The 53,874-nt window shown below is 44.8% G+C and overlaps 1 protein-coding gene across 1 annotated transcript; it reads right to left on the bottom strand.

Moving 5' to 3' along the window:
- Positions 1-18,574: 18,574 nt before the first annotated feature.
- Positions 18,575-51,844, bottom strand: GPBAR1 (G protein-coupled bile acid receptor 1). Its single transcript, XM_073634993.1, has 2 exons — positions 51,107-51,844; positions 18,575-19,795 (listed from the first exon to the last, which is right to left on the bottom strand). The coding sequence occupies exon 2, from the start codon at positions 19,666-19,668 to the stop codon at positions 18,667-18,669; it is 1,002 nt and encodes a 333-aa protein (XP_073491094.1). The 5' UTR covers positions 19,669-19,795; positions 51,107-51,844; the 3' UTR covers positions 18,575-18,666.
- Between the last annotated feature and the right edge of the window lie 2,030 nt (positions 51,845-53,874).

The raw sequence follows: 53,874 nt of genomic DNA, 5'->3' as shown, positions 1-53,874 counted from the left end.
TGTTTAGAGTTTATGTTTATATGTAGAGCGGCTCCTTTTACACATACACTATATTACCAAAAGTATTAGGACACCTGCCTTTACACGCACAGGAAATTTAATGGCATCCCAGTCTTAGTCCGTAGGGTTCAATATTGAGTTGGCCCACCCTTTGTAGCTATAACAGCTTCAACTCTTCTGGGAAGGCTGTCCACAAGGTTTAGGAGTGTGTCTATGGGAATGTTTGACCATTCTTCCAGAAGCGCATTTGTGAGGTCAGGCAGTGATGTTGGACGAGAAGGCCTGGCTCGCAGTCTCCGCTCTAATTCATCCCAAAGGTGTTTTCTGACAGGTTGACGTCAGGACAGTCATGTTCCTCCACCCCAAACTCTATCATCCATGTCTTTATGGACTGTGATAGACTCACCCGGGACAAAGGCTTTTGGATAGGACTGAATGCTAGCCTCTTGCCTACTGATTATGGGCCCTGGATTTTAGGGGAACACTACTCTTTGTGAGGTGTATGCCTGGGGACCCTCGGGGTAACGTTACTTTGGATTCAAGTCCATGTCTCCCTAGGACACACAGACTCTGGGAACCCTGTATAGGGCATATATGCCATATTGGAAATAGTGACTCCTTCACACTGTTGGGACTCATAGCAGATGCTGATGTCATCAACTCCAGCCACCTGTCTGTGGTTGTCTGCTATAATGTGTTTATTGTAAATAAGTCTATTGTGTCTTCTAAGGGTCTTTCACCCATTGGTATTTGTGCTAATTAACTCTTGCGTGAAGGAGTTCTGTGTTGATATTTATGATAATGTGTATTGTAGTTAGTGAGCTAGGAGACGACAAGGCTGACCTGAAAGGTCAAATCTCGGAGTCACCTAGTCTGGTTAAATGAGCTCATGTTAATTTATGTTTCTGGTTACAGTTGTATTGTTAGAGTAATATAATCACGAGGGGAGAACCTCCTACTCAAGTGTTTAAAAGCCTGTATTCGTGTTCTAATAAAGAGTTCTATTTCTGGTGTACTCCAAGACTGGTGTTGTCTGGTTCTTGGGATTACTATAGCCAGATCCATTGGTCTCATATTCCAGGACTTGGGAAACAGCTTCTTGGCTGAAATACCCAACAGGGTGTCTGGAGTCCATCACATGGACCTTGCTTTGTGCACTGGTGCGCAGTCATGTTGGAACAGGAAGGGGCCACCCCCAAACTGTTCCCACAAAGTTGGGAGCATGAAATTGCCCAAAATGTCTTGGTACATGGACGCCTTAAGAGTTCCCTTCACTGGAACTAAGGGGCCAAGCCCAACCCCAGAAAAATAAAGCCCACACCATAATTCCAATGATTTGGACCAGTGCACAAAGCAAGGTCCATAAAGACATGGATGAGCGAGTTTGGGGTGGAGGAACTTGACTGGCCCGCACAGATTCCCGACCCTAACGCTATATTGTCAAAAGTATAGCCAAAAGGCCTTCTCATTCAACATCAGTGCCTGACCTCACAAATGCGCTTCCCGAAGGATGGTCAAACATTCCCATAGACACACTCCTAAACCTTGTGGACGGCCTTCCCAGAAGAGTTGAAGCTGTTATAGCTGAAAAGGGTGGGCCAACCCAATATTGAACCCTCCGGACTAAGACTGGGATGCCATTAATGTGTGTGTAAAGGCAGGCGTCCCAATACTTTTGATAATATAGTGTATATTTAGGTTCCAACTTGTCTCTGAACATGCCTAAACTCATCCCTAGTAATGAGCTTTGTAGTTGGTGGTGGTGGTGGTGGTGGTGGTGGGGGGGGGGGGGGTAGAGCAAAGAGCTCTGTACTGGGGAGGTGGTGGTGGGGGGAGGAGCTGTGTTTCTTCTAGTGATACCGCCAACTCAGACATTGTTTTCTTTCCAAAGACACCACCAACACAGGGTAATTTTTCCCTTCAGTGACACCACTGACTCAGGGACATTTTTTACTTCCAGTGGCACCACCCACCTAGGGACATTTTTTCATTTCAGTGAAAACCCTGATGCAGGGACATTTTATCCTTCCAGTGACACCACCAATGCAGGGACATTTATTTCTTCAAGTGACACCCTTGACCGAGGAATGCTATTTCATTTCAGTGACACTCCTAATGCAGGGACATTTTTTCTAGCGGCACCACTGATGCAAGGACATTTCCTCCTTCTAGTGACACAACCGAAGCAGGAACATTTTTCTTACCAGTGGCACCACCGACTCAGGGACATTTTTCTTACCAGTGGCACCACCGACTCAGGGACATTTTTCTTACCAGTGGCACCACCGACTCAGGGACATTTTTTGCTTCTAGTGGCACCACCGACTCAGGGACATTTTTCTTACCAGTGGCACCACCGACTCAGGGACATTTTTCTTACCAGTGGCACCACCGACTCAGGGACATTTTTCTTACCAGTGGCACCACCGACTCAGGGACATTTTTCTTACCAGTGGCACCACCGACTCAGGGACATTTTTTGCTTCTAGTGGCACCACCGACTCAGGGAGATTTTCTCCTTCCAGTTACACCAACCAGGCAGGGACATTTTTTCCTTCCAATGACACCACTGATGAAGGGACACTTTTTCATTTCAGTGACCCCTGATGCAGGAATTTTTTTTTTTTTGTGCTTTCGATGACACCACCAACCCAGGGACATTTTTTGCTTCTAGTGGCACCACCGACTCAGGGACATTTTTTGCTTCTAGTGGCACCACCGACTCAGGGACATTTTTTGCTTCTAGTGGCACCACCGACTCAGGGACATTTTCTCCTTCCAGTTACACCAACCAGGCAGGGACATTTTTTCCTTCCAGTGACACCACTGATGAAGGGACACTTTTTCATTTCAGTGACCCCTTTTTTGCTTTCGATGACACCACCAACCCAGGGACATTTTTTAATTTGCCCAATATTTGTGCAGCGATCTTAAACTTTTTAGTTTGCTGCAGTGTACCACAAACATTGGTACTGTTTCATTGCATGCCACAAACATTACAAAACTTTTGGCATGCACTGCTTTTTGCCCCATCCCCTCCTCCACCCAATGGGGGTGGGTTGGGGTGTCTGATAGGCAGGGGCTGGGGGGGGGGCACAATTTGCCAATTTTTGCCCTGGGCAGTGGATGACCTTGTTCCAGCACTGCACTTGGTAACAAACGTATTCAGAATATGCCCAATGCGGAAGTGAGCCATGTTTGGACCCATTATAGACCATATGTTCCCGGCCAGCAGAGCCACTTAGACTAATAGTGATCAGTGATAAGAGCACACAGATAAGATGGCAATCCTTGATAAGATTTCAAAGATAAGAGCAGAGAGAAGAGCTTCCCACATTGCCCAACAAGCACAGAAGGTTATCAGAGTTCTCTGGTCCCATCGCACTGCCCGAGTCCCAGACAGAACCAGATGGTGATGACCCCGGCACACCAGCCCCATCTCAGTTTTGTGGTAACTGACCCATAGTCCTGGCATATCTCCTAACAATCAACCCAACTATGAAAATATGGCTTCATTGTTTAATCACTACATTTTTTATGCTTTAGAATACCAAAATCCTAAAAAGCAGCTCCATCCAACCAAATTACTTAGCAGGACCTTCGTGGGCCTGAAACATCGGTGGTATTTCTTATTGACTTTGCTTATTTGTATACGTTTTCTGCAATTTGAGATCAATAAAATTGTGGGGTGTGTTGGCTGGCGTCTTTATCCAGTGGTTGTTGATGATGTCACCATGGGCTTTGCACTCCTGACTAAAGAAGGAAACATATAAATCTGTCCATGGCTTTTTTTTTCTCAGAAAATAGGTGCTGTAACTCAACTATGACCCCCCCCCCCCCCCACACACACACACACACACACACCCACACACACACACACACACACACACACACACACACACACACACACACACCCTCCAAACCACATCAATAGTAGGTGTAGTCAAATTTCATTAACAGTCAGAGAGTCTTAAAGGGGCATTTAAATACCAGGATTGCATTACGTACAGAGTGTAGAGTTTGGGGGGGTTGTCACAGAGTGCAGAGTTTAGGGGTGCACTATGTGCAAAGTTCGGGGCTGAGTTACTTACATAAAGCAGAGTTCAGGGGTGCGCTGCATACAGAGTGCAAAGTTTAGGGGTGCACTACGTGCAGAGTTCGGGTATGCGTTACTTACATAGTGCAGAGTTCAGTGGTGCACTGCATACAGAGTGCAGAGTTTAGGGGTGCACTGCATACATAGTGCAGAGTTCAGTGGTGCACTGCATACATAGTGCAGAGTTCAGTGGTGCACTGCATACAGGGTGCAGAGTTTAGGGGTGCACTGCATACATAGTGCAGAGTTCAGTGGTGCACTGCATACATAGTGCAGAGTTCAGTGGTTCACTGCATACATAGTGCAAAGTTCAGTGGTGCACTGCATACAGGGTGCAGAGTTTAGGGGTGCACTGCATACAGGGTGCAGAGTTTAGGGTGCAATGCATACAGAGTGCAGCATTCAGGTGTGGATATAATTTGTATATTGCTGTTTTGAGTATTTTAGTGGGGCATTCCTTTTTATTTCACTTGTATACAATCACTTCCCCGTCTCATTTTTACTGTCATGGATTGGAGATTAGTATATAACACACGGGGACTTAGATTCTGCACACAGCCCCAATAATATACACAGGAGCTGTATAAAAAAAAAAAAAAGTACAGTCACCAATTCTTCTGAATTATATTTTCATTTTCTGTGGTCGATACAGGAAGGATGACTGGCTGTGAACCCTGGCACAGACCGCTATGTTTTCTCTGCTCTGCCTTCTATTCCACCAGATAGAGAGACGCCTATCTCCAAATATATTACAAAGGCACACTGACTTATTTAGGGGAACTTACTTTTCTTCTTTTTTCGATTATGTGCTGAGGTCATTGTAAAGACTGTTATCAGTATGGGTTCGCAGTTTATCCACTTCCGCTTTCACACTTGAATGTACACTATAGACCAGAACTATTTTTATTTTTCTGCTATGGGACTGTTTGCATGCCAGTCACTTTGCCATTACTTTAAGCAGAAATAAACTCTCTCATTTAGCATGAACTATGGTTAATGCTTATGCTACTAGCATTAGTAAATCAATAGGAAGGTACATTGTATTTACTTATAATAAACTTTTTTTTTTTTTGTTTTAACATTTCTTCAGTTACATCCTGGTTTCTGGCCTAGGCCAAAATCATACCTCCCAACCATAGGCGGTGTGCACAGGGGGGTGCCGGATGTGCCTGGGCACACCCTAATCACCCCGTGCGCATTAGAATTATCAGTCTGTTTGCTAGTGGGGAGATGGGAAATATCTCCCTCTGACCAGTTCTGCCATTAATGAAGTGCTACTATACTTCTCTTTCACTTCCTTGGCTCTGCAATAAAAGTGTGTGTTTCTCTGTGTGTGTGTGTGTATATATACATGTATATACATTATATTGTCAAAAGTATTGGGACGCCTGCCTTTACACGCACATGAACTTTAATGGCATCCCAGTCTTATGCCGCGTACACACGGTTGGACTTTTCGACCGTACCGGTCCGACGGACGCCGACGGACCAAATCTGGCGGACAATCTGATCGTGTGTGGGCTTCACCGGACCTTCAGCGGACTTTTCCAGTCGCAAATCTGACGGACTTTAGATTTGGAACATGCTTCAAATCTTTACATCGTAACTCCGCCGGACCCAGAAATCCGCTCGTCTATATGCTAGTCCGACAGACAAAAACCCACGCTAGGGCAGCTATTGGCTGCTGGCTATTAACTTCCTCATTTTAGTCTGGTCGTACGTCATCACGTACGAATCCGTCTGACTTTTGTGTGATCGTATGTAGTTAAGTCCGTTCGTTAGAAAGTCTGCCGCAAGTCCGCCAAAAGTCTGTCGAAAGTCTGTCGGACGGGCTGTCGGACTTTTGTAGCCGAAAAGTCCAACCGTGTGTACGCGGCATTAGTCTGTAGGGTTCAATATTGAGTTGGCCCACCCTTTGCAGCTATAACATCTTCAACTCTTCTGGGAAGGCCGTCCACAAGGTTTAGGAGTGTGTCTATGGGAATGTTTGACCATTCTTCCAGAAGCGCATTTGTGAGGTCAGGCACTGATGTTGGACGAGAAGGCTTGGCTCGCAGTCTCCCCTCTAATTCATCCCAAAGGTGTTCTATTGGGTTGAGCTTAAGACTCTGTGCAGGCCAGTCATGTTCCTCCACCCCAAACTCGCTCATCCATGTCTTTATGGACCTTGCTTTGTGCACTGGTGCGCAGTCATGTTGGAACAGGAAGAGGCCATCCACAAACTGTTCCCACAAAGTTGGGGATATGAAATTGTCCAAAATGTCCTGGTATGCTGATTCCTTAAGAGTTCCCTTCACTGGAACTAAGGCCCAACCCCTGAAAAATAACCCCAAACCATAATCCCCCCTCTATCAAATGATTTGGACCAGTGCACAAAGCAAGGTCCATAAAGACATGGATGAGCGAGTTTGGGGGTGGAGGAACATGACTGGCCTGAGTCCAGAATCCCCTGCTGATTGGACAGTCTACTGATGAGAAGTTTGAATATCTCTGTGAGTAGTACTGTCTAGCTCTTGGTTGTCAGCGGTTGGAATATCCGATATCTATATTCAGACTGGAGGAAGCAGTATATGACGAAAGCCCTCAAGCGGAGTGTGGGACGTTTCGTTACAATGAGGACAGAGAGGACCCTGATGTCTTAATCAAGAAATTTGATGAAATATGCTTACCGCAACTTAATGTGATAATAGACAAACATGCATTTAACATGATGGCTCAGAAACCCCATGAAGGAATACAATCCTATGCAGCCACACTGAGACCGCTGGCTAAAAAAATTAGATTTTGGTGCACCAACAGATGAACAGGTACGTGACAGGATTGTATGTGGGATCTACAATAATGCAGTTCGTGTTCAGTTGTTCAGGGAGAAAGATTTAACACTGGAAACAGCCATAAGAATATGTATGTTGTTTGAACATTCTGAAAGGGCCACTAAGGAATGAAAAAGAGAGGCAGAAGTGTTTGTGGTGCAACAGAACAAAAGGCAATGCAGCAACTGTGGGAGTGAACACGCAACAAGTGTCCGGCTTTTAACAAATGCTGTAACTTATTCAACAAATGGAATCATTTTGCAAAATGTTGTAGGTCCAAGCCTCAAAATAGAGGTGCGTGAATGACACCATCTAGTCATCCTAAACAACAAAATGTGCACAGAATTAATGAAGTGGAAAGCGATGATCACCAAAATTGTTTTCATTGTGAAAGTGTGGACCAGATTGCAAATAAAGGGAGAAATATTCACCACCCTCTCAACAGCATGCAACAAATATGTCAAGTTGAAAATTTTTTTTTTTTTTTGAAAGCCCATGGCGGGTGAAACACACTCAAAAACTTCACCCGGTGGCAAAAAAATGTGCACACACATAAAGAGTGAAACACAAAAAAGTGCAATGGGTACACAAGCCCTCTAAAATCAGAGGGCCTTGCCCTGAATCCCCCGGGGCGTTAGGCTCCTGACGGGGACAAGGGTACTTACACTTGGTCCATCTGGCTGAAACCAGACAAACCCCTTTCTCTGGAGGGACTGCCGAAACAGACCCCCCCCCCAAGTACTCGGTGGGGCTCCCCCCAAAGGGAGACCCCATGAGAGAGGGCGAACCAAGCCAGAAGGCCATGTCCACCCCCTCCCAAGACTTTCAGGGCAGGTCCGAAGACCTGCAACCCTACCAGTCACACAGTGCAAAACTGTGTACAAACAAAAAAAATACAAAAACGTGACACACAAAGGGAAATGAATAAAAAGAAAGTGGGGGAGAATGAAGTAGAGGAGAGTGAAAAGGTGGCCATTGTGCAATACAATGGCCAGGCCCTCTGGCCAGGAATTTAAAAAAATTTCTCCGGTCCCAGCCAAAAGGCCCGGCCCAGGAGGCAGGTGCAAAAAAAGCAGTAAGTAATGGTGCAGTGATCGTGGTTCCACAAATCAAAGTGACCCTCACTGTGATTTTATGGCACCTGTGGACTGCCACCCCAGGGGCACATACACCATAGGCTTTCGGGCCAACCCTGACCAACAACCCAGACCACAGCAGCCCCCACCCCAGCCAGGAAGGCCTGAAGTTCAGGAAGCTTGGTGAGAGCCCTTGCCATCAGGCCCCACTGTCGCTCCCATCGTTCCTACCTATTTACATTTGGGGAATACTAACAGCTCCTCCCCCTTAGCTAGAGAGGAGCCGGTGTTCTCTCCCGAAAAACTGACCGGAGCTAGAGCTACCCCATTCTAGGCCAGAAGGCCAGGGACCAGACCCTCTGGATCAGACCCAGATGCAGCACCCATCCTCACCAGGAGAACCCTTCCAGACGGCTCGGACACGGCCCCGCTGACATCTCGGTGGGCGTCCAGACACCGGCACCGCCGAACCACCCTTCCAGGTCCAAAGACACCATTGGATTTGCATGTGTCCTCCCCACTCCCCGGAGTAACACAGTACCTCCTCTAGATAAGAACAGAAACTTGACACTGGTGTCAAATGCAATGTCATGTCCTTATCCACATTGCACAACATTGACCCCAAAGCTGAAATTGATAAGTCGACTAAAGTAAACCTGATAGCTTATGGCGATCAAACAATTCAGACACTGGGCACTTCTATCTTGGATCTATCAGGGGACAAGCTGCTATTCCACATTGTGGATAGAAATGTTAAGAGCCTGCTAGGCTTACCAGAGAGCATGCGCTTAAATCTAATACAACTCAGTCCAGAAGTACATGCAGTACAACAACAGGCTCCTAAGATGACCGCTTATGAGTACTTTTTTTGAACTGACACTGTTGGTAAGCTTTTAGTCATGTATCATATGCGCTTAGAAACAGTACAGCCTACCATGTGTGCCCCCAAAAGGACTACAAAGTCTTGCAAGAGTTGGAAAGGATGACTAGACTGGGCATCATTGCACCAGTGCAGGAGGCTACCCCCTGGGTGTCTGCCATGGCAGCATTAGTCAATAAAGATGGCAGTGTCCGCATATGCATTGATCCTGTGCACCTCAATAAGGCTCTCCTGAGGCCTTATCACCCATTGAAAACTGTAGAGCAAGTGATTGCTGACATGCCACAGGCAAAGGTCTTCAGCATTCTAGATGCAAAATGTGGTTTCTGGCAAATCTCTCTGAATGAGGAATCATCATTACTCACAACATTTATGACCTCATATGGGAGATACAAATGCTTACAGATGCCATATGGAATTTCAAATGGAAGCAAAGTCTTTCAGAGATGTATGGAACAGCTCTTTGCTGGACAGCCATGTGAAATAGTCATGAATGATATCTTGATTTGGGGATCCTCTGTTGAAGAACATGACAAACGACTTAAATGCATACTAGACCATGTCAGAGCCATCAATATGCAGCTCAACCCTACCAAATGCCACTTCAGATTCTCAGAGGTGCCATATGTTGGACACCTTCTCACAGATAAAGATGTCAAGCCTGACCCAGAAAAAATCAAAGCCATCCATCAGAGGACAAACATGGATTGCAAAGGTTTCTTGGCATGACCAATTATCTCTCAAAGTTCATTCATCACTACAGTAAGATGACATCTCCACTCTGTCAGCTTCTGCACCAAGATGCCAACTGGTGTTTGACTGAATAACATGCTGTTGCTGTGGATACATTGAAAGCACAATACTGTCCTACAGTATTTTGATGTACATAAGTCGGTTGTATTGTCTGCTGATGCTTCCAAGCATTGTCTTGGCGCAATCTGTCTTCAAGAGAAGAGGCATGTGGCTTTTGCAACAAGAGCCCTCACTGAGACTGAAGCACGCTATGCACAAATTGAATTATTGGGTCTAGTATTTGCCTGTGTTAAATTCAATAAATATATCTATGGCCGCCCCATGACCGTGGAGAGGGATTATCAGCCACTCATAACCATACTGAGAAAACCCCTGCACACAGCATCTGCCCGCATCAAGTGAATGATGCTAAAGCTTCAACGCTACCACCTTAATGTAATCCATAAACGAGGCCGTGAACTGTTTGTTGCGGATACTCTTTCACGTGCACACCTCCCCACTTCTGATAACTCTGGAGCTATTGAGGATTATGATGTGTTGGCTCTGGATGGGGTGTTGCCATACAGAAGGATTCAGGAACTAAATCAAGAAACACAGACAGATGCCACCTGTCATCGCCTCATGGACATCATTTCCAATGGGTGGCCTGGCTCCTTTAAGTAAATCCCACATGATATCCGACCATTCTACTCTATGAGGGATGAATTGACAGTGAATGATGGATCAATCCTGCATGGTCAGAGATATGTATTCCCTCACTCTCTTCAAAAGCATTACTTGACACATCTCCATCGAGGTCATCCTGGCATTCATTCCACTAAGTGAAGGGCACGTGAAACCATGTTTGGCCCACTACATACACTAACATTGAAAGAGAAGTTTTCAGATGTGCCCCGTGCAATGCTCTACGACAGCACCAGATGAGAGAACCTTTAACTCGTCACCAAATACCTGCTATCACAGCAGCTGACATATTTGATTGGTCAAACAAGGATTACCTGGTCTTCGTAGATTTGTATTCTGGCTGGTGGGAATTTGATGTCCTCCCAAACAGTAACACAGTGATCAGGACATTAAAGCGGATATTCTCCACACATGGATTTCCCTGTGTGCCTCTTGGGCATGAACATTAAGCAACCAGATAATAAAATCATACCTCGGGCTTAAGGGATGTGGTTAAACAAAACCCATTCCCCAATCTCATCCCAGCTCCATCAATTCCCCCTGATCCCATTCCAGCTCCATCCATTCCCTCAATCCCATCCTGGCTCCATCCATTCCCCCTGATCCTATTCCAGCTCCATCCATTCCTCCAATCCCATCCCGGCTCCATCCATTCCCCTGATCCCATCCCGGCTCCATCCTTTCTCCCGATCCCATTCCAGCTCCATTCATTCCTCCGATCCCATCCCGGCTCCATTCATTCCCTGATTCCATCCTGGGTCCATTCATTCCTCCGATTCCATCCCGGCTCCATCCAATCCCTGATCCCATCCCGGGTCCATTCATTCCCCCTGATCCAATTTCAGCTCCATCCATTCCCCCAATCCCATCCAGCCTCTATCCATTCCCCCGATCCCATTCCGGCTCCATCCAACACCCTGATCCCATCTCGGCTTATCCATTTCCCCGATCCCATCCCGGCTCCATCCATTCCCGATCCCATCCCAGCTCCATCCATTCCCCCTGATCTCATTCTGGCTCCATCCATTTCCCCAATCCCATTCCGGCTCCATCCATTCCCCCAATCCCATCCCATCTCTATCAATTCCCCACTGATCCCATCCTGACTCCATCCACCACCCTGATCCCATCTCGGCTCATCCATTCTCCTGATCCCATCCTGGCTCCATCCATTCCCCCAATCCAATCCTGGCTCCATCCACCACCCTGATCCAATCCCGGCTCTATCCATTGCTCCTGATCCAATCCTAGCTCCATCCACCACCCTGATTCCATTCCGGCTCAATCCATCCATTCCTCCTGATCCAATCCTGGTTCCATCCACCACCCCGATTCCATTCTGGCTCAATCCATCCCCCCCAATCCCATCCCATCTCCATCCATTCCCCCAATCCCATCCCATCTCTATCAATTCCTCACTGATCCCATCCTGACTCCATCCACCACCCTGATCCCATCTCGGCTCATCCATTCTCCTGATCCCATCCTGGCTCCATCCATTCCCCCAATCCAATCCCGGGTCCATCCACCACCCTGATCCAATCCCGGCTCTATCCATTCCTCCTGATCCAATCCTGGCTCCATCCACCACCCCGATTCCATTCCGGCTCAATCCATCCCCCCCAATCCCATCCCATCTCCATCCATTCCCCCAATCCCATCCCATCTCCATCCATTCCCCTGATCCCATTCTGACTCCATCCATTCCCCTGATCCCATCCCGGCTCCATCCATTCCCCCAATCCCATCCCGGCTCTATCTATTCCCCCAATCCCATCCCTGCTCCATCAATTCCCCTGATCCTATTCCAGCTCAATTCATTCCCCCTGATCACATCCCAGCTCTATCCATTCCCCCAATCCCATCCCAACTCCATCCATTCCCTTGATCCTGTCCCGGCTCCATCCACTCCCCCAATCCTATCCCGTCTCTATCCATTCCCTCTGATCCCATCCTGGCTCCATCCACCCTCCTGTTCCCATCATGGCTCATCCATTCCCCCGATCCCATCCCGGCTCCATCCATTCCCCCAATCCCATCTTTATCCATTCCCCTGATCTCATCCCGGCTCCATCCACCACCCCAATCCCATTCCAGCTCCATCCATTCTCCCAATCCAATCCTGGCTCCATTCACCACCCTGATCCAATCCCGGCTCTATTCATTCCTCCCGATCGAATACCAGCTCCATCCACCACCCCAATTCCATTTCGGCTCCATCCATTCCCCCATCCATTCCCACCGATCGTATCCCGGCTCTATCCACCACCTTGATCCAATCCCGGCTCCATCCATTCCCCCAATCCCATCCCGTCTCCTTCCATTCCTCCTGATCCCATCCTGTCTCCAGGCATTCCCCCAATCCTGTGCCAGCTCCATCCATCCCCAAATCCCATCCCAACTCTATTCATTACCCTGATCCCATCCTGGCTCCATCCATCCCCCAATCCCATCCCAGCTCCATCCTTTCCCCAAGCCCATCCCAGCTCCATCCATTCTCCCAATCCCATCCCATCTCTATCAATTCCCCACTGATCCCATCCTGACTCCATCCACCACCCTGATCCCATCTCGGCTTATCCATTCTCCTGATCCCATCCTGGCTCCATCCATTCCCCCAATCCAATCCCGGCTCCATCCACCACCCTGATCCAATCCCAGCTCTATCCATTGCTCTTTTTAAATCATAATCACAACAGAAACTACCCAAATTACCCTGATCAAAAGTTTACATACCCTAGTTCTTAATACCGTGTATTGCCTCCTTTAACATCAATGACAGCTTGAAGTCTTTTGTGGTATTTGTGGATGAGGCTCTTTATCTTCTCAGATGGTAAAGCTGCCCATTCCTCTTAGTAAAAAGCCTCCAGTTCCTGTAAATTCTTGGGTTGTCTTGCATAAACTGCAAGTTTGAGATCTCCCCAGAGTGGCTCAATCATATTGAGGTCAGGAGACTGAGATGGCCACTCAGAATCTTCTCTTTATACTGCTGTAGCCAATGACAGGTCGACTTGGCCTTGTGTTTTGGATCATTGTCAAGTTGGAATGTCCAAGTATGTCCCATGCGCAGCTTCCTGGCTGATGAGTGTAAATGTTCCTCCAGTATTTTTTGATAACATACTGCATTCATCTTGCCATCAATTTTGACCAATTTTCCTGTGCCTTTGTAGCTCACACATCCCCAAATCATCAGTGATCCACCTCCGTGTTTCGCAGTAGGAATGGTGTACCTTTCACCATAGGCCTTGTTGACTGCTCTCCAAATGAAGCGTTTATAGTTGTGGCCAAAAAGCTCAATTTTGGTCTCATCACTTCAAATGACTTTGTGCCAGAAGGTTTGAGGCTTTTCTCTGTGCTGTTTGGCGTATTGTAAGAGGGATACTTTGTGGCATTTGCGTAGTAATGGCTTTCTTCCGGCGACTCGACCCTGCAGCCCATCTTTCTTCAAGTGCCTCCTTATTGTGCATCTTGAAACAGCCACACCACATGTTTTCAGAGAGTCCTGTATTTCACCTGAAGTTTTTTGTGGGTATTTCTTTACATCCCGAACAATTTTCCTGGCAGTTGTGGCTGAAATTTTAGTTGGTCTACCTGACCGTGGTTTGGTTTCAACAGAACCCCTCATTTTCCACTTCTTGATTAGAGTTTGAACACTGCTGATTGGCATTCTCAATTCCTTGGATATCTTTTTATATCCCTTTCCTGTTTTATACAGTTCAACTACATTTTCCCGCAGATCCTTTGACAATTCTTTTGCTTTCCCCATGACTCGGAATCCAGAAACGTCAGTGCAGCACTGGATGAAAGATGCCAGGGTCTGTCAGGAGTCCAGAAACTCATTGACCTTTTATACACACACTAATTACAAGCAAACCGATCACAGGTGAGGATGGTTACCTTTAATAGCCATTCAAACCCCTTTGTGTCAACTTGTGTGGATGTTATCAGGCCAAAATCACCAGGGTATGTAAACTTTTAAACAGGATCATTTGGGTAGTTTCTGTTGCCATTATGATTTAAAAAGAGTAAACACAGTTAATTGATAATAAATGGCTTCAGCCAAACACTAACCATCAGTGAAAGAAAAGTTTTTGTGTTATTATTTATATTCTCTGAAAAATGACCAAGAAATCATAAATTCTGCCAGGGTATGTAAACTTATGAGCACCACTGTATTAGGGTGGGCTGCATACTGAAGGGCAACAAAAATTTTAGCCTATAGAACTACTTTAAAAAGGCCAATAGAAGGCAGCGGGTAGGGGGTTAGCATCTAGCTGACCTCAAGAAAGGTGGGCTTTTTTTAGTCCCTGCCGCTGCATATATGTGTTCAGATTGTGTGCTGAGGGAGCACTCTGAACACCTTGACCAAGCTTGTCACTGACAGCTCTTGGTCCAGGCTTCTGATGGGAGGCCAGTGGGATGAGCTCCCAGTTATGTGACCACTGTGAGAGCCAATCCCAGCAGTCACATGATACGGAAGCCATTCCACCTCCCAGACATTAAAGTCCACTTAAAGGGCCACCGAAAGGTGGTGTTACAGGGTAAGAATAGGTAAACCTAACACAAAGTTTACTTTATGTAATAATCTGAAATTTAGATTTATTTTGCTTTGCCATGCAGTCCCTGGTTGTAGGTTGGCTGCCATTAAAAGTGACTTTTGGTAGTATACATCAATGGAATTTCAGACCAGGAAGTCAATTGAGTTTGTAGAATACTTTCTACAAACCCACCAGCCCACCAGGCCATTTCACATGGCCCTCGCACCTCTCTTGCAGCTGCAGCAGTCCCCAGGTCTCTGCCCCACCTTGTCTCAGCAGTCGGCAGCAGACAGGAGGACAGAACTCCTCCTCCAGATCCTGCGCTTCTCAATGCAGCCGCAGAGAGGCTTCTCTCCATTTCCCTCCCCCCATCCCAGCAATCGGCAACAGAGAAGAGGACAGAATTCCTCCTATTTGTGCAGCCGCAGCACCCCCTCGTCTCCGCCTCCTCTGGTCTCAGCATTCATTCAACCCAATAATTGGCTGCCGTTCTATAGCGTTACCCGCCCACCTCCAACATCACCGCTGAATTCTGACAGCTCCTCTCTCTCCCAGCATGCAATTACAATACATGACAGCGTCACACTCTGAGCGGCTCTTACAAGCCCCCATATCTGCTCAATGTGATACCCCCCTCTCCTCTGTCAGTGCTTCTAACCAGTGCCACCTTTCAGTGCCGCCTATCAGTGCCAGTGCCGCCTGTCAGTGCCAATCAGTGCTTCCAATCAGTGCCACCTGTCAGTGCCAATCAGTGCCACCTGTCAGTGTCAGTCAGTGCTTCCAATCAGTGCCACCTGTCAGTGCCAAAGAGTGCCAGTCAGTACTTCCACTCAGTGCTACCTGTCAGTGCCAATGAGTGTCAGTCAGTGCCAATCGGTGCTTCCAATCAGTGCCACCTGTAAGTGCCAGTGTCGCCTGTCAGTGCAAATCACTGCTTCCAATCAGTGCCACCTGTCAGTGCCAATCAGTGCCAGTACCGCTTGTCAGTGCCAATTGGTGTCACCTGTCAGTGCCAGTCAGTGACAATCAGTGCCACCTGTCAGTGCCAATCAGTGCCGCCTATCGGTGCCAACCAATGCCACCTATCAGTGCCCATCAGTGCTTCCAACCAGTGCCACCTATAATTGCCACCTATCAGTGCTTCCAATCAATGCCACCTGTCAGTGCCAAACAGTGCTGCCTATCAGTGCCAATCAGTGCCACATATCAGTGCCAATCAGTGCTGCCTATCAGTGCCAATCAGTGCTTCCAATCATTGCCACCTGTCAGTGCCAATCGGTGCTGCCTATCAGTGCTTCCAAACAGTGCCACCTGTCAGTGCCAATCAGTGCTGCCAATCAGTGCCACCTGTCAGTGCCAATCAATGTTGCCTATCAGTGCCAATCAGTGCCACATATCAGTGCCAATCAGTGCTGCCTATCAGTGCCAATCAGTGCTTCCAATAATTGCCACCTGTCAGTGCCAATCGGTGCTGCCTATCAGTGCTTCCAAACAGTGCCACCTGTCAGTGCCTATCAGTGCTGCCAATCAGTGCCCATCAGTGCTGCCTATAAATGCCCATCAATGGCACCTATCATTGCCCATCAGTGTTGTCAATTAGTGCCCATCAGTGCTGCCAATCAGTGTCACTAAATGCTGCCAATCAGTGCTGCCTATCAGTGCCAATCAGCGCTGCCTAATAGTGCCAATCAGTGCAGCCTATCAGTGCCATTAGTGCTGCCAGTGCCACCTATCAGTGCCAATCAGGGCCCATCAGTGCTGCCTATCAGCGGCCATCAGTGCTGTCAATCAGTGGCCATCAGTGCTGTCAATCAGTGGCCATCAGTGCTGTCAATCAGTGGTGACTATCAGCGCCAATCAGTGGCACCTATCAGTGCTGACAGTCAGTGCCAATCATTGCCCATCAGTGCTGCCAATCAGTGCACTGAGTGCAAGGATGGGGAGATGAACTCAGTAGCCAAGCACATTTTCCATGGGGGGCCGGCCTGGTGGAGCACAACTGAAATCTGTTGATGTTTAATAATGCCACATGCCAATCTTTAGTATATTAGGTAATCACCACACTACTATTTACAATAAACTACTGGAGGTAAAATAAAAAAGTGTCAGTAAAAGGCCTGTCACTAAGCACTGTTATGTGTTCCCACACCACGAAAAAAAAAAAAGTGCAGCACTAACTTACTAATCAATAACTTAACAATAATGGTAGAACCCTCTAATGTATGGAAATCTCAATAAACTTCAATATTACCACAATACCCATCTCTATGACACGTAACTTCACATATAATACACATCAAACTGAAAATAAGACATAACAAATTAAACTTAGCAGGGATGGTGGAAACCCCTCCTATAGATATTTGCTATACAGATTAACCTCAAGTGCAACAACTTTTTAGTTGGGAGGTTCCCACCATTATTGCACTTTGGAATTTTTATTTTTTAGATTGTTACACTTAATTTTATATGTTTTAGCTGCTATTATACTGTGAATTTTTGCACTTGAAGTTTATTTTCCACCACCCTTGCTCAACCATGTCTTTATGAACCTTGCTTTGTGCACTGGTGTGCAGTCATGTTGGGACAGGAAGGGGCCGTCCCCAAACTGTTCCCACAAAGTTGGGAGCATGAAATTGTCCAAAATGTCTTGGTATGCTGACACCTTAAGAGTTCCCTTCACTGGAACTAAGGGTCCAAACCCAACCCCTGAAAAACAGCCCCACACCATAATCCCCCCTCCACCAAATGATTTGGACCAGTGCACAAAGCAAGATCCATAAAGACATGGATGAGCGAGTTTGGGGTGGAGGAACTTGACTGGCCTGCACTCTTAAGGCATCAGCATACCAAGACATTTTGGACAATTTCAGGCTCCCAACTTTGTGGGAACAGTTTGGGGACGGCCCCTTCCTGTTCCAACATGACTGAGCACCAGAGCACAAAGCAAGGTCCTGACCTGAACCCGATAGAACACCTTTAGGATGAATTAGGGTGGAGACTGCAAGCCAGGCCTTCTCGTCCAACATCAGTTACTGACCTCAGAAATGCGCTTCTGGAAGAATGGTCAAATATTCCCATAGACACACTCCTCCCCAGAAGAGTTGAAGCTGCAAAGGGTGGGCCAACTCAATACTGAACCCTACGGACTAAGACTAGGATACCATTAAAGTTCATGTGCGTGTAAAGGCAGGTGTCCCAATACTTTTGACAATATAGTGTATGTGTATATATATATATATATATATATATATATATATATATATATATATATACACACATACACAAGCGTGTATATTTGAGCTTAGGGGTGCACACCCTAATGCAATAGCCTGCGCACGCCTATGGTCAGACGTTTTTTATTGAACCGGTGGAAGTCGCCCAGCATTTGGCCTTTGTGTAAGGGGCTTTAGGGGGGTGCACTGTGATGTAAGGGAGGGTGGGGGGACTATTGATATCTCATGTAAAGGGGGGGTGGGGGGTGCTCTGAACATCTAGTCTTACAGATACAACTGGCTCTTTGAGGACAACCATAATGCTGATGCAGCCTGCAACGACATTGAGTTTGACAACCCTGCCCTAATACATTACCTTTATTAGAATAAGTTAATCTTTTATTTGTTTCTTAATGTTATAGACATGTATCCTTTAATCATACTGGAAAAAAATGTAACATAATTTAAAGGCTATTAAGAAAAACATCTGGTGTCTACCATCATTTTTTTTTTCCAACACCACTTTATTAAATAATCCTTTACATCATCAATGTGCTACAAATGGGGGCAGAGAATTTTTTTTATGGGAAAGTCATATAGGACTAAATAAATTATGTAACAGAAGTTAAACCATCTTCAATTGTCTCTTCCTTGCCGACCATATTGTGCCCATTTGGGTGATTAACTTTAGGCTTGCAGCAGGATTTGCAGTATTTTTTGCAGAGCGTCCTCCAGAGTTCAGTGTACTGGCGGTGGCAAAGTCCCAGGATCACAGGGACGATGGTGGCACTTCCACTTCCAACGCACGTGAGCGTGAGGACAACCTTCCAGCTGATATCATAGTTCTCCAGGGCCAACACCGAGACCTGAAGGACGGCTATGTAGGGAACCCAACAGATGAGGAACGTCAGAGAGAAGATGGCAATGCACTTGGCATATCTCAGGTCCATCTGGTGCTCTAGCTCCGTGGCTGCTTCTCGTTGGACCGACCGGTGAAGTTTTTTAATCTCCTTTAGCTGTCTCCTGGCCACTGAAAGAAGCTTGATGGTAATGAAGCTCATGACCAGGATGGAAGGGATGACTAGACCATAGGTCTCCACATAAATATAGACATGAGGGAATACTTGCTTATAGGAGCAGGGTTGACTGTCGTTCCAGTTATTCCAACCCAGCATGGGCAGACTGGCAAATGTCAGTGGCAACACCCACACCATAAACAAAGTGAAAGGCACGCAGCGGTGGACCCAAATGCTCCGATAATGCAAGGGGTATATAATGCACATGTACTTCTCATAATGAACCATCAGCAAGTTGGCTAGGAATGAGAGAAAGAAAAAATTTGGAGATATGAAAGCAAGGAGACACCAGTGATACCCCAGGTTTCTATTATACCTCATGCGGGGAATACACGGCAAGAACACCCCTGTAAAGAAGTCTGCGAACAGCAGGCTGAGGAAGAAGTAGTTGGCCGTGTTGTGCAACTTCCTGTTGAAGACAATTCCGATGATGATGAAGAGGTTGGAGAGGATGATGAAGGCAGACAGAGGGCTGGAGATCAGTAAGATCAGTCTTTCCCCGTCGTCTTCATGGGTAAGGTTCACAGCTTTATCCATCTCTGTATTTCAAGGGGTCAGTGACTTGAGCATGTCCTTAACAATGTTTTTTTTTAAAACATTTTGCTGAAGATCATGAGGGAGACACCAATATTCACCCCAACAATTCATTTTCTTAGCAGGTAGTCTAAAAAGAGAAATAAAAAAGCAATATGGAGTCAAAAACAAAGATGTTTTCAGGCAAAAAAATCACAAATTTCATTGGCTGACATTATGTGGGTAAACATGGCCTTGCACAGGCGTATGCTGTAGCACGTATGCACAAGGCCTAATACTAATAGTGAATCCAGTATCATGGGGCACCTGATTACTTCTAATGTATATTTTATCCACTTTGAAGTAATTGGTGCAAATAAGTAACTGAGTCATTTAGAGTATAATAAAATAAGATAAAAATGAGAATAAAATAAAAACAAAAATATAAATATAAAGAAAAAAAAATCAAAAAAATATAAAAATAAAGGGAAGGAAAAACAATGACTTGAAACTGTAGATTTTTTTTATTGAATATGTTTTATAGCAGCAAGTACAAAATATTGTTTTTTTTTTTTTCTTTCTTTTTTCATTTATATCACAAAAAAAACCCCAGTGGTGATCAAATACCACCAAAAGAAAGCTCTATTTGTGTGAAAAAAGTGATATAAATATAGCTTGAGTAGTCTTGCACGACCGCGCAATTACCAGTTAAATTAGCGCAGTGCCAATTAGCAAAAAATGGCCTGGTCATGAAGGGGGTAACATTTTCTGGAGGTCAAGTGGTTATATAAGTATTAAAAAAAAAAAATTTTTAAATCTTTAAAATAAAATAACAAAATCGACCCAAAGCCTTAAAAGATTCCCTTTAAAAACTCTCACTTAAAATAAACACAATGGACTCTTCCTACATGTCCCCCATTCTTTATGCATGAGGTCCAGTTATGTTCTTAAATGCCAGACAAAAAATAATTTCCCCTGAAATAGACGCCATTGGAAAAATCAAACGTAAAATCGCGCTCTTCAAACAAGTCCACAGTGACACCATTTTCATAGGTGGAAGAAAGTAATTGCTTATAAATTTTATATGGAAGACTAATGGGTAGGCTCAGCCATTTCCCTCCTTATAAAGTTCCGGGAATAATGACTGTTTCTGAGCACCGAGTTTACACATCTTCACCTGGTCACAAATGGTTTTCCTAGAAAACTATAGCAACTGCAGCTTTATGGTTGGGGATGGGTTCGGAGCCATAAAAATGCTACCAAATTCCCTCTCGCCTACGGGGGCGTTGGAGCCAAACTGCATAAACATCCGCACAGGGAATGGACTTTTTATAGCCACTTTTCTATGAAGCGGGATTCAATTATCTTGTTAAAGTCAGTAAACAGTCAATGGAAACTGCATTCGAGGAGCACAGCGCACGTTCCCGGATCATCGTGGCGTGAGCACTCCAAGCAAGGTTCTCGCTATGGCTCCTAGTTGGCGGGGTGCAAAGGGTGACCCAACCAGGGCTATGAAAATGGACCCAATGTAATGGAGGTATAATTAAACTTTGCTCACAACACACAAGCAGGGTACAGATACAGTGCCTTGAAAAAGTATTCATACCCCTTGACATTTTCCACATTTTGTCATGTTGCAACCAAAAACGTAAATTTATTTTGTTGGGATTTTATGTGATAGACCAACACAAAGTGGCGCATAATTGTGAAGTGGAAGGAAAATGATAAATGGTTTTCACATTTGTTTACAAATAAATATGTGAAAAGTGTGGGGGGCATTTGTATTCAGCCCCCCCCAAGTCAATACTTTGTGGAACCTCCTTTCACTGCAATTACAGCGGCAAGTCTTTTTGGGGATGTCTCTACCAGCTTTGCACATCTAGAGAGGGACATTTTTGCCCATTCTTCTTTGCAAAATAGCTCAAGCTCTGTCAGATTGGATGGAGAGCGTCTGTGAACAGCAATTTTCAAGTCTTGCCACAGATTCTCAATTGGATTTAGGTCTGGACTGTGACTGGGCCATTCTAACACATGAATATGCTTTGATCTAAACCATTCCATTGTAGCTCTGGCTGTATGTTTAGGGTCGTTGTCCTCCTGGAAGGTGAACCTCCATCCCAGTCTCAAGTCTTTTGCAGACACTAACAGGTTTTCTTCTAAGATTGCCCTGTATTTGGCTCCATCCATCTTCCCATCAACTCTGACCAGCTTCCCTGTCCCTGCTGAAGAAAAGCTTCCCCACTACATGATGCTGCCACCACCATGTTTCACAGTGGGGATGGTGTGTTCAGTGTGATGTGCAGTGTTAGTTTTCTGCCACACATGCTTTTAGGCCAAAGTGTTACATTTTGGTCTCATCTGACCAGATCACCTTCTTCCACATGTTTGCTGTGTCCCCCACATGGCTTCTCACAAACTGTAAACAGGACTTCTTATGACTTTCTTTCACCAATGTCTTTCTTCTTGTCACTCTTCCATAAAGGGCAGATTTGTGGAGAACACGACTAATAGTTGTCCTGTGGACAGATTCTCCCACCTGAGCTGTGGATCTCTGCAGCTCCTCCAGAGTTACCATGGGCCTCTTGGCTCTTCTCTGATGAATGCTCTCCTTGCCCGGTCGGTCAGTTTAGGTGGACGGCCATGTCTTGGTAGGTTTGCAGTTGTGCCATACTCTTTCCATTTTCGGATGATGGATTGAACAGAGCTCCGTGAGACGTTCAAAGCTTGGGATATTTTTTTTATAACCTAACCCTGCTTTAAACTTATTCACAACTTTATCCCTGACCTGTCTGGTGTGTTCCTTGGCCTTCATGATGCTGTTTGTTCACTAAGGTTCCCTAACAAACCTCTGAGGGCTTCACAGAACAGCTGTATTTATACTGACATTAAATCACACACAGGTGGACTCTATTTATGAATTAGGTGACTTCTGGAGGCAATTGGTTCCACTAGATTTTAGTTAGGGGTTTTAAAGTAAAGGGGGCTGAATACAAATGCCCCCCCACACTTTTCACATATTTTTTTGTAAAAAAAAAAATTGAAAACCATTTATCATTTTCCTTCCACTTCACAATTATGTGCCACTTTGTGTTGGTCTATCACATAAAATCCCAATAAAATACATTTACGTTTTTTGGTTGTAACATGACAAAATGTGGAAAATGTCAAGGGGTGTGAATACGTTTTCAAGGCACTGTATAGAAGAAAATCGGCCGCACACCACCAGGAGCTTGAACTAAGACCTAAATAATAGATGCATTCGGGTCTTTTGAATGCCAAGTCCTTTATTTTTATATGCAATGGACACCCTGCTCGAAAGTGTCAAAGAGTGTACACACCGCTCAGGTGAATAAACGGTCAGCCATCCGATCTGGGTGCCGGCCCCGGCTCCCCATTGTGTAATCACAATCGGCCGCACACCACCAGGAGGGTGCTGTTCAACAAGCACGTTGGGTTCGTGTGAAATGCGTCTACCTACTATCCTGTATTTTCAAGTCTATGTTTGACATATGTGAATAAAGGATTTTACTTTGTTCAAGCTCCTGGTGGTGTGCGGCCGATATTCTTCTATATCTGTGATTGTACGGTGGCACCCACATCGGAAGGCTGATCGTTTATTCACCCGAGCAGGGTCTACACTCTTTGACGCTTTTAAGCAGGGTGGACAGTGCATATAAAAATAAAGGACTTGCCGTTCAAAAGAACTGAGTGCATCTTTTATTTAGGTCTTAAGTTACAGTTATTTAAAAAAAATGTTTGCCCTATGAAACTGTATGTGCATTTTTTCTGTGCAAATGCCAGCAAAATTTGAATGTTATTAGTCTATTTTCTCTCCAGGCTGAATGTTATTCATTCATAAAAAATAGAGTGATTCTGGGAATTACTGCATTATGGCCACTAGATGGAGCTAACAATCATAGTAAATAAGCATTTATATCTTATGATCATCAGCTCCATCTAGTGGCCATAATGTGTGTTTTCCTAATTCATCCTATTCTGTATGAATAAATAACATTAAAGCGTAACTCCACTTTTGTTGAGAAAAAAAACATTCCCCTCTGGGTAATCTATGCACATTGCAAGGATTATAACAACCTTTGTTGCAGATTACTACCTTTTGTTATTCTGAAGAAATCCCTGTGTGTTTGTCTGTGACTCTGTACCGAGTGGGTCTAATGGGAGTGGTTTCATAATTATCAGTCAGCTGTGGCAGCTGCAGGGCACTAATGAGGAAATCTGCTGAGCCTGCATCCCTTTAGACGTATTCCAATTGGAAATATCTCACCAAAAATGACATTTTTGTTGCAGGGGATGCCTGAAATCTGACTTGTATCTTAGTGCAGACTTCTGGGAAAATTGGTGAGCCAATCACACAAGCAGGAAGTGATGTTTGTGGGGAGTGGTCAGTGCACACTCTGTGTACAGAACAACTCCAGGTAACCATATAGATTTGCATTTATAGAAAATGATAGCGGCTGCAGACTGAAAAGGAAAGGTCATGTTTAACCTCTTCCCGTCCGCGCTATACCTGAAAGATGGCTACAGCGCGGACCTTCATTGCCGGGAGGCCGTCAATAGACGTCCTCCCCTTTGCACGTCCCCTGCGGGTCGCGCGCGGCGCACTCTGTGATCACGGAGTCAATGAGACTCGATCCCGGCCCCTTACCACGTGATCAGCTGTCAGCCAATGACAGTTGATCATGTGATGTAAACAGAAGCTCGGTAATCGTTTTTTTTTTTTCTTATCACGCTGACAACGTGAGGAGAAAAAAAAGCAGATCACTGGCTTCTGTTGAAGAAACATCGGTCCCAAAGAGGAAGAGGCATAGCCGCCTGCCAGTGCCCACAGTGCCATCAATCGGTGCCCACCAGTGAATATCAGTACCACCTATCAATGCCCACCAGTGATGCCAATCAGTGCCTTATCAGTGTCACCTACCAGTGCCCATTACTGCCACCCATCAGTGCCCATCATTGCCACCTATCAGTGCCCTTCAGTGCCACCTATCAATGCCCTTCAGTGCCACCTATCAGTGCCCTTCAGTGCCACCTATCAATGCCCTTCAGTGATGCACATCAGTGCCCATCAGTGCCATCCATCAGTGCCATCCATCGGTGCTACCCATCCGTGCCACCCAACTGTGCCACCTCTCAGTGCCCACCAGTGCCGCCTATCATTGCCGCCTTATCAGTACCCATCAGTTCCGCATATTAGTGCCCATCAGTGCAGCCTCATCAGTGTACATCAATGAAGGAGAAAAATTACCTGTTTGAAAAATTTTATAACAAAATATAAAACCGTTTTGTTTTTAAAATTTTTTGTTTTTTTAACAAAAAATAAAAAACCCAGAGGTGATCGAACACCACCAAAAGAAAGCTCTATTTGTGGGGAAAAAAATGATAAAAATGTCATTTTGGTACATTGTTGTATAACCGCGCAATTGTCATTCAACGACTGAGAGTGCTGAAAGATGAAAATTGGTCTGGGCAGGAGGGGTGGGGGGGGTTAAGTGCCCAGTAAGCAAGTGGCTAATAACATTTAATTACAATATGACTTGTATCACAATTGTACACACTATATTATTTTTTCTTCATTTGCTATTCCCCCACCCCCCCACCCCCAAAAAAAAGTGGAGTTACCCTTTAAGCCTGGAGAGAAAATAGCTTAGTAATGTTTAATTTTGCTCCCATTCAGACAGAATGAATGTACATGCAGTTCCATAGGATGAATAGCTAATAAAGTTTTTATAAATACTCTCCTAAGTTTTTGTTGGGACGGGGATGTCTGCAGTGAGTCTACACCTCTCTGGGCTCATTCACACCATGTACTTTCATACCATCTGCAGTCAACTCCCTGTACTAACTATATGCCGTCATAAAGTCTTCTCTCCTGTATATACGACACACTGGGGTTGATTTATTAAGGCAAATAGACTGTGCACTTTGCAAAGAGCAGCTGCTCCAGAGCTTAGTAAATGAGCAGAAGTTCTGCTGACTTCCATCATCCAATCATGTGCAAGCAAAAATGCTGGGTTTTTTTTTGTTTTTTTTCTAACACTTGATTGGCTATTCTTTGCCAAGTGACGCTTTACCTCATTTACTAAGCTCTGGAGCAACTGAACTCTGCAAAGAGCAGTCTATTTGCCTTTAGTAAATCAACCCCACTGTCTCCTACACATCTTATCTGCCGTCATACACACATTCTGTCCCTGCACACAGTGGGGTCTCCAGCTTTCATATTTAGGGGGGCACATGGAGGGACAGGGACTAAAGTAGGGGGGCAACTATAAAATGCAATTTTATATATATATATATATATATATATATATATATATATATATATATATCCTGGGGCCCTTTACTACGATCCCACAACGGGCCCTTTCACATGTTCTGCAGTGAGCTCCCTTCCTACTGTATTGGGGTCCCCCAGGGTGGCAGAAAACAAGAGATATATGTCACCAGCATACCAAGAAAATATAAGGATCCAAAGCAGTGGGAGAACTATCAGGGTTGCAAAGGTTGTCTTGCCACCGGGCCCTGGTGTTCTGCCACTGTGGGGTTCCCCAGCCTCCTTTTGCTGTCCTGCCCCTGCTATTGACAGCGCTGGTCTGGCATCTCTTGGAATTTACAGGCTGGTTCTCCTGTCCTAAGGAGAAATCAGTCTGTTTTTTCAGTAACTGAGAGTCCTGGTGGAGTCCTTCCTGCAACTCGCTCTTCTCCCTGCCAATAAGGGTGCAGGGGAAGGAGCAGATCGGGCGGCCGTGGTTGTGTGAGCGCTCCCATTATGCAGTGTCAGCGAGCAGAGGGAGGGGGGAGGAATCACCTGCAGGAGCTGACTGGGGACGCTCTCCCTCTTATAGGGCGTACACACGGTCGGACTTTGTTCGGACATTCCGACAACAAAATCCTAGGATTTTTTCCAACGGATGTTGGCTCAAACTTGTCTTGCATACACACGGTCACACAAAGTTGTCGGAAAATCCGATCGTTCTAAACGCGGTGACGTAAAACACGTACGTCGGGACTATAAACGGGGCAGTGGCCAATAGCTTTCATCTCTTTATTTATTCTGAGCATGCGTGGCACTTTGTCCGTCGGATTTGTGTACACACGATCGGAATTTCCAACGGATTTTGTTGTCGGAAAATTTTATCTCCTGCTCTCCAAGTTTGTGTGTCGGAAAATCCGATGGAAAATGTCCGATGGAGCCCACACACGGTCGGAATTTCCGACAACACGCTCCGATCGGACATTTTCCATCGGAAAATCCGACCATGTGTACGGGGCATTAGACATTGCCTTTTTGTAAAAAAAAAAAAATTTTTTTTCTTTTTAATTGGGGGGGCACATGGTGGTGCACAGCATAATGTCGGGGGGGGGAGGGTCAGGGCCCCCACTGGGCCCCCCTCTAGGGATGCCATTGCTTGCACATACTATCTGCCATCATACACTCCCCACCTCTCCTGTATATTCTGCCCACTGTTACATAAAAGACTGATTTACTAAAACTGGGGAGTGTAAAATCTGGTGCAGCTGTGCATGGTAGCTGATTAGCTTCTAACTTCAGCTTGTTCAATTAAGCTTTGACACACAAAAAAAAAACTATGATTGGTTACCATGCAGAGCTGCACCAGATTTTGCACTCTCTAGTTTTAGTAAATCTCCCCCCATTCTCCTTACTCCTCTCCTGCTACTACCTACCGGCAAACCCTCTGCACTCATTTCCTGCAGATAACATCGTACACTTTACACTCATTTCCTAAACACAATACTGTACTGTTACACACTCCACATGCAGCTTTCCTGCACTTACCATTGTACACCCCGTACTCATACTGTAATACCATCTGTACTTATATAAATGTTCCACACATAATGTACATTCTACAATGGCTTGTTGAATGCAAAGCAAAAATGTGTGCCTGGAACTTTTTTGAAATGTTGGCAATTATGGCATTACTTGCTGATCTGAGGTCTGGAGTGCATGCACTGGTGCTGATCTGAGGTCTGAAGTCCATGCACTGGTGCTGATCTGAGGCCTGAAGTGCATGCACTGGGGCTGATCTGAGGCCTGAAGTGCATGCACTGGGGCTGATCTGAGGCCTGAAGTGCATGCATTGGGGCTGATCTGAGGCCTGAAGTGCATGCATTGGGGCTGATCTGAGGTCTAAAGTGCATGCATTGGGGCTGATCTGAGGTCTAAAGTGCATGCATTGGGGCTGATCTGAGGTCTGAAGTCCATGCATTGAGGCTGTTCCATCATTGGGGCTGATCTGGGGTCTAAAAGTGCATGCATTGGTGCTGATCTGAGATCTGAAGTGCATGCACTGGTGCTGATCTGAGGTCTGAAGTGCATGCATTGGAGCTGATCTGAGGTAGAGTTGCAAGATTCTGGCTAAAATGAGAATCACAATTTTTTTGCTTAGAAGATAGATCACGATTCTCTCACGTTTCTCACGGCGTAACATCATCTTTCACATTAAACAAAATAATTGGGCTAACTTTACTGTTTCGTTTTTTTTTTATTATTCATTGAAGTGTATTTTTGCCAAAAAATTGCGTTTGAAAGACCACTGTGCAAATACAGTGTGACATAAAATATTGCAACAAATGCCATTTTATTCCCTAGGGTCTGCTAAAAATATATATATATAATGTTTGGGAGTTCCAAGTAATTTTCTAGCAAAAAAATCTGATTTTAACTGTAATGCCCCATACAAACGGTCGGATTTTCTGACAGAAAATGTGTGATAGGACCTTGTTGTCGGAAATTCCGACCGTGTGTGGGCTCCATCACACATTTTCCATCGGATTTTCCGACACACAAAGTTTGAGAGCAGGCTATAAAATTTTCCGACCACAAAATCCGTTGTCGGAATTTCCGATCGTGTGTACACAAATCGACTGACAAAGTGCCACGCATGCTCAGAATAAATAAAGAGATGAAAGCTATTGGCTACTGCCCCGTTTATAGTCCCGACGTACGTGTTTTACGTCACCGCGTTCAGAACGATCGGATTTTCCGACAACTTTATGTGACCGTGTGTATGTAAGACAAGTTTGAGCCAACATCCGTCGGAAAAAATCCATGGATTTTGTTATCGGAATGTCTGAACAAAGTCCGACCGTGTGTACGGGGCATAAGAAACAAGTGTCAGAAAAAGGTTTAGATTTTAAGTGGTTAAACTTCCTGCATATTCACACAAAAGTTTTATCCCTTTGATCTAAGACAGAAGAGTTACAATGTTGTTAAAAACTTGGCAGACTGCCAGAGTGAGCAGAGAACTCTCTATACTTGTTACATGAAAGAATCGGGAAACTCTGCAATACAGATCGTCAGGGGGGTTGAATTGAGATCGCGATCTTTTAACTATTAATTGTGCAGCTCTAATTCGAGGTCTGAAGTGCATGCACTGGTGCTGATCTGAGGTCTGAAGTCCATGCATTGGAGCTGATCTGAGGTCTGTAGTGCGTGCATTGGAGCTGATCTGTGGTCTGAAGTCCATGCATTGGGACTGATCTGAGGTCTGAAGTGCCTGCATTGGAGCTGATCTGAGGTCTGAGATGCAAACATTGGTGCTGATCTGAGGTCTGAGATGCAAACATTGGTGCTGATCTGAGGTCTGAGATGCAAACATTGGTGCTGATCTGAGGTCTGAGATGCATGCATTGGGGCTGATCTGAGGTCTGAAGTGCATGCATTGGGACTAATCTGAGGGTACCTGGTGCGGATCCCCTGAGTCAGGCATGTCCAAAGTCCAGCCCGTTTTTTAAAGAGGCCGCCGAGAAAACAGATTCTCCTGTATGTAATCTGTTGGTGCTCGTCCCGCCCCCCTCCATGTCCCATCAGAGGTTGCAGATGGGCATCAATCAGGCTGCACTGATGGCAATGATGACTCTGCATTCCTGGCAATGGGGGTGCTGCATACCTGGCAATGGTAAAACTGCATTCATGGCAGTGGTGGGGTTGCAGATGGGCACTAATTAGGCTGCATTGATGGGCAATGACCCTTATTTTGCTTCACAGTTCTTTATTTAAAATTTTATTTTTTTCCTGAAACTTCCCTCTTAAAGTGAAGGTGCGTGTTATACTCTGATCAATACGGTATATCCAAATAACACGCCCAAGCTCATCTCTTCACCACACACAGCCACAAAGGCAGAAGAATTCTTGTTGGGCAGTGTATTAGTGCTCGGACGGATACACTAATGCCCCATACACACGGTCGGATTTTCCAACGGAAAATGTGTGATAGGACCTTGTTGTCGGAAATTCCGACTGTGTGTACACAAATCCGACGGACAAAGTGCCACGCGTGCTCAGAATAAATAAAGAGATGAAAGCTATTGGCCACTGCCCCGTTTATAGTCCCGACGTACATGTTTTACGTCACCGCATTTAGAACGATCGGATTTTCCGAAACTTTGTGTGACCGTGTGTATGCAAGACAAGTTTGAGCCAACATCCGTCGGAAAAAATCCTAGGATTTTGTTGTTGGAATGTCCGAACAAATTCCGACCGTGTGTACGGGGCATTAGACCAAATTTTAATGGTTAAAAGAATGTCAGGCAAAATGGTCGGCCCTCACCCACGTTCACTTCATCAAATCCGGCCCTCTTTCAAAAACGTTTGGACACCCCTGCCCTAATAATACCACGGTTGCAGACAACAGACCTCACCTCTAGGGATGAGCTCGATGTTGGAGTCGAACAGAGGTTCGACGCCAACATCGGGTGTTCGCCCATTTGCCGAACAGCGAATATTATGGGGCATTTGTGGCAAATTCGAGTGCCGCAGAAAGCCCCATAATGCACTGCAAGATCGCAGTACATTGATGTCTGGTGATTGGCCAAAGCACCTGATTGCTTTGGCCAATCATGGCTCAGGGGGACTAAGTCCACGCCCCACAGTATAAAAGGCTGCTTACATAACGGCCGCGTATAGTGTGTGACTGTGGCTGGAGATAGATTGAGCTAGATTAAGCAGGCAGGTTAGGTAGTTAGTGGCAGTGTATTTAATATATATATATATATATATATATATATATATATATATATATATATATATATATACTCTGCATTTAGTGTAGACTCTATATTCAGTCAGTGCAGGCAGTTTAGTATTAATAACACAGTGTATTGAAGTGGTTAAGGGGAACCCTGCGCCAAAATGTAAAAAAAAAAAAGTTATGGGGGTCCCCCCCAAAATCCATGCCAGACCCTTATCCGAGCAAGCAGCCATGGCAGGCCAGGAAAGGGGGGATGAGCAAGCACCCCCTCCCTCCTTATTCATACCAGGCTGCTTGCCCTCAACATGGGGAGGGTGCTTTGGTGGTTGTGGGGGTCTGCGCGGGCGGTGGTTGTGGGGGTCTGCCCTTGCCCGGTGGTTGTAGGGGTCTGCGGGTGGGGGGCTTATCGGAATCTGGAAGCCCCCTTTAACAGATCTGCCCCCCCCCCCATGTGAATGGGTAGGGGTACATTTTATTCTCTAGGGCAGGGGTCTCAAAGTGGTGGCCTTCCAGCTCTTGCAAAACTACAAGTCCCATCATACCTCTGCCTGTGGGAGTCATGTTTGTAACTGTCAGCCTTGCAATGCCTCATGGGACTTGTAGTTTTGCAACAGCTGGAGGGACGCCAGTTTGAGACCCCTGATCTAGGGTGTCATAAAAAAAACTATATAAATATCTATATATATATAGATATAGATAGATATATCTATCTATATCTATAGATATATCTATCTATATCTATAGATATGTCTATATCTATATCTATATATATATAGTGTTTGGGGGTTCTAAGTAATTTTCTAGCAAAAAAAACAGATTTTAACTTGTAAACACCAAGTGTAAAAAAGAAGCTTGGTCCTTAAGTGGTTAAAACATTTTTTTTGACAAACATAAAACAAATTGCAAAACCCACCATTTTATTCTCAGGGCCTCTGCTAAAAAAATATATATAATGTTGGGGGTTTCTAAGTAAATTTCTACAGATTTTTACTTATTAAAAAAAAAAAGTGTTAAAAAAATGGCCGGGTCTTTTATGTCTTTTCTATCTGCCTGGAGTTCAGCTTTAATGCAGACATGGACAAGTTTTATGAAGTTCTATTGGCCTGATTTGTGCACATCTAAGCTCTCTTTTCTGGCGCTCATTCCATGCAGGAGAATTCGCCTCAGGTTTGTCTGTGATGGAAAATGTGGATCTCGTGGATCAGGGATCACACAGAGGTAATGAGATGTAATATGCCCGAGTTTAATATTTAACCTTTCTATAGGAGAGCGTCACCCATGTTCGAAGTCCCGATGTTTGGAGACATGCGGCAATATACTCTGACATAAAGAAAACGCACATATTCATTATGAGGGTAAATAGAGTTTCTAGGTGTCTGCAAGAATGCCCTTTTTCCGATTCCGGAACCGTTTTTGCAAACACATTTATTACTTATGAAAGGACAGCAAACAGAATAGGGAACAGCACGGGCGGAATGAAAGAATCTGCTATTTACTTTATCTTGTCAACGTCTTTGCTGCGTGTGAAAAATATTATATCCATATGAGGTTTGTTCAAGTGTTATTCCTCCCATCTGCCTGTAGGGAGACACTTGAAGATAACGTGGAGGAAAAATGGGGAGAACACCACTCTCCCATATGGTGGTGGAACTTTAACGGATGTGCGACTGTCACTGAGGTAAGCACACAACAATATGAAGATAAAAAATTAATTTTATTCCAAATACATAAATAACATAAAAATTGACAAATACATCAAGCTGCGTGTGGCATAAGCCAACCCACGATACTTCCTATAAAAGCTTGGAAGGATGCTGGTGCATGGAGTATACTGACGCGTTTCGCAGAGCCATGAACTGCTTCTATGCCCCAGTTGAAGGCCTTTTTGGTTGAAACGTGTCGGTCTAGGCTTATCGCTCCTCCTCATTTGCCCTGAATTTTAACTTGTGATCAGAGTTTTGTTTTGCTGTATGCCGGTTTTTAGATATAAAAAAAACATATTCTTTTGACCTACACTATTGGAAGCATTCCTTTTTTTTTTTGCATACCATCTGGATGAGAGATTGCCCTGCTGTCCAGTTGGGTCTTTGACATTCAAGACCCAGCTTTGGTGTTCCTTCCATCAGAGGTTCGTTTGGTGGCCATCTATAACATCTGTGGGGGTCCTGGATCCTTTGGAGTTCAGTTTCTCTGCCGATATCGGCACCCCTGCCTATATGACTCTTTGGCGCTGACATTTGAGTCCACCTGTTCCGGTAAGAGTATATATACCTCACCCCTTTGTTGGAGAAGCACCACCTTGATGTTTTTCTTGCCGGACAGTGTCAGCATAATTTAACCTTTGCCTTACCATCTTTTCGTGGTTGATGTATAGGCCATCTTCTATAGATTTCCTAATTTATTGGACTTTTTCACATTTGTCCTTTTATACATGTCACCTTTGTATATTTGATCTTTTGCACGGTTTCATTTATATATTAATGTGTATATGTGTTAGCGCCACAACATCCACCATTTGGGCAACTCTACATGCATCAAATGACATAATATTAACTGTATGTGGCCTACAGCATCACAGGAAAGATCAAACCATCATCCGGAAAGCGGTTAACAATTGCGTCCCTAGGGGGGGGCCAGAGGGGGCCCTGACCCCCCCAACATTATACTGTGCCCCACCATGTGCCCCCCCCCCCCCCCCCCCAATAAAAATTTTTTTTTTTTTTTTTTTACAAAAAATCAATGTCTAAGAGGGAGAGAGTCCCCAGTCAGCTCCTGCGGGTGATTCCTCCCCCCTCCCTGACACTGCATAATGCGAGTGCTCACACAACCACGGCCGCCCAATCTGCTCCTTCCCCTGCATCCTCATTGGCAGGGAGAAGAGAGAGTTGCAGGAAGGACTCCACCAGGACTCTCAGTTACTGAAAAAACAGACTGATTTCTCCCATCCTTAGGACAGGAGAACCAGCCTGTAAATTCCAAGAGATGCCAGACCAGCGCTGTCAATAGCAGGGGCAGGACAGCAAGAGGAGGCTGGGGAACCCCACAGTGGCAGAACACCAGGGCCCGGTGGCAAGACAACCTTTGCAACCCTGATAGTTCTCCCACTGCTTTGGATCCTTATATTTTCTTGGTATGCTGGTGACATATATATCTTGTTTTCTGCCACCCTGGGGGACCCCAATACAGTAGGAAGGGAGCTCACTGCAGAACATGTGAAAGGGCCGTTGTGGGGTCGTAGTAAAGGGCCCCAGTATATATTTATATATCTATATATGCATTTTATAGTTGCCCCCCTACTTTTGTCCCTGTCCCCCCATGTGCCCCCCCTAAATATGAAAGCTGGAGACGCCACTGGCGGTTAATACTGTCAGAACCATTGATCTGGTCTGGTGTGCGTCAGATCGTGACCAAGGAAATGAGACAACCATTACCCGGCAGTTACCTTAGTGAAAGGAGATCTCATACGTAGATGTACACCAATCTAGGGTATCCACTCACCCAAGCGTCTGCACTGTTCCTCTCCCCCACTGAAATATGCGTCCTGAGGGGGAGAGGAACGGTGCAGACGCTAGGGTGAGTGAATACCCTAGATTGGTGAACATCTACGTATGAGATCTCCTTTCACTACGGTAACTGCCGGGTGATGGTTGTCTCATTTCCTTGGTCATGATCCGATGCCCACCAGACCAGATAAACGGTTCTAAAACTATTGATCGCTTGCCGGATGATGGTTTGATCTCTCCTGTGATGGTGTAGGCCATATACTGGTAATATTATGTAATTTGATGCATGTAGAGTTGCCAAGAAGAAGCAGTTCATGGCTCTGCAAAACGCGTCAGTTTACTCCATGAACCAGCATCCTTCCAAGCTCTTATAGGATTTAAGTATCGTGGTTGGCTTATGCCACACGCAGCTTGATGTATTTGTACATTTTTATGTTATTTATGTATTTGGAATAAATTGAATTTTTATCATCCTATAGTTGTGTGCTTACCTCAGCGACAGTCGCGCATCCATTCAAGTCCCACCACCATATGGGAGAGTGGTGTTCCCCCCATTTTTCTTCGATGTATCTCACAGGGATGTGGATGTTTCTGACTGCCCCTAGAACTGGTCTTACAGTCTTCTATGCACTTAAAGAGAACCTGTCATTCATTTTAAAGCAGGACTTGTAAAAACCATTACTATTTAACGCCCATTCATAGCATGCATTGTCATAACGTAAGTTGAACGCAAAGTTTGCGCCCATTAATCACTTCAGCCCCGGAAAAAGGTTTTACAAGGGGGTAAATGACCAGGCCATTTTTTTACGATACGGCACTGCGTTACTTTAACTGGCAATTGCGCGGTCGTGCGACGCTGTACCCAAATAAAATTGATGTCCTTTTTTTCCCCACAAATAGAGCTTTCTTTTGTTGGTATTTGATCACCTCTGCGGTTTTTATTTTGTGCGCTAGAAACAAAAAAAGACTGACAATTTTGAAAAAAAAAAAACAATATTTTTTACTTTCTGCTATAAAACACACCCAATAAAATAAACTGTAAAAAAATCCAATTTCTTCATCAATATGTATTCTGCTACATATTTTTGGTAAAAAAAAATCCCAATAAGTGTATATTGATTGGTTTGCGCAAAAGTTATAGCATCTACAAACTAGGGGATAGACTTTTGGCATTTTTATTAGTAATGGCGGCGATCAGCGATTTTCTTTAGCGGGACTGCAGCATTGTGGCGGACGGATCAGACACCTAACTGACAATTTTGACACTTTTTTGGGAACCAATGACATTACTACAGTGATCAGTGCTAAAAATATGCACTGTCACTGTACTAATGACACTGGCAGTGAAGGGGTTAACACCAGGGGGCGATCAAAGTGTGTCCCTAGAGGGTGCTTTCTGTGTAGGGGATGGACTCACTAGATGAACAGAATGATCTGTGTTCCTGATTATCAGGGACACAAGATCACTGTGTTCATCTCTGACAGAACGGCAGTCTGCCTTGTTTACATTGGCAGACCGCCGTTCTATCCATCTGGGGAGCGATCGCAGGTTGCTGGCGTGCATCGCGTCTGCCGGACCCGCTGATTGGCCAGAGGGAGAGCCCACAGTATCTATTGCATAAAATGAAGTACAGGTATATCGTTTTGCACAATAGAGCCGCCCTGCCGCAGTAAATATGCAGTGGGCGGTCTTTAAGTAGTTAAAGCGCACTGCATTAGGGTGGGCTATTTGTTTTGGCAGTGCACCTTAAAGCTGACCTCTGGCCCTCCCTTCAGTCTGGCACAGTTGTACCGGCTCCTCTTCTAAACTGAAATGGCTTCCTCTGATTTCACTGCACACTGTGACTTTCACTCACAATATGCATTAGAAGCTGCACCAAGTCAGAGAGAGCCCGTCTCATTTCCTGGCTGGAGGACATCCAACATCATCTGGCCCTTTTACTCCCCAGGCTGACTGTCCCTGGTCTAGTTCATATCAGCTGAGCCAAGTTAACAATCTGTGGTGGCTGAGTAGTGAAGCGATAATGCTATCTCTTATGGGGCCATACACTTTACAATAGGATTTTATAATCTCCCACGCTGGCAATAAGTTGTAACATGTCAACAGCTTTAGTATGTAGACAAAAATGTGTAGATTGCATTAAGTGAAGACACCAGTGAAGTGAAGTGGAGAGTATTACTGCAGCATAAAAAGACATTGTAGACAACTGTTTTCTTCCAGCCTTGTGGTAACAGTTTGGTGAAGACTCTTATCTGTTTCAGCATTACTGTGCCCCTGTGTACAAAGCCAGATCCATAAAGAGATGGTTTGAGAAGATTGGGTGGAGGAACTCGAGTGACCTTCAGGATCCTGACCTCAACCCTAAAGAACCCCCTTCCCATTTTGGAGATCCCTTTGGGGAAATGTCTCCTTGCAGCAAATTATCTATCTCCATAAAGACATGGTTTGGTGAGTTTGGTGTGGAGGAACTCGAGTGGCCTTGAGAGCCCTGACCTCAACCCTAAAGATCACTTTTGGGATAAATTGGAACAAGTCAGGTCTTCTCAACCAACATTTTCATAAAGACATGGCTGGATGATTCTGGTGTGGAGGAACCCAAGTGGCTTTTAGAGCTCTGGCCTCAACTCTACTGAATACCTTTGCGATAAATTGGAACAAGCCAGGTCTTCTTGACCAACATCTCCATAAAGACATGGCTTGATGACTTTGGTGTGGAGGAACTCAAGTGGCCTTTAGAGCCCTGACCTCGACCACACATAACATCTTTGGGATGAATTGGAATGGGCCAAGTCTTCTAAACCAACATCTCTATAACGACTTGGCTTTATGAGTTTGGTGTGGAGGAACTTGAGTGACCTTCAGAGCCCTGACCTCCACCCTACTGGACACTTGTGAGATGAATTGTAACATGCCAGGTCTTCTCATCTCACATCAGTACCTGACCTCACAAATGTTCTTTGGGCTGAATGAGCACAAATTTCCCCAAACACACTCTAACAGAAAGCAATTCCAGAAGAGTGGAGGATGTTATAGCCGCAAAGGGAAGCCAACTCCATATTAAGCTTAGGAATAGGATGGGCAAGAAGTTCATGAAGATGTGAAGGCCAGGTATCGAATCCAAAAGATTTTCCTTTTTTCATTTAGAGTAGCCATTCTCAACCTTTTTTAGCCAAGAGGAACCCCTAAATTAACTCCCTGGTCTCGAAGTAACACTTTTGTTATGTTCTTGTCACAATGACCACTCTTTGTCATAAATTCCTGAAACTGCTTCAGAGTTGCTGTAGGCCTCTTGGTAGCCTCTCTGACCAGTTTCTTCCTGGCTCCCCTATCCAGTTTGGAGCGACATCCTGATCCAGGGAGGGTTTGTGGTGTACCAAATACCTTCCACTTCTTAATAATTGACTTCACTGTGCTTCTAAGCACTGATATAGCCTTAGACATATTTTTGTATCCATCTCTTGACTTGTGCCTGTCCACAACTTTATCCCAGAGATCCCAGTCACAGTGCCATGCCACCCATAGTTGATTGTTGGTTCAGTTGCACTACCAGGGACTGAAATGCTCCAGGAAAGCTCTTTTCATGATGAGCTAATCAAAATGACCACAGCTGAGTACAGGAACCTCATTGTCACGTTCAACAGACCAGTGGTGACATGATTGGAGCTTTGTGACATGGCGCATTATCCTGCTGGAAGGAGCCATCAGAAGATGGGGACACTGTAGTCATAAAGGGATGGACATGGTCAGCAACAATACTCAGGGAGGCCGTGGGGTTTAAACAATGCTCAATTGGTACTAAGGGGCCCCAAAGTGTGCCAAGAAAATATCCCCCACACCATTACACCCCCACCACCAGCCTGAACCGGTGATACAAGGCAGGATGGATCCATGATTTCATGTTGTTTACACCAAATTCTGACCCCACCATCTGAATGTCGCAGCTGAAATCCAGACTCATCAGACCAGGCAACATTTTTTCAAAACTTTTATTGTCCAATTTTGGTGAGCCAGTACGAAGTGTAGCCTCAGTTTCCTGTTCTTAGCTGATAGGAGTGGCACCCAGTGTAGCCTTCTGCTGCTGTAGCCCATCTGCTTCCAAATTGGATGCGTTGTGCGTTCAGAGATGGTATTCTGCATATCTTGGATGTAACGAGTGGTTATTTGAGTTACTGTTGCCTTTCTATCATCTGGAACCAGTCTGCCCATTCTCCACTGACGTCTGACATCAGCAAGGCATTTTCCGCCACACAACTGCCACTCACTGGATATTTTCTCTTTTTCCCACCATTCTCTGTAAACCCGAGAGATGGTTGTGTGTGAAAATCTCAGTAGATCAGCAGTTTTTGAAATACTCAGACCAGCCCGTCCGGCACCAACAACCATGCCACGTTCAAAGTCACTTAAAGCGTTTGGTAACCCCAAAAAATAACCCCCCACAGATTCTGTTCCTTTAAAGCATGTTATACAGCACAGTGCTTGCGTCTCTCCTCTCTTGTCCCGCTGACGTCAGGGGGGAAATCTCGGCCCCTCCCGCTGCTTCTGCAAGACGGGCAGAAAGGAGACACAGCCGGCTACATGAGCGCCGGGAGCCGTCGTGAAATTACGGTGAAGGAGGTATTTTTTTAATAAAACACAGAGACAGAGGAACACTGTATTAGGATACAGAACAGATTATGTTAATTTCTGAAAGTGGGTTACCAACCACTTTAAATCCCCTTTCTTCCCCATTCTGATGCTCAGTTTGAACTTCAGCAAGTCATCTTCACCATGTCTAGATGCCTAAATGCACTGAGTTGCTGCCATGTGATTGGCTGATTAGCAATTTGTGCTGCCAAGCAATTGAACAGGTGTACCTAATAAAGTGGCCGGTGAGTGTGTATTTTGGGAAGCACAGTGGCTTAGTAGTTGGCACCACTGCCTGTTGGTACTAGGATTGCCAGTTCAAATCCCAACTCTGACAATACTTGCATGGAGTTTGTATGTTCTGCCTGTGTGGGTTTCCTCCGGGTACTTTGGTTTCCTCCCACACTCCAAAGACATGCTGGTAGGTTAATCGGCTTGGTATGTGTATGAATGAGAGTTAGGGACCTTAGATTGTAAGCTCCTTGAGCTTGTACTATATATAGTAATATTATATATTGACATTGTAACATTCTTATTTTTGCTACAAATACACAATGGTGTCTTATGATCTCAATCTTTGGGGTCAGCTCTGATTAATAAATCACGTTTTTTTTTTTACTTCTTTTGTAAGTATGAAGTGGAGGTTTCCTGACCATTGGACTTCATTCTCCGTCGCCTGCAAGGATGTGATGGCGTCTGTTGGTAACTTTCTCATCCGCTCAGATAATTGTAGTTGTATGTGTGCATGAGTGGAATGCCAGGATTGTGTCCATGGTCCACCCCAAGGTGATTGGCCCTTAAAATGCCACGTGACGTTGTCCTAAAGCTGAAGTTTAGATATGGTGACTCTCACATAGTTTCATTGTTCTAGCGGGGACCAATGTATCTATGCATATACTGTACTTGTGGGATCCCTCTAGAACAGTGGTCTCCAAACTGTCGCCCAGGGGCCGGAGGCGGCCTTTTGCTTGGCTGTGTAGTGCTCTTGGGGGCACAGCTACATTCACTGACACCAACAATGGGACACTTTTCCTACCACTGACACCAATGAGAGGACACTATTCCTCCTACTGACCCTGATGTTCCTCCCAATGACACCAACAATGGAGCACAACTCCTTCTATTGACACCAATGATGGGACACTATTAATATCAATGACATCAACGATGGGGGCACAATTCCTCCCATCGACACCAATAATGGGGCACTATTCCTCCCACTGACACCAATGATGGGACACTATTCCTCCCATTGACACCAATGATGGGACACTATTCCTCCCACTGACACCAATGATGGGACACTATTCCTCCCACTGACACCAATGATGGGACACTATTCCTCCCATTGACACCAATGATGGGACACTATTCCTCCCATTGACACCAATGATGGGACACTATTAATATCAATGACATCAACGATGGGGCACAATTCCTCTTAATGACACTAATGGGACATTATTCCTTCCACTGACATCAATGATGGGACACTACACCTTCCAATGCCACCAATGATGGGGCACAATTCTTCCATTGACACCAGTGATGGGACACTAATAATATCAATGACATCAAGGATGGAGCACAATTTCTCCTATTGACACCAAAGATGGGACATTATTAATATCAATAACATCAACCATGGCAGAACAATTCCTCCTAATGACACCAATGATGGGACACTATTCTTTCCATTGACACCAATGATGGGACACTATTAATATCAATTACATCAACAATGGGGGCACAATTCCTCCTACTGACACTAATGGGGCATTATTCCTTTCACTGACACAATGATGGGACACTACTCCTTTCAATGACACCAATGATGGGGCACAATTCCTACCATTAGCAACAACGATGGGACACTATTAATATCAATGATATCAACAATAGGGCACAACTCCTTCTATTGACTCCAACGATGGGGCACTATTTCTCCCACTGTCACCAATGATGGGGCACTATTATCTTCCACTGACACCAATGATGGGGCACTATTTCTCCCACTGACACCAATGATGAGACATTGTTTACTCCCACCGACTGCGAGACATTTTCTATTCCCACTGGTTATAGCCTGGCCCCCCCCCCCCCCCCCCCCAAGGTCTGAAAATCAGAAAATCACTCGGCACAGGCGCCATTCAGAGAATATTGTGCATTTTTCTCAATGAATGCCAAGTGTTCTCTGATTGGACAAAGTGGAGATCATGACATCATCACCCTGCCTCTCCACCTCATCCAATCAGAAAAAGCTGTTCGGTTGCAGCTTTCTGTCAAAATACAAAGTCCCGGCGGGGGGGATTCCTCCATCCACACAGACAAGGTGGCTGGACAGAAACAAAACCCATTGTGTATGGCCAGCTATAGAAAAGAAACTTCCACAAACACACACAGGCCCGTGTCTTTTCCAACTATATCTTCTATGTGACTATAAGTGATCTGTACAGCTTAAAGCGATATTAAACCCAAAAGTAAACAGTCATTATATTGCAGTATACTTATTCTTAGATGTGATGGCTGCATTATTTTTTTTTTTTTTCAGGCTTTCTTTCTTCTGTTTTCACCTGGTGATCCAGCCAGTAAAAGCCTGTTGTTTTTCAATAGAAAAGCTCTCCAGCAGAATGTATCAGTTACAGAGATGAGACAAACCATTTACCACTGACAGGAGTGCTTACAATGGTCAGCTTTTATTTATTTATGTACAACTTAAAGTGTGAGGTGGAGTTTGGCTTCAATTTGTTAGTGTAGCTAAATCTGCTAATATATATATATATATATATATATATATATATATATATATATATATATACCACTCCACTCCCCCCCAGACTGACAATGCTGCTGTCCAAAGGTGTCTTGGTTCCTCCTACATCCAGAGTGGAGGAGCTGTAATACAGGAGGTGTGTTACTGACCAGATCACCAGGTGAAAACAGAGGGGAAGAAAGCCTAATAAAAGAAAACTAATGCAGCCGCCACATCTAATGATTGGTAAGATGCAATACAAATGTTTGGTTTTGTGTTTTATACTGCTTTAACTACTTCATTGCTGCGCTATAGCCGAAAGACAGCTACAACATGGCTCTGTTGTTCCAGGAGGGTGCGCTTTGTGATCGATGTGTCCTTCAGACACAGCTGATCACAGATTGTGGTAAAGGGCCAATCACAGCTGATCACAATGTAAACACACTTGTCGGTTATCAGCAGTACTTTCCTTATGCGCTGTCACATGGCGAGGAGAGGAGAGCCGATACCCGACAAGTGTGACAGGAGACATGTACACAGATAATCAGAGCACTGATCATCGGTGCAGCCTATCAGTGCCCATCAGTGGAGACTATCAGTGCAACCTATCAGTGCCAATCAGTGCAGCCCATCAGTACTGCCTATCAGTGCCGCCTATCAGTGCCCATCAGTGCTGCCCATTAGAGCAGCCTATCAGTGCAGCCTATCAGTGCCCATCAGTGCAGCCTATCAGTGCCGCCTATCAGTGCCCATCAGTGCAGCCTATCAGTGCCAATCAGTGCAGCCTATCAGTGCCTATCAGTGCTGCCCATTAGTGCAGCCTATCAGTGCAGCCCCATCAGTGCAGCCTATCAGTGCCTATCAGTGCTGCCCATTAGTGCAGCCCATCAGTGCAGCCTATCAGTGCAGCCCCATCAGTGCAGCCTATCAGTGCCGCCTATCAGTGCCCATCAGTGCAGCCTATCAGTGCCGCCTATCAGTGCCCATCAGTGCAGCCTATCAGTGCAGCCTATCAGTGCCTATCAGTGCTGCCCATTAGTGCAGCCTATCAGTGCAGCCCCATCAGTGCAGCCCCATCAGTGCCAATCAGTGCAGCCTATCAGTGCCTATCAGTGCTGCCCATTAGTGCAGCCTATCAGTGCAGTCCCATCAGTGCAGCCCATCAGTGCCAATCAGTGCAGCCTATCAGTGCCCATCTGTGCAGCCCCATCAGTGCACATCAGTGCAGCCTATCAGTGCCCATCAGTGAAGGAGAATAATTACGGATTTGCTAAATTTTATTTAAAAAAAAAAGAATTTCCCCCAAAATGTTTTCTTTTGTTTGGCAAAAAAAAATAAACCCAGTGGTGACTAAATACCACTAAAAGAACGCTCTATCTGTGTGATTTTTTTAAAATAAAAATGACATATAAGTACAGTGTAGTATGACCGCGCAATTGTCATTCAAAGTGTGACAGCGCTGAAAACTGAATATTGGCCTGGGCAGTAAGGGGGTAAAACTACCCGGTATAGGTGGTTAAAAGGAAACCCATATTGTGGAAGCTGTGATCAGATTGTATCAATGTACGCTAATCAAGAGGGGGGGGGGGGCGTTTGGGACTTTAAATGAGGCACATTATATGTACCTCTATCCCGGGTACGAGTACGTAAAAAGAGAAAAGGGAATGTGGGACCTTAAATGAGGCAATTGACTTGTGGAGGTGGAGTGGTTGCTAATTACTTATTTGTAACAATAATATAAAACAGATAAAAAAAAGAATTTTCATATATCTGCACATACACATGGCATAAACGTAATAGATACATAGATGTCAACTTGGCAGCAGATGAGAGATAGCAAATATTAATAAAGTATAATAAAAGGTATTTCCTATTGGCAGGCATTGGTAACCCATATACAAAAGAGCCGCTGTAAGATAGATGCACATGAGTGGTTACATACTACTCAATGAATTATGTATAAAATATATTTATGGGCCAGTGAATAGGTAGTGAGCCAGGCTTGACGGAGCACCCTAAACTGGAAACCCGACGCGTTTCATGGCTATCTGCCATTCATCTGGCGTTGGGTACAGAAGTAAACTGTATATACAAATGAATATGTAGTATTAATTAATATGTCCTACCCCTTTAAGGGGAGAAAAGACCTCATGGGGAGAAAGAAATCTATACTCACAGGTCGGCTAAAACACTGTACTTGGCTGGCTTGACTGTACATCTGTCTTACAGCGGCTCTTTTGTATATGGGTTACCAATGCCTGCCAATAGGAAATACCTTGTATTATACTTTATTAATATTTACTATCTCTTATGTGCTGCCAAGTTGACATCTATGTATCTATTACGTTTATGCCATGTGTATGTGCAGATATATGAAAATACTTTTTTTTATCTGTTTTATATTATTGTTACAAATAAATAATGTTTACCAACCACTCTACCTCAATTGCTGCATTTAAAGTCCCACATTCCCTTTTTCTGTATCAATATACGCTTATTGGAAAAAATATGTTGTAGAAGAATAAAATTTGGCCTAAATTGAAGAAGAAAATTTTTTTTTTTTTTTATCGGATATGTTTTATAGCAGAAAGTAAAAAATATTGTTTTTTTTTTTAAATTGTTGCTATTTGTTGGGTTTATAGCGCAAAAAAAAATATAAAAACCACAGAGGTGATCAAATACCACCAAAAGAAAGCTCTATTTGTGGGGAAGAAAGACCTACATTTTAATTTGGGTACACCGAGAAATTGTCAGTTAAAGTAATGCAGTGCCGCATCGCAAAAAAATGGCCTGGTCATGAAGGGGGGTAAATCCTTCGGAGCTGAAGTGGTTAATGAGTAACCCCCCCCCTCCTCCTCTGGGTGATCTATGTACATTCAACAAACTTTGTTGCAGATTCCTACCTTTTGTTATTCTGAAGAAATAGCTGTTTGTTTCTCTGTATCCATGTGGAAAGCGGATGTGAATGGGAGTGAATTTATAATTATCAATCAGCTGCTGCACTTCTCATGAGGAAAGTGGCAAGGTCTGCATCCTTTTCCTTTTGGGAGTTTCTCACCAAAAAATTACATTTTTGTTGCAGGGGATGCCCAAAATCTGACTTTTATCTTAGTGCAGACTTCTGGGAAAATCAGTGAGATCACACAAGCACATGGCATTCCCGTGTCTATAAAGTTAACCTATACAGTGCCTTGAAAAAGTATTCATACCCCTTGAAAGTTTCCAAATTTGTCATGTCACAACCAAACATGTTTATTGGGATTTTATGTGATAGACCAACACAAAGTGGCACATAATGTGAAATGGAAGGAAAATGATAAATGGTTTTCAAACTTTTTACAAATAAATCTGTAAAAAGTGTGGGGTACATTTGTATGGCGCCCCCCGGAGTCAATACTTTGTAGAACCCCCTTTCTCTGCAATTACAGCGGCAAGTCTTTTTGGGGATGTCTCTACCAACTTTGCACATCTAGAGAGGGACATTTTTGCCCATTCTTCTTCTTTGCAAACTATCTCAAGCTCTGTCAGATTGGATGGAGAGCGTCTGTGAACAGCAATTTTCAAGTCTTGCCACAGATTCTCAATTGGATTTAGGTCTGGACTGTGACTGGGCCATTCTAACACATGAATATGCTTTGATCTAAACCATTCCATTGTAGCTCTGGCTGTATGTTTAGGGTCGTTGTCCTGCTGGAAGGTGAATCTCCGCCCCAGTCTCAAGTCTTTTACAGACTCTAACAGGTTTTCTTCTAAGGTTGCCCTGTATTCGGCTCCATCCATCTTCCCATCAACTCTGACCAGCTTCCCTGTCCCTGCTGAAGAAAAGCATCCCCACAACATGATGCTGCCACCACCATGTTTCACGGTGGGGATGGTGTGTTCAGGGTGATGTGCAGTGTTAGTTTTCCACCACAAATAGCGTTTTGCTTTTAGGCCAAAAAGTTCAATTTTGGTCTCATCTGACCAGAGCACCTTCTTCCACATGTTTGTTGTGTCCTCCACATGGCTTCTCACAAACTGCAAATAGGACTTCTTATGACTTTCTTTCACCAATGTCTTTCTTCTTGGCACTCTTCCATAAAGGTCAGATTTGTGGAGAGCACGACTAATAGTTGTCCTGTGGACAGATTCTCCCACCTGAGCTGTGGATCTCTGCAGCTCCTCCAGAGTTACCATGGACCTCTTGGCTGCTTCTCTGATTAATGCTCTCCTTGCCCGGCCGGTCAGTTTAGGTGGACGGCCATGTCTTGGTAGGTTTGCAGTTGTGCCATACTCTTTCCATTTTCAGATGATGGATTGAACAGAGCTCCATGAGATGTTCAAAGCTTGGGATATTTTTTTATAACCAGGAGCTTCCTTTAAACGACAGCATTGCGATTCGCTGCGATTGCAGTATGAGTTATCAAGCAACAATCGCTGTAAAATAGCGGTGCGATTGAGGTGCCATTAAGAAGTAACGGCATCACACAAGCATCCCATGATTTGCCATGATTTGGAATTGCGGCGATTCCACCCACTATTCGGATCCTTCAGGATTGAATGGAGCCTTAGTCTTTCTTTACTGCCATCACTTTTTGTTTCTGTACATTGATCTTTTTTTTTTTTGTTCAACCAGCAGGTTGAACGAAAAAAAAAAGATCACATTTTCCCATCTACACATTTGATGTGGATGGAGGAATCCTCCCCGCTGTGGTGTTGTATTGGGGAGCCTTCCCCGCCATCAGAATACAATGATCAGTGTTGCCGGCTATAGCGGTGCCACTGATCATTCAGGAAAAATCGAATGATTGCTGATTGTACAGAAGTTGATAGATAGACCAGCCTGCCCACACATGGATCGAAATTCGGCCAGTTCAGCAGGGACTGGCTGGATTTCCATTCATGTATCGGCAGGAAAGTTGTACAGAAGTCGATCTATCCATCAGGCTTTTCCCAAACAATCAGTGCTGCCAGCTATAGCCGGCAACACTGATCATTGAACTTCAATCCATGTATGGCCGGCTTTAGGGTGCATGAATGGGCTGCCCTTAAAGTGGTTGTAAACTCTTACATATCCAGTGAATGAACTATTTTCCCAGGTGATACACAGAGATAAAGCAAATCGTCCTACATAAGTTGTACCTGTTTATCTGCAGTCTGCTCTTTTCTACATCCATTCAAAGTCCAGAATTTATAAAGCTTGTCTGAGAGTTCGGAAAAAAGGGGGCTGAGAGCTGAAGTGACACTTTGCAGGCCTCAGTGAGGTGAACTCTGAGAACTGATTGCAGGGAAGAGACCCCGCCGCCCCCTCCACACAGCACACTGAGCTGAAGCTCTCAATCACAGACTGTGTGCTGGAGCTCCCTCCCCTGTCACCATTTTTCTCTTGGTGTCAGGAAAACTTGTCAGAAGTGATTCATGCTGATAGCAGAGGAAGAAAGCAGCAGACAGGAATGACGCTCTGGATTGAGACAAGTGCACACTATAGAGGGATAGAGTGAGGGAAAAAAGTATTTGATCCCCTGCTGATTTTGTACGTTTGCCCACTGACACAGAAACGATCAGTCTATAATTTTAATGGTCGGTTTATTTTAACAGTGAGAGACAGAAAAACAACAAAAATATCCAGAAAAAACGCATTTCAAAAAAGTTATAAATTTATTTGCATTTTAATGAGTGAAATAAGTATTTGATCCCTTATTAATCGGCAAGATTCCTGGCTCCCAGGTGTCTTCTATACAGGTAGTGATCTGAGATTAGGAGCACTCTCTTAAAGTGAGTGCTCCTAATCTCAGCTTGTTACCTGTATAAAAGACACCTGTCCACAGAAGCAATCAATCAGATTCCAATCTCTCCACCATGGCCAAGACCAAAGAGCTGTCCAAGGATGTCAGGGAGAAGATTGTAGACCTACACAAGGCTGGAATGGGCTACAAGATCATCGCCAAGCAGCTTGGTGAGAGGGTGACAACAATTGGTGCGATTATTCGCATATGGAAGAAACACAAAATAACTGTCAATCTCCCTCAGCCTGGGGGTGCATGTAAGATCTCACCTCGTGGAGTTTCAATGATCATGAGAACGGTGAGGAATCAGCCCAGAACTACACGGGAGAATCTTGTCAATGATCTCAAGGCAGTTGGGACCATAGTCACCAAGAATACAATTGGTAACACAATACACTACTATGGTCCCAGCTGCCTTGAGACCATTGACAAGATTCTCCAGTGTAGGAGATTGACAGTTATTTTGTTTTTCTTCCATTTGCAAATAATCGCACCAACTGTTGTCACCCTCTCACCAAGCTACTTGGCGTTGGTCTTGTAGCCCATTCCAGCCTTGTGTAGGTCTACAGTCTTCTCCCTGACATCCTTGGACATCTCTTTGGTCTTGGCCATGGTGGAGAGATTGGAATCTGATCGATTGCTTCCGTGGACAGGTGTCTTTTATACAGGTAGCACGCAAGGTAGACATGTGCGATTAGTTCCATACGAATCGGAAATTCGTATGAATTTTCGTACATTTGTGAGGACTCGAAATACGAATTTTTATGCTTACGAATTTTGTACGAAATACAAAATTTCATTTATGAACTTCGGGTCCAAATTCCGTTACAACAGAATCGAACAAAAATAAGAATGTTCGTTAATTACGATTATCTGTTATGATGAAGTTAAAAACCCCAGGAAGTCAGCACAGCACAGGGATGGTGGGAGCCCCTCATAATGATAAATTCATCATAACGAACATTCGTAATTGTTACGAAAAGTTAACAAACCTAAAATTGGGAACCCCTCATAATGGACACAGCGGGTGTACAGACCCAGGAACTCAGCACAGGGATGGTGGGAACCCCTCATAATGGACACAGTGGGTGTACAGACCCGGGAACTCAGCACAGGGATGGTGGGAACCCCTCATAATGGGCACAGTGGGTGTACAGACCCGGGAACTCAGCACAGGGATGGTGGGAACCCCTCATAATGGACACAACGGGTGTACAGACCCAGGAACTCAGCACAGGGATGGTGGGAACCCCTCATAATGGACACAGTGGGTGTACAGACCCAGGAACTCAGCACAGGGATGGTGGGAACCCCTCATAATGGGCACAGTGGGTGTACAGACCCGGGAACTCAGCACAGGGATGGTGGGAACCCCTCATAATGGACACAACGGGTGTACAGACCCAGGAACTCAGCACAGGGATGGTGGGAACCCCTCATAATGGACACAACGGGTGTACAGACCCAGGAACTCAGCACAGGGATGGTGGGAACCCCTCATAATGGGCACAGTGGGTGTACAGACCTGAGAACTCAGCACAGGGATGGTGGGAACCCCTCATAATGGGCACAGTGGGTGTACAGACTTGAGAACTCAGCACAGGGATGGTGGGAGCCCCCCATAATGATAAATTTATCGTAACTAACATTTGTAATTGTTACGAAAAGTTAACGAACCTAACGAAAATTTGTATTTCATATGAATCCGAATTGAATTTCGGACACAAATTACGAAATACAAATTCATTCCGATGGAAAATGTCCGATCGGAGCGTGTTGTCGGAAATTCCGACCGTGTGTGGGCTCCATCGGACATTTTCCATCGGATTTTCCGACACACAAAGTTTGAGAGCAGGATATAAAATTTTCCGACAACAAAATCCGTTGTTGGAAATTCCGATCGTGTGTACACAAATCGACTGACAAAGTGCCACGCATGCTCAGAATAAATAAAGAGATGAAAGCTATTGGCCACTGCCCCGTTTATAGTCCCGACGTACGTGTTTTACGTCACCGTGTTCAGAACGATCGGATTTTCCGACAACTTTGTGTGACCGTGTGTATGCAAGACAAGTTTGAGCCAACATCCATCGGAAAAAATCCTAGGATTTTGTTGTCGGAATGTCTGAACAAAGTCCGACCGTGTGTACGGGGCATAATACGAAACGGAATGGAACGAAGCGAAACCAATTTATTGACAGCGCACATGTCGAACGCAAGGTCCTCCTGCTCAAGAAAGCACATGTACAGACTCATCTGAAGTTTGCTAATGAACATCTGATTGATTCAGAGGAGAACTGAGTGAATGTTTTGTGATAAGATAAAACCAAAATCGAGTTCTTTGGCAACTCAACTCGCCATGTTCGGAGGAGTAGAAGGAGGAATGCTGCCTATGACCCCAAGAACACCATCCCCACCATCATACATGGAGGTGGAAACATTATGTTTTGGGGGTGTTTTTCTGCTGAGGGGACAGGACAACTTCACTGCGTCAAAGGGATGATGGACGAGGCCCTGTACCGTCAAATCTTGGGTGAGAACCTCCTTCCCTCAGCCAGGGCATTGAAAAATGGGTCATGGATGGGAATTCCAGCATGACAACGACCCAAAACACATGGCCAAGGCAACAATGGAGCGGCTCAAGAAGAAGCACATTAAGGTCCTCTAGTGGCCTAGCCAGTCTCCAGGCCTTAATCCCAACATAGAAAATATGTGGAGGGAGCTGAAGGTTCGCGTTACCAAATGTCGGCCTCGAAAACTTAATGACTTGGAGAGGATCTGCAAAGAGGATTCCCTCCTGAGATGTGTGCAAACCTGGTGGCCAACTACAAGAATCGTCTGACCTCTGTGATTGCCAACAAGGGTTTTGCCACCAAGTACTAAGTCATGTTTTGCGAAGGGGTCAAATACTTATTTCACTCATTAAAATGCAAATCACTTTATAACTTTTTTGAAATGAGTTTTTCTGGATATTTTTGTTGTTGTTCTGTCTCTCACTGTTATAATAAACCGACCATTAAAATTATAGACTGATCGTTTCTTTGTCAGTGGGGCAAATGTACAAAATCAGCAGGGGGGTCAAATACTTTTTCCCCTCACTGTATGCTTTGTTCATATTTCATGTCTGAGGTTTACAACCACTTTAATGCAGCAAGTGCTAAAGAGCATAACATGCGTTTAATGCAACCGCAAATATGTAAATGGGTCCCCTCCGTAGCATTAGATATCCTTCATCTAAATGACATCTGATATGCAGACTATGACGTTGGGACACTCCGTTCACATAAAAAAGTTAATGGTGTATGGCCAGCTAAAGACAATGCAACTGCGTTGTAGCGTTAAACAAAAAAAAAAAAAAAAAAAGGGGTCCGATGCGATTTTCAGCATGTTATATCTAGTATGAATGATGAGAAAATCGGAGGGAAAAAATAGCGCTTTCAGAGTGACCGTCCGATAGTCCGATCGTTAGTAAACAGCTTTAAAGAGCCGATCACAACAGTTCATGTGAAAATATCCGAAGGGACAAACGTGAAAATTCTTCTCGTACGATAACAGAACGAACGATTTTCATGTAATTAGTATGGTATTTGTATCATAAAAATCATGCGACCAAGACCGCGCATGCTCGGAAACGAAAGTACATACATTACAATACAGTAAAAGCTAAAGCCTCGGCGTCAAAACCAGAAACCAACTAATGGTTAGATAACGATCGATCGGTTATCTCATGCAAAAAAGATAAGGAAAAGTCTAAGGGAACGATGAAGGGTTCTGTAGAATAGGTGGAGGGTCTGGGTAGGTGGTACCTTGGTGAGAAGGGACGGTTGAAGCATCCCGGTGAAGTCCTGCGTTGTGCCCGGCTGTCTCCCTGGCACCGCTCTCTCTCTCTCTCTCTCTCTCTGCTTCTCTGTCTTTAGAGTCAGGGGAAGTGTTCCTGTAAGTCCCTCCACCCTGATCGTCCTGCTGCGTCCCTCCTCCTGTGACACAGCCTGGCTGATGGCTTCCCGTGACACGAGCAACGTCTGAGCCCAGAACCATCATGTCATTCACCACAATGAAGGAGATGCTTTGTAACAGGGTTCATATAAAAAAAGGATACTTCTAGGAGACTAAAACCTTTCAGAAACTACCGCAAGGATTGTGTCCTGATTTCATTCGATACTTTTTTATCAATTTAACCGCCTCATTACCGGGCACTGCCATCCCCCTTCCTGCCCAGGACAATTTTCAGCTTTCCGCGCTGTCGCACTTTGAATGACAATTGTGCGGTCATACCACACTGTACCCAAATGAGATTTTTATCATTTTTTTTTTTCACATAGAGCTTTCTTTTGATGGTATTTAATCACCACTGGGGTTTTTTATTTTTTTGCTAAAAAAAACAGAAATAGAACAAAAATGTTGAAAGAAAAAAAAAGTTTTTCTTCATTTCTGTTATAACATTTTGTAAATAAGTAAGTCTTCTCCTTCACTGACAAGCACTGATGAGGTGGCACTAATATGGAGCATTGATGGGCACTGATAGTGATAGGCTGCACTGATGGACACTGATAGGTGGCACTGATATGCAGCACTGATGGGCACTCATAGTGATAGGCTGTACTGATGGGCACTTATAAGTGGTACTGACAGGGGGCACCGATGGGCACTGATAGGTGGCACTGATATGCAGCACTAATTGGCACTCATAGTGATAGGCTGCACTGATGGGCACTTATAAGTGGCTCTGATAGGCTGCACTGATGGGTACTTATAGGTGGCACTGATATGCAGCACTGATGGGCACTCATAATGATAGGCTGCACTGATGGGCACTTATAAGTGGCACTGACAGGGGGCACCGATGGGCACTAATGGGCACTCATAGTGATAGGCTGCACTGATGGGCACTTATAAGTGGCACTGATAGGCTGCACTGATGGGTACTTATAGGTGGCACTGATATGCAGCACTGATGGGCACTCATAATGATAGTGCCATTTATAAGTGCCCATCAGCGCAGCCTATCATTATGAGTGCCCATCAGTGCTGCAGATCGGTGCCACCTATAAATATCCATCAGTGCAGCCTATCTGTGCCACTTATAAGTGCCCATCAGTGCAGCCTATCACTGAGTGCCCATCAGTGCTGCATATCAGTGCCCATGGGTGCCCCCTGTCAGTGCCATTTATAAGTGCCCATCAGCGCAGCCTAACAGGGGGCACCGATGGGCACTGATATGCAGCACTGATGGGCACTCAGTGATAGGCTGCACTGATGGGCACTTATAAGTGGCACAGATAGGCTGCACTGATGGATATTTATAGGTGGCACTGATATGCAGCACTGATGAGCACTCATAGTGATAGGCTGCACTGATGGGCAGTTATAAGTGGCACTGTTGGGCACTGATAGGTTGCACTGATGGACACTTATAGATGGCACTGATATATGGCACGGATGAGGAGGACTGACAGGCATTACTGATGAGCATCCTTGATGGGCACTGATTGGCATTCCTGGTGGGCTCTATTGGGCATCTTTGATGGGTCTGCACTGATAATCAATGCGCTATTTATCAGCGCAGACCCCCCTGTCAGGAAAGCCGCTGATTGGCTCTCCTCTACGCGCGCCTGTCAGTGCAAATAGAGGAAACGCCTATAAATGGCACTTCTTGGCTACCATGTGACCAGCTGCGATTGGACACAGCTGATTACATGGTAAAGACCCAACGTCATAGGCTCTTTACCAAGAACGGAGATGCGGTGTGTCAGATCGATATACCTCGTGGGCACACGCCAGCGACTCATCCTGCTGGACGTCATGTGATGCCCAGTCAGGATAACACAACCACCCTGCGGACGTCATTTTGCATACAGCGGACAGGAAGTGGTTTTTTATAATATGATAAAAATTTAATAATTTCAACATAGAACATAGGGCAGAGTTCACACTATATGCTGGACTGTATGCACAGGGCATCCGGAAAGTATTAAATACAAAATGGTAAAAATAATGCGCTGCGAAAAAAAAACACAAACTAGCAGCCAGCACAGCTGTAGACAAAATGCGATAACGTGAATGTGAATGAGTGCAGCGCTAATTGTGTAAACCATATGAGAGTGTATTTTTAAATATAAACACCTCCAGACATAATAACTTCAAAAGAATGATATTGAATCCACCACAAGTGAATAGATGAATTACACTGTGTGAGTATAGTGCCCACCACACTTTACTAAATGAATAGATGAATTACACTGTGTGAGTATAGTGCCCCCCACACTTTACTAAGTGAATAGACAGTCTAAACTAGCATAAAGTCACAATTCAAAAAGTCCAAAACATATGTACTCCAGCAAACGTATGTAAAATTCAACCACCGGTGTGACCCTCTAGATGAAAAATAGCCATGAAGTGGGGAGTATCGACTGAATACCAGGCCCGACCCAAACACTCCATGAGTAGGACCCAACCACCTGAGGAAATTTCACAACCCCAAAGGGGTCGGCCCCATAGTGTACATACCCCTAGGAACACACAAAGGGGGAGAGGACACAACTCTAGTAGAAGAGGTGGGGGGGCCGTAGAGGAA

The sequence above is a fragment of the Aquarana catesbeiana genome, linkage group LG06 (genome assembly GCF_042186555.1).
Source record: "Aquarana catesbeiana isolate 2022-GZ linkage group LG06, ASM4218655v1, whole genome shotgun sequence".
Classification (NCBI taxonomy): Eukaryota; Metazoa; Chordata; class Amphibia; order Anura; family Ranidae; genus Aquarana; species Aquarana catesbeiana.
This window is presented reverse-complemented; position numbering and strand designations above follow the sequence as displayed.

Bases quoted from the DNA above. Each gene is read 5' to 3' on its own strand.
- GPBAR1 (XM_073634993.1), bottom strand. From the start codon at position 19,668: ATGGATAAAGCTGTGAACCTTACCCATGAAGACGACGGGGAAAGACTG.